Raw genomic sequence first — 60,948 nt, forward strand, 5'->3', positions numbered from 1 at the left:
GAGAACCAGATCACAGTGCGCGCTTCATTTCTGGAGAGGGAAAATGCGGTGTTGCGGCAACAAGTGGCTGAGTTGCGAAAGGACTGTGGTCGCTGCAAGAACATCATGTCCCGATATGAAGCCAAATACGGACCATTGTAAGGGACAAACTTTATCTTTCAAGAAAATAACCGAAAAAGAAAAACGCCCCACAAAACGCAGACACAAACACAAAGGGAATCTGAAATGCACTGCTTTCATGGTGAACACCGGTCACTGCGTCAAGTTCTAGATCCTCTCCAACACGACAGTGGAGGCATGGATACACACTGTCAGTGAGCCAGGCAGCAACATGGCGAGAGGTGGACACGAAGGGTTGTGGAGAGCGACTGGCTCCTACACATACAGGGACTCAATTACGGACACAACATGTATATTGTCTACTGCTAGTCAGGTCTTATCACTGGCCAGAGAAGTCAGAGAAAGGTCTTATTACTGGAGAAAATCAGGCTTGTGAAAAGAAGCGCATTAAAAGTTACACACATTTATACAGCGCATTAACAGGTTGTTTTGTGGACCAAAGCATGAACATCGTCAGTGATAAGTAGTGAATATTGAAAGTTGTCCCCCTGCCCTGCTCTCCCCCTGTTTGCAGTAACTGACTGTCTCGCTCCTCTGTTTCAAGTACTCGGGCAGAGGCTCTGAAGAAAGACGTGAACTCTTGATTTATTCATAATGGGGTAGGGGAGAAACCAATGAATAACAGAACAGACAGATCGAGGGTTGCACCTCCGTGATCGTACACAGAGGAAATAATTGATATTGGTCAGAGAAAGGGCGAGATAGTGGTGTTGTCCGGTCACAGCTCTTCCTTCTATTTCTGTCTTTGCTTGTACCACACACTGAGGTGTGTGTGTGTGTGTAGAGAACTCTTTGTATATAGTCTTCTCCCTGCACCACATAGATTGTGTTACCCCTGTTTTGCACTCAACCCTTCCAAAGCAACACCTTGTGTGTGAAGATTAGATATAGGGGTGGGCGGGTACTTTTTTCCTACTGTGACATGACCCACTAATTTTAAGCAATTGTTTATACAAAAAACAACTCCGCTTCTAATATCTTTACTCAAAAATACTGTTTTTTGGGGAAAGAGGAGTTTTAAAAAGTAGTAGGTCAAGGACAGTCTTTTCTCAGTATGTTTATTGCTCGTAGGTCAGGCATTTATAAGGGCCCTCACTGGTGGAGGGGTATTTACTATGTATGTTGGTTTATTTCACTGCACACTGCAAGTAGAGGGCACTATCTATTTGTGCCTCGTAGTTTGCCTGGGATTGTGAGATGGTTATTCTGTCAATAACTGTATTTTTTATCTTCATTTACTGCTATTCCTTATGTTTGTTGAATAGCCATTATGATCAATGCTGTATTCTAACAATGCATCTATTGATTGATGTGCAGCAATATGTCAGATTATTTTTCTTTAGAGAAAAAAATACAATGAACCAATGACTAAGCAGGGATCTCAATGGACAAACTGTGCTTTTGGATTTTTTTAAACAGGTTTTCAACCAACATTTTACAGGAATATTTGTTTTTTCTAAAGACAATTTCATATTTACCTCATCCAACATTTTCATTGTTTAATGCTCCTATCTTATTGGATACCAATAGTTATGAATGTTGGGGTGCCTATGACAATGTTGACAGGAATTGTGAGCACAAGAAAGGTGGTTTTGGTTAAGTTTGACAAAAGAAAATGGTTCAGTCGACCCAGAGTTCTGTTTGTCAAAGTGGCTGTGCCTCAATTGTTGCAAATACTACATAGCAGACTGTTGAGTAAAGAGACTCAATCTCTTAAGTGTCTGATATTAATTTGTGTTCCTGTGCCGGTCTTCATTATGATAACACATTAGAAACATACATGTGGCAATAATATTCATTTTACTCAATGCTTTGTTTCTGGTGTGTTTCTGTAAAATAACTATGATAGACAAAATGTTGAAATGGCCCAAAGTCATGTGTGCTTCCAAATAAGTTTCCCAGTAATCTTGCTGCACGAAAATGTGTTAATGGTGTAATGTTTGCATATGTTTTACACTAAGTGGATGTACTTACGTCTGTAAATTAAAGGATCAAAACAAATATTTACTGATTTTACTTCTATGGAAGGCATTGCATTGCACTGACATTCTTATCTTGTCTGCTTAGGCAAATAGTTGTTTAAACAGTGATTTTAAGCTTGGTGCAGAATCTTGTCAGATCATAGACCAACATTTAGGTACAGTGAGGGAAAAAAGTATTTGATCCCCTGCTGATTTCGTACATTTGCCCACTGACAAAGACATGATCCGTCTATCATTTTAATGGTAGGTTTATTTGAACAGTGAGAGACAGAATAACAACAAAAAAATCCAGAAAAATGCATGTCAAAAATTTTATAAATTGATTTGCATTTTAATGAGGGAAATAAGTATTTGACCCCTCTGCAAAACATGACTTAGTACTTGGTGGAAAAACCCTTGTTGGCAATCACAGAGGTCAGACGTTTCTTGTAGTTGGCCACCAGGTTTGCACACATCTCAGGAGGGATTTTGTCCCACTCCTCTTTGCAGATCTTCTCCAAGTCATTCATGTTTTGAGGCTGACGTTTGGCAACTCGAACCTTCAGCTCCCTCCACAGATTTTCAATGGGAATAAGGTCTGGAGACTGGCTAGGCCACTCCAGGACCTTAATGTGCTTCTTCTTGAGCCACTCCTTTGTTGCCTTGGCCGTGTGTTTTGGGTCATTGTCATGCTGGAATACCCATCCACGACCCATTTTCAATGCCCTGGCTGAGGGAAGGAGGTTCTCACCCAAGATTTGACGGTACATGGCCCCATCCATCGTCCCTTTGATGCGGTGATGTTGTCCTGTCCCCTTAGCAGAAAAACACCCCCAAAGCATAATGTTTCCACCTCCATGTTTGACGGTGGGGATGGTGTTCTTGGGGTCATAGGCAGCATTCCTCCTCCAAACACGGCGAGTTGAGTTGATGCCAAAGAGCTCGATTTTGGTCTCATCTGAATCATTCAGATGTTCATTGGCTAACTTCAGACGGGCCTGTATATGTGCTTTCTTGAGCAGGGGGACCTTGCGTGCGCTGCAGGATTTCAGTCCTTCACGGCGTAGTGTGTTACCAATTGTTTTCTTGGTGACTATGGTCCCAGCCTCCTTGAGATCATTGACAAGATCCTCCCGTGTAGTTCTGGGCTGATTCCTCACCGTTCTCATGATAATTGCAACTCCACGAGGTGAGATCTTGCATGGAGCCCCAGGCCGAGGGAGATTGACAGTTCTTTTGTGTTTCTTCCATTTGCGAATAATCGCACCAACTGTTGTCACCTTCTCACCAAGCTGCTTGGCGATGGTCTTGTAGCCCATTCCAGCCTTGTGTAGGTCTACAATCTTGTCCCTGGAGAGCTCTTTGGTCTTGGCCATGGTGGAGAGTTTGGAATCTGATTGATTGATTGATTGCTTCTGTGGACAGGTGCATTTTATACAGGTAACAAACTGAGATTAGGAGCACTCCCTTTAAGAGTGTGCTCCTAATCTCAGCTCGTTACCTGTATAAAAGACACCTGGGAGCCAGAAATCTTTCTGATTGATTGAGAGGGGGTCAAATACCTATTTCCCTCATTAAAATGGAAATCAATTTATAACATTTCTGACATGCGTTTTTCTGGATTTTGTTGTTGTTATTCTGTCTCTCACTGTTCAAATAAACCTACCATTAAAATTATAGACTGATCATTTCCTTGTCAGTGGGCAAACGTACAAAATCAGCAGGGGATCAAATACTTTTTTCCCTCACTGTATGAGTCATTTTAGTATATCAAGTTACAAACTGGCTTTGATCCAGCTTTATGTAGAAACGAAACTCCTCAAGTTGTCCCAAAATATGTTCATTTTCTTTGTAGAAATTCTTGATGTGCAACATTCTCTGTTACATTATATCAAATGATCAAATATCAAATATCCATTCACAGACAACTGAAGAATCCATGTGTACTACTACTAGTCTACATACTCTATACAGTGCATTCGGAAAGTATTCAGACCCCTTGACCTTTTCCAAATGTTGTTACATTACAGCCTTGTTCTAAAATGGATTGAATAGTTTTTTCCCATCTTCAATCTACACATAATACCCCATAATAACAAAGCAAAAACAGATTTTTAGACATTTTTGCAAATTTATAAAAAAATATAAAATATCATTCACATAAGTATTCAGACCCTTTACTTAATACTTTGTTGAAGCACCTTTGGCAGCGATTACAGCCTCGCGTCTTCTTGGGTATGATGCTACAAGCTTGGCACACCTGTATTCTCCCATTCTTCTCTGCAGATCCTCTCAAGCTCTGTCAGGTTGGATGGGGAGCGTCCCTGCACAGCTATTTTCAGGTCTCTCCAGAGATGTTCAAGTCCGGGCTCTGGCTGGGCAACTCAAGGACATTCAGAGACTTGTCCCGAAGCCACTCCTGCATTGTCTTGGCTGTGTACTTAGGGTCATTGTCCTGTTGGAAAGTGAACCTGAGCGCTCTGGAGCAGGTTTTCATCAAGGATCTCTCTGTACTTTGCTCCATTAATCTTTCCCTCGATCCTGACTAGTCTCTCAGTCCCTGCTGCTGAAAAACATCCCCACAGCATGATGCTGCCATCACCATGCTTCGCCGTAGGGATGGTGCCAGGTTTCCTCCAGATGTGAAGCTTGGCATTCAGGCCAAAGAGTTCAATCTTGGTTTCATCAGACCAGAGAATCTTGTTTGTCATGGTCTAAGAGTCCGTTAGTGCCTTTTGGCAAACTCCAAGCGGGCTGTCGTGTGCCTTTTATTGAGGAGTGGCTTCCATCTGGCCACTATCATAAAGGCCTGATTGGTGGTGTGCTGCAGAGATGATTCTCCCATCTACACAAAGGAACTCTGAAGCTCTGTCAGAGTGACCATCGTGTTCTTGGTCACCTCCCTTCTCCCCCGATTGCTCAGTTTGGCTGGGCGGCCAGCTTTAGGAAAAGTCTTGGTGGTTGCAAACTTCTTCCATTTAATAATGATGGAGGCCACTGTGTTCTTGGGGACCTTCAATGCTGCAGACATTTTTTGGTACCCTTCCAGAGATCTGTGCCTCGACACAATCCTGTTTCGGAGCTTTATGGACAATTCCTTCGACCTCATGGCTTGGTTTTTGCTGACATGCACCGTCAACTGTGGGACCTTATATAGACAGGTGTGTGCCTTTCCAAATCATGTCCAATTCAATTGAATAGATACTGATAATCTATTATTGTGAAGATAATTGTATTGGATTCACCGTTTGTGTACCATGTCTCCTAGAGGTCTGAACCAAGAGTTTGATATCAGACCATTTCTTACATGAATATGTCACTTTGATCTGTCTTACCTTCCAGGTCACCTACTTGGTCATTTTGTAAATATATTTTTTTTTCTGGAACTAATACATGTACCCATCTCATTGTTATTCAATTATTAGAGATACACAAATTGTTTTTGCACCCACCATGCGTCATGTCCACAATGGTCATGTGAGGTGAAATGTGTATATTTTGGGATGTGAGCACTCTGTTTGTTTGACCTGACGAAGATCCGTTTCGGATCGAAGCGTTGTCAATAAAGCAGTGAATTGGGAGCTTTAACAGTGTGCGGGCCTTCTTGTTCTATACTATTATTCTTTATTAGCCCAGCACCTATGTTTTTAAGGATGTGCGTATGACCACACACTTTTCAATCAATTGAATTTACCACAGGTGGACTCCAATCAAGTTGTAGAAACATCTCAACGATGATCAATGGAAACAGGATGCACCTGAGCTCAATTTTGATTCTCATAGCAAAGGGTCTGAATACTTATGTAAATGTGATATTTTATTTTTAATACGTTTGCAAACATTTCTAAAAACCTGTTTTCACTTGGTCATTATGGGGTATTGTGTGTAGATTGATGAGGGGAAAAAAGAATTTTATCCATTTTAGAATAAGTCTATAACATAACAAAATGTGGAAAAAGGGAAGGAGTCTGAATACTTTCCGAATGCACTGTATATACAAAAGTATGTGGACACCCCTTCAAATTAGTGGATTCGGCTATTTCAGCCACACCCGTTGCTGACAGGTGTATACAATCAATCACGCAGCCATGCAATCTCCATAGACAAACATTGGCAGTAGAATGGCCTTACTGAAGAGCTCAGTGACTTTCAACGTGGCACCGTAATAGGATGCCACCTTTCCAACAAGTCAGTTCGTCAAATTTCTTCTCTGCTAGAGCTGCCCTGGTCAACTGTAAGTGCTGTTATTGTGAAGTGGAAACATCTAGGAGCAACAACGGCTCAACTGCGAAGTGGTAGGCCACACAAGCTCACAGAACGGGACCGCAGAGTGCTGTAGCGCGTAAAATCGTCTGTCCTTGGTTGCAACACTCACTACAGCAGGGGTGTCAAACGTACGGCCCGCGGGCCGGATCAGGCCCGCAAACGGGTTTAATCCGGCCCGCGAGATGATAAAAAATAAAATAAAAATAATAATTTTTTTGTAAAGTATAAAAATGCGCTGCAATTTTTCTATAAAATAAACTGCTGTTCCAATTGCGTCCACTGGATGGCGCAATAGCAATTGTGTTAAGCAAGCAAACTGTTCATACCGGGGCAGAGCAAGTAGGTCAAGCACGTGCAGCCAATGAGCTACTTTGTTTTGCCTGCGATATTTATTACGGCTTCTACTTTTAACATTATGTGCTTTGGCACCCTCATTGCCCCAATATGTCTCTGTCAAAAAAGAGAAAAGTGGACGCAGAGTGCAGAGTGTTCCAAGAAAAATGGTCATCCTATTTAATCACGGAATTGAATGGGAAAGCTGTATGTTTGGTGTGTTCAGAGCATGTTGCAGTGCTGAAAGAATATAACCTTCGTCACCACTATGTGAGTCTTCATGCCGACAAATATGACAACTTTCAAGGACAGCGGAGGTGAGAGAAGGTGAATGAACTGTTGGCGGGTCTGAAGAAACAGCAGTCTGTGTTTACTCACAGCCGAGACATCAGTGACGCTGCAGTGAAAGCTAGCTACCTCATTGCTAATGAAATCGCAGTGGCTTCAAAACCATTTAGTGAGGGTGAATTTGTAAAAACATGCATGATGAAGGCAGCGGAGATTGTGTGCCCTGAAAAGCGGCAGGCTTTTGCAAATATCAGCCTGACAAGAAACACAGTTGCAGACAGGATTTCCGATCTTTCAGTGGATTTGGACAGCCAGTTGAAGCAAAAAGTAAAGTCATTTATTGCGTTTTCGGGTTGCAATTGATGAAAGCACGGACATTACAGATGTTGCACAACTGGCCATTTTCATCCGCGGAGTTGATGACACATTGACCGTCACCGAGGAGTTCGTGGAGTTGGTGCCGATGACAGATACAACGACAGCAGCTGATATTTTTACCGCACTCGTCGGCGCGCTGGACAGGGTCGGAGTGGACTGGTCCCGCACTGTCAGCCTGGCTACAGATGGTGCGCCCTCAATGATATGGAAAAAAGCAGGCGTTGTGACAAAGTTCAGAGAGAAAGTGCAATCTGCAAATGGAGGACGTGATTTTTTGACTTTTCACTGTATTTTGCACCAGGAGGCTTTGTGTTGCAAGTCATTAAAGATGGATAACGTCATGAAGGTGGTCATCCAAACTGTTAATTTCATCCGATCCAGAAGCCTGAATCACCGTCAGTTTGACAGCCTTCTCAGAGAGAAAGACCACATCTATGGCCTGCCATACCACACTGAGGTAAGATGGTTAAGCCGAGGTGCTGTGCTGAGGCGTTTCTTTGATTTACGAGGAAGAAATTGAACAGTTCATGGAAGAAAAGGGCAAACCAGTGTTAGAATTTCATTCCGCAGAATGGATGCAGGACCTTGCATTTATGGTGGATGTTACAGAGCACCTGAATAACTTGAACAAACAGCTGCAAGGGCGCAACAAAGTTGTCACGCAGTATTATGACAGCATACGTTCTTTCAAGTTGAAGCTGTCATTGTGGGAGACGCAACTTGCCGGTGGTGATGCAGCTCACTTCCCCTGTCTGAAAAATGTGTGCGCGACCCAACATGTGGCAGACATGAAGCGGTTCAAAGATAAAATAACGGGACTGTTACGGGAGTTTGAGCAACGCTTTCAGATTTATGTTTATATGTTTTTATGTTGATGTGCTATTGTTTTTAATTGATTTTATTTTATTTGTATATTTAACCTATTCTTGACTCTGTGGTTCTTGCACTTGTTTGGGGAACAGGATTTCATTATTTTTATCTACATTTCTGCCTGAGAAATGACACCCTGATATAGTTCTGTGATCTGTGATATACTTCTGTGAATCACTGAGGCATTGTGTGTTTGTGTGTTCTTTGTCCTCAGAACTTTCAAATAACTTGAGGTGTTTTATGATTAATAGTGATGTTGTGCTTTTGGACACTGTCCTCAGGCTCCAGCTTTATGTTTATATGTTTTTATGTTGATGTGCTATTGTTTTTAATTGTTTTTATTTTATTTGTATATTTAACCTATTCTTGACTCTGTGGTTCTTGCACTTGTTTGGGGAACAGGATTTCATTATTTTTATCTACATTTCTGCCTGAGAAATGACACCCTGATATAGTTCTGTGATCTGTGAAACAGTTCTGTTAATCACTGAGGCATTGTGTGTTTGTGTGTTCTTTTTCTTTAGAATTTTCAAATAAACTTGACGTGTTTTATGATTAATAGTGATGTTGTGCTTGTACTATTTTGGACACACTGTCCTCAGGCTCCAGCTTTATGTTGTATGTTGATCGTATTAAAACAAAGAAAACAATCTGAAGTTGTTGTTTTTAAGTTATATATACCATGATTTTTCCGGTCCGGCCCACTTGGGAATAGATTTTCCTCCATGTGGCCCCTGAGCTAAAATGAGTTTGACACCCCTGCACTACAGAGTTCCAAACTGCCTCTGGAAGCAACATCAGCACAATAACTGTTCGTCGGGAGCTTCATGAAGTAGGTTTCCATGGCCAAGCAGCCGCACACAAGCCTAAGATCACCATGCATCGGCTGTAGTCATGTAAAGTGCCCCGCCATTGGACTCTGGAGTAGTGGAAACGTGTTCTCTGTAGTGATGAATCATGCTTCACCATCTGGCAGTCCGATGGACGAATCTGGGTTTGGCGGATGCCAGGAGAACGCTACCTGCCCCAATGCATAGTGCCAACTGTAAAGTTTGGTAGAGGAGGTATAATGGTCTGAAGCTGTTTTTCATGGTTTGGGCTAGGCCCCTTAGTTACAGTGAAGCGATTCTGTGTTTCCAACTTTGTGGCAACAGTTTTGGGAAGGCCCTTTCTTGTTTCAGCATGACAATGTCCCCGTGCACAAAGCGAGGTCCATACAGAAATGGTTTGTGGAGATCGGTGTGGAAGAACTTGACTGGCCTGCACAGAGCCCTGACCTCAACCCCATCTTGACCTCAACCCCATCGAACACCTTTGGGATGAATTGGAACACCGACTGCGAGCCAGGCCTAATCGCCCAACATCAGTGCCCGACCACACTAATGCTCGTGGCTGAATGGAAGCAAGTCCCCGCAGCAATGTTCCAACATCTAGTGGAAAGCCTTCCCAGAGGAGTGGAGGCTGTTATAGCAGCAAAGGGGGGACCAACTCCATATTAATGCCCATGATTTTGGAATGAGACGATTGACGAGCCGGTGTGTCCACATACTTATGGTCATGTAGTGTACTTCCTATTTTTAGCGCCACCTTTACTGTTGTAGCATTTGACCTTGGGCAGTCACAAGGTTACAAATGATTATTTTTATTTTAGTGTGAAACTAAATATTTATTTTGAAATTAACTGGACGTTAGCTTTTTGTGATGTCAGATGTTTGTTTTTGGTTCCTTATGTTACACGTGTTTCAGGATCATGAAGTCTTCTCAGTGAGGTGGTGGAGACTGAATTATTCCTTTTTACATGGTTCATGAATACAATTACAGTTACTTCCTACCAGAAATGCATAGAAAACCGTTATAAAAAGATACCAACTCCAGGCTGAAACAGCCCTTCACAACACAAACAGCCAAGGTCATCCTAAAAGAATAGCCTCTTTGTATGTAGCAAACAGTCAACCTTTTTTACAATGGTCTCTTTTAACAGCTATAATACTCCTGATATGATAAACATTACGTTGAGAATATTTCAAACTTTGCCTATCAAGTGCATTTTTTTCTTCTCCTTTATATAAAGATGCATTTCCTGTTGTAGTTTTTAAATCTGTATGTACCCATGTATAGGATACGTATCATGCATATTAATGAAGTGGAATTCAATGAAAGGTGAGCCTTTGCCTGAACAATCGACCAACAGCAGTGATTTTGACCAACGCTGACAGGATGCACATTGTGATGCTGGGAGACAAACAGGGAGCACATCACTCTTCTTGCCTCATGCACACAAACACATGCGCACTCTATCACACACACACACACACAAAAACAATAGAGGTTTGAGGTCCTCTGTTTCTGCTCTGCTTATCCCCCTACCTCACCTTCATTAGTATTCCAATGGAGTATGAGATGTTGCGTAATGATCACATCCACACACAGGGGAGCAGTGTTGCATAAACACAGCCTCAAAGACAAGGGGGGGGGCAATAGAGGGGAGGAGTGTGGAGGGATGAGAGGGGAAATGCGATGGGATGGAGAGCAGAAAGGCTAAGGGGAAAAACAGGGATTTGGTGAGAGAACAGAGCAGAGATAAAGGGAGGATGAGGGAACAGGGGAATGAGATGTGATGAGTGGGTGGTGAGGAGATAAAGGGAGCCAAGGAGGAGCTGACCAAGCATGTTAATCCCAAACATCGACACGCCATAGGAGAGCAGTGCATAGTGGAGTCACAACAGGGAGTCTGACAGATATACTAACACAGTCTAAATAATGTACTGGCCATATTTCGAGGTGATGAAATTAGGTAATATTATTATATGGTCTAAGTAGAAGAGTTTGTGAAATGAGCTATTTGAGATTTTCATATCTGGGTTGAATTATTAATTAGACTTCAATTTGTTTACATCAATATTAGAACATATTGCAATGCTATGAAATACAGACAAAAATGACAAGAGAATTTGATTATTTTCCATGCTTATTTTTGCCATTGTTTTATTACAAACTTAAAAAAGTATCTGATACAATAAGAAACTGCAGTAGTAAGTCCCCATTCCCATGGGGGAACACAGAAAACAGGTCATTGCATTTCAGTAGTGAAAGGTTCATATACATCTACAGGCTGTACAGATCAGATACAACATAGGAAAATTATAACAAAATACAGGCAAAAAAGAAAGCACTATATTAATATTTCTCACTTTTTCAATTATAGCATTTAGTCTTAAAAGTTAAAATCTTACAACAAAATATTCCGAAATGCTAAATAAAATACACGTAGATGGATAAGCAAAATACTTTTATTAAATCCTGGTGGTAGAGCAGCCTGCTTTTAGTGTGGATAAAAAATAAAATAACGGAGGAGATAGTGTAATCTGTTACTCATTTTTAAAACGCAAGACGTAAACCAACGGCCAACCACTATACCGCAACAAACACTGTCCACCCAGTGACCAAAAAGCCAATGTTGTGAAACAATATTTAGTCCTCCTATAATCCATCAGAACTTCCAAGTAGAGCAGCCCCCCATCCCTCAAACGTCACAGTCGCCTGGCCTTCACATTGGCAGGCGGTCAGTGACCGCAACATGGCCTCCAAGCCACCACTCACAAACCTCCAGACCCGCTTTGCAGGCCTAGGGAATTAAAACACAGCACACATCCGATTACCAAGACTAATCTGACCAATGTTTAAGCAATGGGGGCGGCAGCACTTTGGGATGCTTGTAGTGATTTTGGAAACCAAAAAATCTCACTGAATCAACAAGAAGAAATAAAACAAAAAAATAGCTATATCCATCTCTAGGCTGTCCACCACCAGAATTGACCAGTCACTGATCATAATCACAGCACATTCAATGACTATCCTCCTCCTAAAACTGCTTGAAGCACTGTTGACTTATTGAAGAAATGTATTGGAATATTTGTGGTTGAAAAGGGCCAAGACCCACCCCCCCCTCAATTGTGGTCTAGAATATGGCGTTAGTTACACATTGCACTGGACCAGGGTCAGTGTCTGTGTGAGTAAAGACAGTCTAGTTATGGCTATAGTAGCGGGAGCAGGGGAACGTTACCACAAATGGATGTGAGGTGAATACTCATCAAGGATTAGACTGCAGGAACAGGTTTTCTGCTTTCCCTCCGTCTTTGTGTGAGAATGAAATTGGCAGCCATTTCAGTCACAGTGGGACTGTTCAGGCACACAAATAAGGTTAGTGGTATAGGTGGTGTAAAGCAAAGATTTATGGCACTGGAAAATATGTAGATGGAATATGAATGAATAAGGGACAAAATTAGTACGATATTAGCACTACTAAGGGGATTTGGTTTAAATGTAGAGATTTTTGGTTTAAGTGTACGAAATATGAAGGAACAGGAATCATACAAGTTATCAGACTGCCCTTAGAAACACACAGACTGAGAATGATGCTGTCAGACTTTCTACCTCTATCCACCCATTGTAAACATTAATCTGAGTCTTCAAAAACCCAATTTAACAAATTACATTTACCCGTCTTTTATTGGACAGATTCTGTACAAGGTACAATACACATTCAATACTTCATTTTATACATCTTTATTTTTAGTCCCAACTTGCATATATATTTATAGTTATTTTTTGTAAAATAACTTCAGCACATAACTAAACAAAGGAAACCTGAACATAAGAAATATATACATACTGATATTGTTATAATATATATATATATCTCTATCTCTTACCTTTACAAATGTACTTAATTACTTTTGAAAAACACAGGAAAAATATAGAAAATGTAAAATAAATTACAAATGTAAAAATGCACCCTTCCCTCACAACCATTACATTTATAAAAGAGATCTGACCCTCCCCTCCCAACCCCTGGAAGCAAAGAAAAAGAAAATTTTAATGACTGCATACATGCATATGACCGACTGTCACACAGCAATTACCAGTTTGAGCACAAGTCAAGGGTCCTTAGGTTAGTTTATACACAGATGTTTATGGGCACAATCTAGAAAACATTCAGATGATGGCTAGGGATACGTTCCCCTTCCCATTTTATCCAAATACAAATCTCATCGTGACAGAACCAACATTTCTTAGCAGATGCAGCTGTAACATAAATGGGCCAATATCAGAAAGACAAAGAAAATGAACGTTTAGCTCCTAACATGACTGGGGGGATCACATGGCATCTATAGCCCAATAATATAAAGTGCTGTATGTCTCAAAAGGAAAGGTGAGGTTAGGGGGCTGCCTGAACCCTGGTGACATACCAGCCCCCTCTATTACCTAGATGGAGCCAGGGTATCAACACCATCAATATGAGAATGATCTGACATGGCATCATAAAGTGACAAAAACACAGGTTTAGGTAACATTCATAGTCCTGGAAATTGAAAAGGAAAACAGCTTTCATTATATGATTCTGGTCTCCCACTGCAGCAGCAACTGGAACAGATAATGAAGGGATTAAAGAGCAGGGGAGCTAGCATGAGCCATTGGCTGCAATGCCACTGAAGCTCTACAGAAACGTGCTCCGGGTTTTAAAGTGTCAGTCTAAAGCCATTGCACCCAAGATGCCAAAAGGTGGTAAAACGTCATCGATGCCCCTGCCTTGCCATCCCTTTTTCCTCTCCTTACTCCCTCCCAGTTCTCCTCCTTTCCCTGCAGAGTAAGACCTCTCCTTCATAGTCAAAGTCACGCTAAGCCATTTATCACAATCCCCATTGCTTAACTGCATCCCATCCCCTTCCAACAACGCCCGTTCACCTTCACACACTGCTGACAGATTCTATGTGCCCGTGTGTGTGTGTGTCTGTGTGGGAGTGTGCATGAGTGTGTGTGTTTGGGAGATTAGTACATTGGATATAACGAAGACAAAGATCAACTTGCCTCTCACGTTCACCAAGGTTTGCTGACCTCCCTGGCAGTAATTCTTCCTGTCATGACAGATACATTTCCTCATACCCTGCACATTCAACCCTCCCTATTCCCAAGACACTACACACAGGCTCCCTTTCTTAGCATGTTCCATGAACACATTTCAGCGCTGATGAATGGCAAATACTAATTCCTCACGCCAAACAGATTCCGACATGGTGTGTGATATGTTTCAACGCTCTAGTAACAGGCCAACTATATTCACGATGACCATAAGCCACAGAAGAGCACATTTAACACTTGTTAGCATGAATAAGACCTCACCAAAACAGCACAAACCCAACTGTTCATTTGTGGCAACTAAGGCCGAGCAGATTGCAAAGCACTAAGCTTTCAAAAGCAATCTTACAGGACATAAGTCCTTTTTCACAGCATGACAGTGAAGTGCAAAATAACTAAACATACTGCTGTCAATAGACCAAAGCTGAAGGGCATTTTACTCAGTTGAACATTCAATTAAAAAAATGTCTGTGCAATAGGAGGCTGGTTACTCCTCTGGTTAGAGAGAAACTGAAATCAAAATCCTCAAAACAAAATCTGAACAGTAACAATGATATATTGAAATATATAGTGGAGGTTGTAGTAGTAATAAAACTCATTCTACGCTGTAGTATCACTAAGAACAATTTTCGAAAAAAATACTTGAGCATTACTGCTCTACTGCTGCAACAGCAATACTCATCATAAAGGCTTAGTTGGCCAGCACCACAGGCTGGAAGGCCTGGCTGGGATATTGCAGGTTATACCCCCCTATACCCTCCACAAATGAGGGCTTCTCCATGTAAGAGATCCCACCGCTACCAGCAATGATGCCAACAGCTGGACCAGGTGGGGGGCTAGAGAATGGGTCAAAGGAGGGGTGGGAGTGGGCGGGGTGAGGGTGCTGGAAGGGGCTCACGTGTGGTAGCATGGGCGGAGCATCGTTGTCAAAGTAGAGGGGCCCTGGGGATGCTTGGTAAACAAACTCTTTGGCATTGGGGGAGAGCTGGCTGGGGATCTGACCCCCCAGGGAGTGCAGGGAGACCGAGAGGGGCTTGTGTTTCAGCAGCCCTGGGGGAGAGATGTTAGTGGGGGAACGGGAGAGCATCCTCTGTGGCGGGGGCACGCCTACACCTGAGCCGCCAGCCGATCCGGAACCGCCACACTTCTTCATCTTGGTGGAGCCAAATTTAGTGGCAGCGAAACTGGCCGTGGTGAAGGTGATGGGCTGCAGTGGTGGACGGGTGCTGGGCAAGGCGGCCGTTGTCTGCTGAGAGGGGAGGTAAGGGAGTCCCCCACTTGGAGGGGAAGGTGTGGATGTGTTAGAGGAGTGGGCCGTTGGGTTCGTGGGTGTGCTGGAGCTGGGATAGCTGAAAAGCACTGGGCAAGATGAGGCCGAGAGAGGAGTGGGTGAGCTGGAGAGGGAAGGAAGGAGAACTGGAGATATCTGGCCTCCAATTGGAACAAACACCTGGGCCTCAGGGTTGAACCCTAAGCTCTTTGCCTCCTCTACCTCCATGTCGCCTTTACTCACTCCACTTACTACTTCCACCATTTCTCCTTCCCCACCTAAGCCAGGTGGATCCTCCAAGTACAGCACCTTAACAGCTCCCTTCTCCCCAATTTGGTAGGACACCTCATAGGGGTCGATCCACACACTCAGCTCTGGGGGGACATTGGCGCGCACTTCCTCTGTGTCCAGTCCGCTTCTCCTGGCTGCTAGCTCCACCACCGGGTCCCTGGGGGCCCCCAGGTGCAGGCAGCGGAAGGCAGAGCCCCGCAGAGGAGCTTCAGGGTACCAGTGGCCCTCATAGCGTGATACCAGTATCCGCTCCAACTCCTCCCCGAAGAGGTCAGCACGACGACGGGGCAGTTTGTTGTACAGGTAGGACACAATGAAATTGAGAGCTACCTTTATCTCTAGGTGCATGACTGTACTTGGCCAATGCAGTCCTGATAGCCAAGTATTCAAATCAAGTCCAAGATGAGCCAATACTGGAACAGTTATCTCTGGCCTGTAGAAATCTGATGTTTTTTCTCCACTACATGTAATGCAGGTAAATTGAAGTCCGGCAGAATCTTTAAACCCTTTCCTGTGTGGTCAACATGGACAGACTTGGTGGCCAGGAGGCCAAAAACGAGTCCAACCAGTTGTTTTCAGTTGCCAGGTAACAAGACTTGACAGGTAACGTGATGAGGAGTCCAACTGGGGGAAAAATAAAAACATGGGGTTAGTCCTAGGGAGGTAAAAGGCAGACCAAATAAACACAGCAAAAAAAGAAACGTCCTCGCACTGTCAACTGTGTTTATTTTCTGCAAACTTAACATGTGTAAATATTTGTATGAACATAACAAGATTCAACAACGGAGACATAACCTGAACAAGTTTCACAGACATGTGACTAACAGCTGCATTAAGTAGTGCAGTGCATCTCCTCCTCATGGACTGCACCAGATTTAGCCAGTTCTTGCTGTGAGATGTTACCCCACTCTTCCACCAAGGCACCTGCAAGTTCCCAGACATTTCTGGGGGGAATGGCCCTAGCCCTCACCCTCTGATCCAACAGGTCCCAGACGTGCTCAATGGGACTGAGATCCGGGCTCTTTGCTGGCCATGGCAGAACACTGACATTCCTGTCTTGCAGGAAATCACGCACAGAACGAGCAGTATGGCTGGTGGCATTGTCATGCTGGAGGGTCATGTCAGAATGAGCCTGCAGGAAGGGTACCACATGAGGGAGGAGGATGTCTTCCCTGTAACGCACAGCGTTGAGATTGCCTGCAATGACAACAAGCTCAGTCCGATGATGCTGTGACACACCGCCCCAGACCATGACGGACCCTCCACCTCCAAATCGATCCCGCTCCAGAGTACAGGCCTTGGTGTAACGCTCATTCCTTCGACGATAAACGCGAATCCGCCCATCACCCCTGGTGAGACAAAACCGCGACTCGTCAGTGAAGAGCACTTTTTGCCAGTCCTGACTGGTCCAGCGACGGTGGGTTTGTGCCCATAGGCGACGTTGTTGCCGGTGATGTCTGGTGAGGACCTGCCTTACAACAGGCCTACAAGCCCTCAGTCCAGCCTCTCTCAGCCTATTGCGGACAGTCTGAGCACTGATGGAGGGATTGTGCGTTCCTGGTGTAACTCGGGCAGTTGTTGTTGCCATCCTGTACCTGTCCCGCAGGTGTGATGTTCGGATGTACCGATCCTGTGCAGGTGTTGTTACACGTGGTCTGCCACTGCGAGGACGATCAGCTGTCTGTCCTGTCTCCCTGTAGCGGTGTCTTAGGCGTCTCACAGTATGGACATTGCAATTTATTGCCCTGGCCACATCTGCAGTCCTCATGCCTCCTTGCAGCATGCCTAAGGCACATTCACGCAGAGGAGCAGGGACCCTGGGCATCTTTCTTTTGGTGTTTTTCAGAGTCGATGATGATCTGTGAAGTTATTTTGATTTTTTACCAATTATCTTTGAAAGACAGGGTCCTGAAAAAGGGACGTTTCTTTTTTTGCTGAGTTTAGGTTCAACAGAAGGGATAGTGAGAGAGTTAATGGGTTAGCCAGCCAACGTGGAGGGGGTTTAACAGATGCAGTGATCGAGGCAGAAATCCATGATAATCTGCAATCCCTCAGCTGTCACTTCTGCCAGATGCTCAACTACTCAGGATTACACAATTAGAGAAAGTTCCAAATCAAACAGTGTAGGTGCAAGAGGAGGCTGTGGGTGTACAGTTCACATGTAGGCATGTATTGGCTACAGTGCATGAAGGACACCATTTCCCACTATGCAACACTATTAACATCATCACAACGAGTGCAATACATAGTCCACCTACGTATCATAAACATTGCACTCAGTCACAACCAGCACAAGGAGGGTTTCAGCAGCCAGGATTACCCAGCAAGCTAAATTTAACAACTGTATACTTTCTTGACATCTACAAGAACATGGGTATAATGTATGCATCAAGGACGATGAATGCTATATTGTGAATCAGATTAGGTTGACCAAGAAAATATCATTATTGATCTGTTTGCAGGCAGAACATTGCATAGATTTTACATTTTTTGTCATTAAGCAGACGCTCTTATCCAGAGCGACTTACAGTTAGTGAGTGCATACTTATTTTTTTTCATACTGGCCCCCCGTGGGAATCGAACCCACAACCCTGGCGTTGCAAGCGCCATGCTCTACCAACTGAGCTACAGGAGGGCAAGAACAAGACACAATCTGATTTGGCTTGTTATTTAAGACAGTGTTTCACTTGTGTTAAATCTATGAAGAAACTCATTTGGAGAAGTGTGAAACTGTTCAATAGGAGATGTTTGGAAGATAAACAAACCTCCAAAGATGTTCACTAACATTAGGTGGCAACACCAGACTGTTGACTCTTACCTTTGACTAAATGTAAACCAATGATAATAAAGTTCACAGTATATCTTCGAAAATAATTAACCACCATAGTCATTTCCAATATCCAATGTCATTCAATGTCATCCCTACAAAGCTGTTCTTTCATGCCAAATGCAGCTGGGACTTTATGTACAGTACACAGTAAAACCTGTCATGGATCAAAATGGATCCTAGTTGTTAATTTTGACAATTGACCTATAGTGCATATACTGTATTAGTTAATGTAACATTATTCAACCATGAACATGTTTGTTTATTATGGTTGTGACCTACTACTAAGTAGACTACACAATCCAACAGTAGGTTACATGGCCTAATCTGATTAAATAGTTATTGACATATTGTTTACAGTGCATCATCATCACCACAATAAAGCACACCTCTGTCCACTCATTGTTACAATGTAGCTAGCTTATTCAAGTGAATACTATACTTGCATATAGTAACAGAACACATTTCCTTAATTGATGTATAGGCAGGTAGCCTAATAATAAATCATTTTAAAAAGAGAAAAAGTAGCAACCACGGATGTTGATGATAAGGGGTGTGAATATGTAGGCGAACTTCGTTAACTCAAGCAAAACAATAGGCTACAGTAAAGCAATAGAGTGATGTGCAATGTGAAGACAGAGTAGCCTATATGGTTTTGAAGTGCCGTGGTGAAGCCTATCCCAAAGGTCCAATAATTACTTATCTCCATGATGGCAATTCCACCTTTATGCAATAAGGACACATATGATACTCTTATTCTAACAAACTGGAATCCCTTACAAATTGGCACTGTAAATAAATTATAAGGAGACTAATAAAGTGGTAAATGTTGTAGTCTCATGTCATTATATCGACTGATGAGCAGGACTACAACAGCTCAAGAATAAATAGGTCCTGCCCGAAAACAGGAAGAAATTATTAGCTGTATATGAGAAGAATAAATACAACTTCACTCTCAGATACGAGTTTGATGGGTTTTCCGTCTAAAAAAACAACTAAAATGGATGACAGAACCAATTACAGATTCCGTTTCTCAAAAGGCAGGGCATCTTCGGAGAGTCCTAAAGCCTCTTAGATTAAATCATGAGGATCCACAATCTAGCCAAATGTACCGTTATGGCTGATATATAAAAATGTATGTCAATGCCATACATGTTTATATGCAGACGCTGTGTATACTTACTAATGCAGCTTGTGTTCAGTTCAGGCGCTTTTAATTCCCGTATTTTACATTGAATTTGAAGGTGATGTGGCTTTTCAAAGTAGTTGTTTAGAGGCAGATATAATGTCGTGTGTTAAATGGGTCTTGAACTGTATGTTCTTCAGAGGTTTTCCATTTCCACAACCGACAGGTTGACTAAAACTGCCGGAGAAAACTTTACTGTTTGACAACCTTGCGCATTTATACAGGACCAATTCGCCAACACCCCCTGTTCTGTGACGTTGGTCTGAATAGGGACTACTTTCTTGATACTACTGTAATGTATATTATCAAATAAACTCATACACACCAAGGAGAGAATAGTCGACCCTCAGTAATAAGCCTATAGTTTCAAAAATAAGTAAATCATATTAAATAGGCTACGGGTTATTGAGGATTGCAAATGCTGGTAGATATTATTGAACAATGGTGGTAAATAATCAAATGCATTTTCTTTATTTTTCCCCACCTATGACCCACACAATCACGTCCATCGTTCTGCAAAACCAGAAAGCGACATCCTAGTTCAGTTGGCGAACGGATATTTGTAACTCCAAGTAAGTACTGTGCCATTGCTAAAAATATAAGCGGTGATAGCAACAGAGTCCCTATTGGCTGAGAAGGGGGAGGACCCGTATTTTACTGGGCTGCAAGGGTGTCCAGTCAGCAAGTAAGTGATATGACATTTTGCAGGAGTTGTGGGTAATGTCGTTCCAACCAGATAGAGTACTGCAAGACAAGTTATTTACAACATTTGCGTGAACTTCGTGCTGAGACTTGTTTTGGGAAATTATCCTGCAGGTGAAATTACATTAGGCTGTAACGTTACCATATAAGATTGGCAGTGTACCCTACTTTTCAAACATCAATATTGTTTTCTGACTGTTTATATAATTGTGTATTTATTTAAATTGTATTTTTGTATACTATATTTTTGAATATGCAACAACAATCTATAGCCACAATTCACATAAGGAGAGTGATTCAAAAGGAAAATATTTGGACAAATCATTGGTACAGAACCAGGACAGGTGCTGGAAGAAATCTACTGAGTAATGAGTATTCTTGAAAGTAATTAATTAATTTTAAAAAATTGATTCCAAGTTCTCTGTCAAAATACATTTTTGAGGACCTTCATCATATTACTGCTGTGCCACATCACAGTCATTGTCTTCAGTGGTTTTGTCAGAATATACATACGCTATTATGTAAATATGTCCAATTAATTTGCATAAATTAAACTCATAGCCCCTTTTAAACAGTAAAGGTGCATAAACTGTATGCTAACTATGTGCAGAGTTTATTTTAGGGAGCACACGAGTTCATTATGGGGTGCTGATTTGACAACAACCTTACAGATAAGTACCAAACAAAAACATAAACTCAGTCATTGTGTATATCTTACATTATTGCAACCACTTTGACAATTGTATTGAAATATTATATTTGGACATTGCGTTATTAGAGTCGGTCGTAATGATTCACAGAGGTATACATTTGTACGCAGTTTTAACACACCTGTCAGGATAATAATAATAGAGGCATTTAAAATAGGGTTCCTGACGTCACCTGACAGCAACACATCTTTGTCAGTGAACAAAATGGCGTCCTATTATATGACTGTCACTCGGCTTCGGGTAAGTGAAACGTTATTTTATATTAGTATTATATTCAACACTAAGCATTAAGTATAGATTTTCAGTAAAAAATGAATTACGAGATATTACTGTCCACAGCGAACTTTTAAAAAAAAATCATCAATATTGTAAACAATCCATCTCAGCGGTTGTTGTTTGGTCACTGTGTCCCAGTCGAGACTGTTACTAACTAGTGCTCCATGAAACGGCTACAAGTTAGTCTGGGAAGTGCACAATAACGCTTTATCTATAATGCTGGTTTACAATACAATGTGTTGTCGAAATGCACTAAATTGAATGCTTCAAATTGCACCAAATGTCCAGCTGTTTGCAAGGTGATTCAAGGTTACTGAAGTTTTAAGTGCGCACTTGTCTGGTTTCCACGCTTAATAACATTTTCAGTCAAATCACGGTGTCAGACAATGCGGCACAAAATTAAGCAATTAATCGAACATGAGATGGTCTTATAGAAACCTCATGAAATTATCTGAATGGACACTGTCCAATACTTTTTTGCTACGTCTATAAAGATATGTGACCAAGGGCCTGCTAATATGAGGTAGATTTTATATTTGATTCGGCAAATTAACATTACAGATTTTTGGTACATTCTCAGTTGATTGTGATATTCCATTTGCTTACATCTTTCCACTCTAAATAATCAGGCCTATAGGTTGATTCAAAATAAGCCTGTCTGTCTAACATGAGTTAACATGTTGAGGACGATTTGCTGTGTTGACACAATATTGAAAATCATAGCTAGATTAGATCACTTGAGCTGTCACAAAATTAGCTGTTCTAATGTGTAGGGAGTAGGTGGCTCCTTTGGGGCTAAATACAAACACTAACTTACCCAACACTTAGGCTACTCATTCTAAACTTTAGGTGCTGTGTGTTTTGGGAAAATGAGAGCCTGACAAGTAGCTGGCTGACAGATTGTTTACTTAGTTAGTGTAATGCAATACTCTTCTCTTTACTTGATTAATATTGCTGTCAGTCTCCATTGTGTGAGGTGATGGAACATGAAAGTCACATGGAGATCACGCAGATTGTAGATGAGTCATTTTATGGTGGCCTTGTTTTTTTATTTTTATATATTTTTGTGAGAATATGAATCCTATATGTCTCTGTTTAAACTTTCTGGTCATTAGGCTATAGACTAGGTTCAGGGTTTACCCTACGAGGTCCGGGAACCTGCTGGTTTTCTTTTCTACCTGATAATATGACTGTAAGTCGCTTTGGATAAAAGCGTCTGCTAAATGGCTTATTATTATAATTAATTGCACCCACCTGGTACAGTAATGAAAAAATGCAGTGGAACTGGCTTTGAGGTCCAGAGTTGAGTTTGAGGGAACTAGGTCCAATGTTTGCAATGATTACGAACTTTAAAGCCCCTGTATCCTCTTCCATGATGATGTTTCCAAGTTTGATGTATCATTACTAAAAATGTCTTTTAGCTTGTCCTTGGAGAAGGGGCAAGACGTCTCCATGTCTCGGCAGCCTTCAACGCCAAGGCCAAGGTGGCCATGAGCCGCTTTGAGCCTGGAACCAGCATCAACTATGAGAAGCTACATGAGAACATCGATGTTGTGCGCAAGAGGTCAGTAGCTGCCTTTCCAACCTCACACCCAGCGTTCCTCTGTTTACAACCACTACTACTATGACATGCCCATTGCAACTGTTCACTAAATCCTTTGACATTTAGCGTGTTGACTTCTTATGGTCAGCAACACTGGCCACACCGAGCTAACTTTAGATTAGAAAGCATTCCTCCTAGTGAGTTAACCTTTTACTATATTTTAAGAGTTTAATCCTAACCACACTGTCCTCCCATCCCCGCCCTTATCTCACCTCAGGCTCAATCGCCCCCTCACTTTGTCAGAGAAGATTGTGTACGGTCACCTGGATGACCCCGTGGGCCAGGACATCGCCAGGGGGCGCACTTACCTGCGGCTGCGTCCGGACCGTGTGGCCATGCAGGATGCCACGGCCCAGATGGCCATGCTACAGTTCATCAGCAGCGGCCTGCCCAAGGTGGCTGTGCCCTCAACCATCCACTGTGACCACCTGATTGAGGCACAGATCGGAGGGGTTGAGGACCTAAAGAGGGCGAAGGTCAGTAGGGAGCAGAGGAAACTCAAGGGGCTGGCCAGTTGTTTTTGGGCTGTCCAGCTGATTTCTGTTGGTTGAGATCTAGGGTGTTCTACAGAGGATTAATATTTTCCATGGTATCAGGAGTTCCTAGGGGTAACCGAAAGTATTGCGTTGGGGTGAAGATGACCCATATGAGATGGAATGTTGGTTAACTGCTACACATACATTACATTACATACAAAGAGAAGCCCTGAGGAATATTTAGCATGGGTGACACTTACTACATCCAATTGCACAGAGGTCAAGTTGAGTAACAGGGATTAAAGGGGAATTAAGGTCTGCAGCCAAATATGTGCTGTGACGGTTACATAAAGGGGACTACCAGCTGAAAATATATTATCCTCAACTCAACTGACACCCCAACCCCTTCTCACTTGTCCTTTTTAATCCAGGAAGTGAATCAGGAGGTTTACAACTTCCTGGCGACAGCTGGAGCCAGGTATGGAGTTGGCTTCTGGAAACCAGGCTCTGGAATCATTCACCAGGTACCTGTACAATAAAGGGTAACTGGTCAGATTGAGCTGCCATGAGACTAATTTGGATTTGGACAATATCCACTTCTGAAATTAGACTAACAACTAGATTAGAGCTCAGGAATACTGCTGTGAAAAGAGTAGCAGAATACACTGTTCACTCATGATATCAAACCTGTTATACATTCAGATCTTGACATTATTGGGCTCAATACGTCAAATGATTGTTGTGCATTGGCTAACAGAGATGTCACTCACCCTTGACAGATCATTCTAGAGAACTATGCCTACCCAGGAGTCCTGCTGATTGGCACAGACTCCCACACACCTAATGGGGGCGGCCTGGGCTCCATCTGCATCGGAGTGGGTGGCGCTGACGCTGTGGACGTCATGGCTGGTATCCCATGGGAGCTCAAGTGTCCCAATGTGAGCTGCTATGACAGTGAACCAACTCACTACATTCCCTTCACCCACTAATTTATCTCTCTTTCTGTATCTATCTCCTTCATACATGTATAAAAAAACGGACCTTTCACAAATGTAGTAATAACTCCCTCTTCATCAGGTGATTGGAGTGAAGCTGACTGGTAGTCTATCGGGCTGGACCTCTCCCAAGGATGTTATCCTGAAGGTGGCTGGGATCCTGACAGTGAAGGGGGGCACAGGAGCCATCGTGGAGTACCATGGCCCAGGCGTCGACTCCATTTCCTGCACCGGTGAGGCCAAAAGATAGTAAGGTTTACCTGAACTAGTGAGTAAACTACTCTACGCTGTTTGTTTTAACAATCTGCTTGTTTCAGTTGAGTTTGTCCAGTGGTTTGGTCTTAGAAACGTGATGTGACTTTTCCCACCTCCTGGCTACAGGTATGGCAACTATCTGCAACATGGGAGCTGAAATTGGTGCCACCACCTCTGTTTTCCCCTTCAACCACCGCATGAAGACTTACCTGAATAAGACTGGACGTGCAGGTTAGAACTCACCATAAGACATTCTTTATTTCACAATCCATTCAGTGTCAGTCTCACAGCCACTGTTACACATACAGCATAGTCCCTTAGCATTTTTGTATTCTCTTTCGGACTTTTTCCATCTACTCTCAGACATCGCTGCCCTGGCTGACGAGTATAAGGATGACTTGGTCCCTGACACGGGCTGCAAGTACGACCAGGTCATTGAGATCAACCTGAGTGAGGTGAGTCCACTCTGTTATTAGGCTGACATCCATTACTTATATTTATAGAATATCTTCTCAAGGAATAACACACATTGTCAATGCTGTCTGTCTTCTGTCCCTGGCAGCTGAAGCCCCATATCAACGGGCCCTTCACTCCTGACCTGGCCCACCCAGTGTCTGAGATCGGTGCTGTGGCTGAGAAGAACGGCTGGCCCCTGGAGGTCAAAGTGGGTCCGTATCAGCACCAGCAGTCACACGTTATCTTTAACACTCCCTTGAAAAGTATACATTTAGCTTTCTGTTAATATTCAAGAAAAGCCCTATAAGAGAAAAGTACAATAACATTTAATTATCATACATTTCCAGGCTTATTTACATGACTGTTCAAATCTCCTGCGCTTCTCCTGTCTTACTCTGTTATTAACCTGATTCCCGGTGGTCCCTTGTGGTCCTACTAGGTCTGATTGGTAGCTGCACCAACTCCAGCTATGAGGACATGGGCCGCGCTGCTTCCCTGGCCAAGCAGGCCCTAGACAAAGGCCTGAAGTGCAAGGCCGCGTTCACCGTCACCCCCGGCTCTGAGCAGATCCGCGCCACCATCGAGAGGGATGGCTTTGTGAGTTCAAACCTGTTGGAAAAAAAGTCCATTGCCAAACTAGTTGCCCATTACTTGATTTGTAGGTACATTCTTATGTTTGTTTTTCTCCTTTAGTCTAAGATCCTGAGGGATGTGGGTGGGGTGGTCCTGGCTAACGCTTGTGGACCATGCATTGGCCAGTGGGACAGGAAGGATGTGAAGAAGGGGGAGAAGAACACTATCGTCACCTCCTACAACAGGAACTTCACTTCCAGGAATGATGCCAACCCTGCCACCCATGCTTTCGTCACATCCCCTGAAGTACCATAATCACAACACACACACACACACACTTCTTATATTATGACATCCACACTATGTCCCCTTGTAACTAGTTGCCCTAATAACCCTCCCTCTTCCTATACAGATTGTCACAGCTTTGGCCATCGCTGGTACCCTGAACTTCGATCCTGAGACTGACTACCTCACCGCGGCCAATGGTGAGAAATTCAAGCTGGAGCCACCCAATGGCGACGAGCTGCCTGCCCGTGACTTTGACCCCGGCCAGGACACCTACCAACACCCCCCTGCCGAGAGTGGCTCTGTTATGGTGGACGTCAGCCCCACCAGCACCCGCCTGCAGCTGCTGGAGCCCTTTGACAAGTGGAACGGCAAGGACCTTGACGACCTGCAAGTGCTGATCAAGGTGAGGGAGGGGGAGAGGTGGATGACAAGACCGCTATATGATGAGGAAGGCCTCTTCTCACTGTTTGGCTGAGTTCTATCCTCCACCAAGGACCATGGTTGGAATTGAGATGCCTTCGATGGTGGCATTACTTTCTAATTATTAGAGACTTAGAAACCACTGAGTTGGCAGACAGTTGTTCAGGCATGTGGTGCTGCATTTAGATGGTCATTTACCCTACTGTCTCTTTTCTTCCTTCCTCTTCCGCAGGTGAAAGGCAAGTGCACCACAGACCACATCAGCGCCGCCGGCCCCTGGCTCAAGTTTCGCGGTCACCTCGACAACATCTCCAACAACATGCTCATTGGAGCAATCAACATCGAGAACGACGCGGTCAACAAGATCAAGAACCAGCTGACAGGAGAGTACGGGGGCGTGCCTGATGTGGCTCGCCACTACAAGGTGTGACAGACATAGTAACTGACAGGAGAGGACCGAAAGAGGCTGTGGACTGTTGGGCTGTCCCAGAATCACAATATTTACATTAGAATCTGATTTAAGAAATTCCCTCTCTGCTCCTTCCAGGCTAACGGTCTGTCGTGGGTGGTTGTGGGGGATGACAACTACGGGGAGGGCTCGAGCAGAGAGCACGCAGCCCTGGAGCCCAGACACCTGGGAGGCAGGGTCATCCTCGTCAAGAGCTTCGCCAGGATCCACGGTACGCTTAGAGGTTACATGTGGAGGCACCGAGAGCGAGGGGAGGGTATATGGGTGTGGTGGGGCGAGTGGGTGGGTAGCATGAGAGAAGCTTTTGGTGGGAACCTGCTCAATCTGAGACTATTTGTGTTGAGAGGGAGCTCATGTAGCTATCATGAGACCCATTGCAAAAGAAGGGAAACATGGTTAGAAACAACATCACCCACACACTTTGAATGTGCACATTGTTCTCTATGACCTTGACTTGGCATGTAATGGACCTGCCCCGCTGTGGTAGAGGGCCTCTCTATTTACACAATGGAGCTCGATACGAGCCAATTCCCCAAGCTCCCTCTTGTTCCCCACTTTCTGTTTTTTTTCTTTGTCTTGCTTTCTTTTCTCCTCATTGCCATTCTGTCCTCTTTTCTCAGAGACCAACCTGAAGAAGCAGGGCATGCTGCCCTTGACCTTCGCCGACCCAACCGATTACGACAAAATCCGCCCCGACGACAAGATCTCCATCACAGGCCTTGCAACCTTTGCCCCCGGCAAGGTGAGCTTCATTGATCATTCAGCCTCCAAAATTACCGCCCTCCATATAATGGGGATGGGACTTGGTAGTATGTGTATTTTACACGGATGCCTTACAGTCCAGCTCTCTTTCTCCTCTAGCCCCTGAAGGGAGTGGTGAAGCACGGTGACGGCAGCCAGGACATCATCACCCTGAACCACACCTTCAACGAGAACCAGGTTGAGTGGTTCCACGCCGGCAGCGCCCTCAACAGGATGAAGGAGCTGCAGTAACTGAAGAGGGTGAAGAGGGGCGGAGGAGCACAGAGAGGCGGGCCTGGAGCTTTTGAGGGGGAGGGGGGCTGCACAGAGGTGGGAAATGAGCGATAGCAGCCTGCCTATCATAAACACACTCATACACACACCCACACACCCCATGTCGCTGTACAGATGAAATGTGCGCACACACATACATACAGGATTACTGTGAAAGCACTTCCCACACAGGTAGAGCTCTATACACACACACACACGCTCTCACATAACACACACACAATAACCCATGTCTTTGTTTCAGCATAGCATTTAAGTGTTCCCGTTCTAGGCAGCACTGCTCTTGTTGGCAGTACTCCCTGTTTGTGTAGAAATCACATTTGTCACGCTTCAGTGCTGCAGTATTCAATTCACTCCTACCTCAAAAACACACAGCTAGCTCTCCATATCAGGTCTGTAGCTTGAATCCTGCTCACATTCCTTTACCTGTCATAGTTGGTGTGTTAAGCTGTGTACCTGGACCTCCCCTTGTTCCCTCCAACACAGACAGCTGGTTAACCCAGTTGTACATTTAATTCACTGAATGTATCCCTTTCATTCCCAGGATTTGGAACTCTTCTTAGTTCAATATTACTGCTAGTGAAGATGAAAGTTAATATTTGTTTAGTTAGGTCCATCTATTGTCCACCATGGTTCTAGTGGGCCTCAGGATCTGCCGATTTTGACTGTGACTGACCTGAATTGATACGTTTTAGTCATTGATTAGAGAGCAAATCGCCTAACCTGGTTACCCAGGCCTAATAACTGTTCAGATAGTATATTAAAGGCATCAATGGAACCATTAGATTCCGTGGCCCCAGGACCAGGTTGTAGTGCATCATTATTATTATTATTTTTGTAGGGTTTTCCTTTTCCGGAGTTTCTCTTGACCCGTAATCTATTTGAATCCACGGAATTTGGTGTACTGTTTGTCACTCCTTTGCATTCCACACTAACTCTCTACTGCTGCTTTCTCCACATGCTCCATTTGTTCCATTTCTACTTGAGGGCTATTGCGTGAAATGATATCAGATCCTAGCAGCCCTTTTCTGTGTTTCTCTGTAGGTGGGAGTAAAATGCTACATACTGCTGTGTTGTACTAGTCTTTCCATTACTTTCCATGTGTGTGTCCATATGTGTTAATGTGTGTTAGCTAACTAATCAGACCATTGCCTGTCCATATCCCTGTCTGGCTTGGTGCTGCCCCTCTGTCCTTGCTAATTCCAGGGCTCCACGCACAGCTTGAGGAGACCTCTTACAAAATGAACGCACAATCTAGTGTCCAGACGCCTGTACACTAGCGCTATATGTAGTAGTATTGTAGACACTCAGCCACACTTTCATTAATACATTGCAAACGATGCACTCCATAGCATCTTAAAGGAAGGGTGTGATTTAATTTGAAAGATGTTCCATAACAAAATAACTGAATACAATGACAAATGTATACCATTATCTGATTTCAGGTTATTACATTTGGCTAAAACTCTTGCCATGTTATATCTACATTTTGCCACTTAAATGGTACATTGTGTGTTTGAGGATGTTGCAGCTAAGTCTTATAAAGTGTGACTGTTTTAAGTTGGCTTTGGGGGGGCCATGACCACCTATTCGTTGTCTTCTCGTCACTAATTTACTTTATAGTAATTTAGTGAGTTATAATCAATGTATTCATGGGATTACTGTGGAGATTTGATTGGCTACTTCCATTAAATCCATTGGTCATGGTGCCAAGATGATTGTAACGTTGCTATCAAAGTTTATTTTCATATCAGTTTATTTAGCTTGTCAGTGATGAACCGAAGATCTAACCGTCTGTTTTTGTAGTTGCAGTAGGGTGTGATGAAAGTAGAAATGCTATGCCTATTTTGTCCACTAGCATATGGTCTTCATTGACAATATATTCATAGATGAATGGCCATAGCTCCCAATGTCAAACCCAAAAGTATTTAAAGGAACTTGGTTTGGGCCTGTGTGTAAATTATGTGATATAGCGGCACAATGGATAGAGGTGTACATATTCACTATATTATACAATAGAGAGAGGGGTGGGCAGGAGCTGCCTGGTTGAATGCAGAGCCTTTCGTTCTCTGAAACCCACTGTAACAAACTAATAATTTAATCTCCCATCAATTGTCTTTATTAAACTGAAGCCTAAAAGTGTTTTGTATCTATTTCCCCCTCCCCAATCTAAGGGTTTCACAACTAGTCAAACCACTAAATGGGTGGTTGGAGGTTTTTAAATGAAGGTCAATTATTGTTGAAGCACTAAAGTAGGGTTGTCCTGTACGTCTCAATGTTTTGGAGCTCTTGGACCTGTGCTGTACAGTGGTCCGTCTTTGTATGTTGCACCCAGGTGAAGGTTGGAGTTGTTTACAATGTAAAGGGAGCGACTAGTCAGGTGAGACATGTCTAGGTTTTTTGTTTTTTAAATGATTTGAGAGATGCAGATAAAGGAACCCCTGATTTTGAAACAGGATTGGCTCCAGATCGTTGCAACTTTAACCCATGGTGTATGTGGTTTAGAGAACATTAACCAACTTATTATACACTGTCATAATCAATACTAATTCGTCATTTCCTCAACCTTAGCTAAGTTAACATGTTGCTGATCAATTCTCTCTGATCTGTCTACTGCAATTAATTGCCAAAGATGCCTCATGAAAATGCTCCATTACATACTAAAACATAAGTGTTACAGAAAGGTTTGCCATTGGTTTTGTTAGCAGAACTACGGTTCTTCATGTCAATGAACTCCATGTTGGAGCATGAAGATGAACAGTGTAATGCCAGCAGCGTTCAAGTTTGTCAATTGTGTTACTAAAGTAATTCATACATTCTTAACAAATTCACAAAAGTATTTAATGCATTCTCTAAACGGAACCATTCTGTGTACATTGTAATTCATAAATAGCAGCCACCCATGAAGCAGTTTGCTTGTACTGTGATGTAATATACAATATGTTGATCCCTGGTTCAAATCTGAGTTTCTGAAATGCTACTGTAACGTGACAAAGCAGATACTTAATTGTACACATTTTAAATTGTCCTCAGCAAAACCCAAACCTGAGTTTTGTAAACTGCTTTGTTTTATTGGCCTGGCTATTTATTTTCCATTTTGAAACACTGTCAATGTCTTACTTCATAAAAATGCCTATTTTGTTCAGATACTGCAAACAATTAAATGCATAAACCCATTGACGGGCATTATTAATTTTCATGTAATCTCAAGTGGTGAATTCCGCTTCACTGATTCCATATTTGTTTGATTTTAAAGTTGGTTTTGTATTAGGTGATTTGAATGCTTGCAGTTTCATAGCGTGCCAGATTAAAAGAGATTTTAGGATATTTCCTGTGGTAAATGAATATTTAATAAAGATAATGTTTGATCTAATTTATTTTTTGCAAGTTTGTTAATTAGATTTAATTCAGCAGTTTATAGTTACTATACCAGTAATACAGTTAAAATACTACAATATTCAGAACTGTGAATATAGTATCCCTTAGCTGTAATAGGGGCAGTTTCCCAGATACAGATTGAGCCTAGTCCTGGACTAAGAAGTACTTTCTATGGAGATTTTCAGTCGAATGACTAGGCTTAACCTATGTCTGGGAAAACACCCCTTATAGGGTTTTTCCATTACAGCACCGGTGTGTTGCCAGTGATTATGTTAATGTAGGCTCTAGTCTTGTGTTATTTGTTTGGAGCAGGGCTGTGGAATTGGAAACACAAAAGTGAGCCTTTTTGGTAAAACACTGAGGTAAGTCCCTAGTGGAAATGTGCCATTTTGGTGTTTTTCGAATGAGACCCAGACCCAAGGTCAAACAGACACAGACAAACACATTTTTTAAAGGGTGACCCGAGAACAATTAGACCTGAACCTGAATGGACCCGATGACAACCAGACCTAGACCCGCATTTCGGTTTCAGTCGAACCCATGAAGACCTCTACCCCCCCCACACCAGTGGGTCGCCAGTGTTTTATGTTTAATGTAAACTCTAGTGTAATTGTGTTTCCTTCAGGAGTGTGACGCTAAAGACTTGGGGAGAGCAGAATCCACAATCTTTGTGTCATTCAAGACGGTTGATTTGTGAGAAGCTAAAGTTCACAGTTAGCCGGTATTATGTAAATGCCAGCTGAAAAGTACACAGGGCTTGGCCCCAAATCAGGCCAGGTCCGCCGGAGCCATTGCCCAGTGAGACCCGGTGCCGGTCTGCGTATTTTGGGTAAATAACCATGGTAAATCCTCAAGGGAAACTCACTATTCATGTGTTTGTATTCTATGTAAAAAAATAATAATATATATATATGGTCAAATGGAAGTATTTCCCAGGTACATCATACAGAGGAAACTGCAAGACAGCATCACTGAGTGTAAGGACAAATACTGTGTATCGCAATAGTCTAAAGTGGCTTCCTTTCTGTGTGTCCTTTCCTACACTAATGTAGAAGAACTGGGCAGGTGAGAACAAATGTATGAGTTCTCAGATCAGTAGACCAGAGGAGGAAGCCAAGAACTTTGAGGAAGGAGATACTAAAATAAAATTGCTGCTCAAATTAACGGGCAAGTATGAAAAATAGTTCTGTGCCTTTAACATTGCGACCTGCCGTAAACCGTCATGATAATATCGTAAATCAAAAACACGTGTAAAAAATAGTTGATTTTATGAAGCTAGCGACACGAAGATGGGGATTTTGGTGTCAATTTATCTTTGATACCAGTATTTATTCAAACTAATAAGATGTTGATCCTTACAGTTGAAGATACATTGTCAGAATGTTAATAATTTGAGTAGTTTAAAAGATTCTAAGGAAAGGTAGGTAACAGTTTCAGGACAGTTTTTGCTGTGTTAGCTAGCTAGATAGGGAGATAACATGTTCCTTGATTAAATTGTTGTACACTGGCTACATTGTTTCATTACACTGTAACTAATGGAATGGAAAATGATAAGGTAGCTGGTAAATGTACCTGTGCTATCGCACTTTTACATATGGCTGACAGGCAGACTTACTGTCATACCACGCTGTCTGAAAGGTATTTTTCTGTGATTCATAGCTACTGTATATATTGTTTGTTGTTTTTCCTCGGACCAGAATCATGTTCGTGGCGGTGGAGATGGTTGACACTGTCAGAATCCCCCCATGGAATTTCCAGCGGCAGTTCAATGAGGCCATAGCCGAAGAACTCAACAAGAAATTGGCCAATAAGGTGAGAGGATGCAGTACCAAAGATACTGTAACCAACTCCCCTATTCATCTGTGGTAGTACAGGGGTTCTGTATATTGTCAGCTGAGTTCATATTTTAATGTTTGCTTGGCTTAGCCTAACATAATTGTGACATTGTAGTCTTGTTAACTTATCTGTGCTTTATTTATGTTTGGCTGTTTTTACTTGCGTCTCCACAGGTGGTTTACCAGGTTGGCCTCTGTATCTGTTTGTATGACATCACAAAATTGGAGGATTCCTACATATTCCCAGGTGATGGAGCTTCCCACACCAAAGGTAAGGAAATTACAATTTGCGACAGATTTTCATGCGAATATTCGAAAATCGCCATAAAAATATTATGCACATCTTCCCACCAGAGGTGGGTTTCCATCAAACTGACTTGTTGCAGATAAAAATTTGTGTGATGACATAGTGCACATAAAAAGCACTTTTGTGCTTACATTTCCATGTACCGAATAAAAAATGGAAGTTCAATGTTTCCATTGCATTTTCAACTCGACCGATGGTTTTGTCACAAACTGTTACAATAAATAGAACACTTGCCCAATCTAGTTTTGGCGCATGCTATATAGACAACAGTTCGCTGATAAAGTTGACAGAGTAGGTTATATGATGAGATATGGATAAGCGCAAGATACTTTTTATTTGATAAAGCCAAACACTGATCATGTCACTAGCAGTCAAATAATACCACCCTCGATATTTATTGGAAATTTGCAAGCTTACTGTGCACTTAAAGGCCCAATACAGCCATTTGTATCTTAATATCAAATCATTTCACCAGGCAGGCCAAAACTCCATCCCACCAAAACAGGCTGAAATTTCAGGCGTTTTTTTCTAACAGCGCTTACACTAAAAGGGCATTATCATTATTTTCACAATTTCACAGAATATTCCAACCTCATAGTGTGGAAATTTATATACAAAATTATCCACAGTTGTCTAATGTATTTTGTGTTGACATTTTGCCCTCAAATGTGTTGTTTCAATCAGGCCTGTTGTGAGTTTATTTCTTTTATGCGTAATTCATCCACATGAAATGGTTGGATGGAAACCTGTTTAATGTCGCTGATAGGCCTACATGTTTCATATGAATATAGATGGTAACAAGTGAATACATTAGTGGGCTCAATCCTAAAACAACCCTTGACCCTTACCTAAGGTAGAAAAAATACAGGTTAAGACAACGTAATAATTTCATGCGGAGTGTTCGAAAATAAAGACATTCATTGGACCAGCGCCGTTGCTGATTCTACATAATTAGCATTGAAAACGTGACCACCGGTCGGGAACTCAAGTAATAAAGTGGTTGTAGATAATTTGAAAAACATTTTAAATTGATATAGTGACAGTAAAATGGGTATGCTATGTGTTTGTTGAGTAGTTAGCTGGCATTCACAACCATTCTGTTTATTTTCCACATTGATGACGAACTTTCTTTACTGCTAACATTCACTTTGTCATTTTCGCTCCGGTGCTGGTCCAATCAATTTGTTTATTTTCGAATGCTTCTGCATGTAATTATGTTGTTTTAACCATTGTTATCTTCAACCTAGCCTTAGGCACTTCGTGCAGATCTGGAAGAATTGAAATATGCAAAGTTATTATAGGACGCCGATTGGGTCTTTGCTTGTCAAAGAAGATACTCTTCAGATAACTATTTGACGCATCAAATAAGCTTGTTGACCAATCAGGACCTGAATATGACTGCACGTCACATAATAATTTAACACGTTCATAAACAAATGTACTGTACTTAGTTATTACACATTGATTACACTATCACTCGTATTTCATATGTCACAGCGATTTACCTGCTATGATTCTGGTGAAGTTTTTGTCTCGCGCACCTGCCGCAGCCACACAAGGCAGACACACACTTCCCCAAGCTCTGAGACATTCCTGGTCAGAAGAAAAGCTAGGTAGCTGATGGATGCAAACAATGTTCTCCCAAAAACATAGCAAAACAACATCATTAGTTTCCGTAGCTATAGTTAGCAAGCTAACTATCTAGCTAGGGGTCATCATCTAAAATACCCCTAATGTATGTAATGCTGGCTGGCTGGCAGGCAGAAGCAGCAGGATCACCATCCTTTCTCCCCTGCCTCTGGGATGGTTGCATGTCGGGGAGAATGTTGGACTACCTAGCTAACATTTATGATCCTGCTCGTTTGATCCTGATCTTATTTCAAATGCTCACACTGACGTTTTCCCATTCAGTCGAACAAATAATGGCTTATTACCAAAGCGGTATTGTAAACACATTGTGGCCGGTGTGTGTGCGCTTGTTTTCAGACTTTGTTAGTTTTTTACAGCTTTGACGGTGCTACTGACTGTAGTGGTGGCGCTTGGCTTGCGCATGCAAATTTAGTACACAACAACATTCTATAATAGAATAGTGTCATTTGGCGTGTATCTTTTTTGACACGCAAAGACCCAAATGGCGTTCTATAAAGACCCATATTGCACCTTATTCCTATCCAATCCTATCAGATCTACACAAGTGCCTGGAGGGCAGGGCCTAAGGGTTGTTTCTGGGCAGGGACTTTCTCTTAGGACTGTGTCCATTTTGGTGTGACCCTATCTTTTCCCTACTCTGTTTGTTAGTACACTTCAGGTATGTTGTGTTCCACCCTTTCTTGGATGAGATTCTTGTTGGAAAGATCAAGTACTGCAGTCAAGAAGGAGTACATGGTGAGAGAAACTCCTAATCTTTTCCCTCGCCTTCCCGTTTTCTCACTACCCATCTGAATGTTAAGTCCTAATAGACTATATGACTCAGTGCAACAGCATTGTCCATAACGCATAGACCTATGTCTATTCTGGATTAATAGGCCTCATCATGTGAAAATAGGAACACTTGAAAATGCTGTGATTTGCTGATACACTCATTTGGGTCAGCTGCTTTTTATACACCGCCGTCACAGCCCCAGAGGAGTCAGTACACACTGCAGTGGGATTCCTACCGACCCTGTCTCTCTCTCAATGTATAAAGTGGATCAACAGGGAGAATGTCTCAGTATGAAGTATAACATTGATGTGGCAGTCTGTCCGTATAGATTTGTTCACACTACCATGTTTTGTTTCACAGTCAGCCTAGGATTCTTTGATGACATCGTCATTCCCCCAGAGTCCCTACAGCAGCCTGCAAAATTGTATCCTGCTCAGTGATGTGTGTTTGTGTATTTCCTACCAATGTGTACATTTTACAATTTGTTGCTTGAAAGCTGAGTTGCAGTAGATGTCTCAGGAATACGATAGTGTAAATGTTAATTAACCTCATGTTGATAGCTATCCGATAGACATTTTAGTTTACCTGTATAAGCGACTTAAAATAAATCCATCTAGCATGCGCTCCTTGACTGCTGCCCCAGCGATGAAGCAGAGCAGGTGTGGGTGTGGGAGTATGAGACAGACGAAGGGGCCCATGACCTCTACATGGACCAAGGTGAGGAGATCCGCTTCCGGGTCACAGATGAAGTCTTCCTGGACACGTCGCCTACGGGCCCTTCTGCCGCAGCAACTGACACCCCTGCAGCCCCAGGAGCAGAGGACGGTGGCCAGAAGAAAGAGGCCCCTTACACACTGCTAGTAAGAAAGCGCTCACTGATATAACAGACTTATTTCACACTACAAAATATTTAATTACTATTGTTGTGAATTGAATAATTTCAAGTATCCATATACAGTATATGTAACTGAGTTAAATGGTACTGGTAAGCTCATTCAAAACGTCCAGTGAGCAGGTATGGAATGTTTGCTCAGGAGTATAATTAATTGGCTGATCCCTCCTGATGACCTGGAAGGAATTATGTGATCTTAGGTAGCTGATGGATGCAAAAAAAATGTCTCCCCCAGTCCCACCCAGTTGACTACTTAAAAATGGTGAAAGTCCTCAAGGGCGCTGCCCATGCTAAAACAGGCTTTGGGGCACTGTAGCTGTCTATCTAGGTCTATGGCGATGGTGCTGCCGAATTGGTACCTTTTGGGTAGTGCAACTGGTTAGTACTTTGTCAAGCAGGGCGGTCACTTGTGCTTGCGAAGCAAAGGACCACTCGTTCGAGGAGGCAAAACTGTTAGCAGCACAGTGACGTCCGTCACATAGGTGTACTTTTGGTTTTACATCATACATCCTTATTACAAATTACTATTTTAAGGTATTTTTCAATACTATAAGTCTGTTTTCTCTAATAATGGCCATAATTCATTCCACCCCTCCCCCCCCTGCCTTTCTTGTGTTCCAGGGTACCATTAGCGAGCCAGGCTTGGGCCTCCTGTCCTGGTGGAACAGCTAACGAAAGGGAGAGACCATTACAGTAGAGAAAACAGGGGAGACAGCTGTCAAGTATTCATCCCAGCTGCTGGACATACACCTTCTTTTTGGACTCTTCTCAGAGTCCCTCCTCCCAGGTTGTGACTTTAACACTGGAGAAACATGCCTCTGTGAAGTGTCCACGAGGCTCATAGACACAAAACTGTGGGCTCAAGTGGAGGAGCAAGGATTCCCATAATAGGAACGTCCCTATCTGCCTTCATAATGGCATACCCAAGGACAAGGGACCAGTAGCAAGGATTACTAATAGAGCACACAGACTGGGGACATGGAGAACTGTCTCACTTGCAAAAGTGTAGCTCCACTTCCCCCTGTGTATTGTAAATACTACCACCATAACTGTTAACGTACCAGCATTTACACCCGGTGCACATGACAGTAAGAAAGACTGAGTAAAGGGCCCCAATTGGCCTCTTTAGTGTCACCATGTAAGTCTGAGTGAGTGTGCCTAAATATACAAGTGTGTGTTGTCTTTGTGACCAGTATAGTGTTTCATCAGTGATAATTTTTGTTTGCATGATTTTGAGTTGGGTTTATTTAAGCAGTAAGGCCCAATGGGATGTGGTAAATGGCCAATATACCACAGCTAAGGGATGTTCTTAGGCAGGAGTACCTGGATACAGCCCTTAGCCATGGTATATTGGCCATATACCACAAACCCCCGAGGTGCCTTATTGCTATTATAAACTGGTTATCAACGTAATTAGAGCAGTAAAAATAAATGTTTTGTCATACCAGTGGTATATGGTCTGATATACCACGGCTGTCATCCAATCAACATTCAGGGTTCGAACCACCCAGTTTATAATTGTGTATAGGACATGTATCCCAAAAAGATCATACAAAAATTAAAGTTCTTGGGAAGGGCTGTCATGAACCCACAAGCACTATACCTCACTGTAATTTGTGTATTTTAGTGGTGTGAAGTCAGGCCTCTGAAGCACGTAACAACATTTTTGATAAACCATAGAAGCCAGATTCTTCCAGGCCAAATTAATGTATCATATTCTGATCTTGGTTATTTTTACTTACACCGTTACATGAAGGAATACATCAGTATGGTTTACAATACGAATACCTCATTGTTTAATGTAATAACTGCTTTGACGTGTATGAGCATAGCAGTCTTGTTATGCCAACAAATTTGTCGGCATACAAACATCACGCCCATTCTCTCGACTCTACAGTGGACAATCAGCCAGCGGCAGCTGCGCAGCCTCAGCAACACCCCGCAGATCAGGGTATTCCGCGGGACTACGCGGATTTACTGGAGTTATTTATTTAATTAATGTTATATAATAGTAACTGACAAGGCACACACACCCGTCCTCTACCGACAAAACGGACTCTAGCAATGCAGTAAGTAGGCCCATGTTTTGTTTATATAATTGTAAAAATATTCAAGTGTGCCATCTATTGTTTGGATTGTAGAAAATCTATTGCCTATTCATTAACGTGTGACAGCCTTTTTGACCAATGTATAGGCTATAGGAAATTGGTTGATGAGAATGACGACAACTGTTGTTGGCTATAGAATACCTTTGACTAGGCTTCTCATCCCTATACCGTTCTGTTCGCGCGCGCCGCCTTTTTGAATGTTCTGGAAATGAGAAAAAGTCGGATGATATGTGTTTATGACAGAATAATTTGGCAATGCAGACTGGTCATTCACTTAACCGAAATGCACGCCTCCGCAACATGACGAATCATACAATGTTATGAATATCTCACGTAGAGGCATTTTTCTTGCGATATTTAGACACGTTGAGCCGAGTCAACTGACGATTTCAGAGATTTAATTCTGATTTAGCCCAGAGAAAGTCTCCAGAGAAATAGCCTTCACTGTTTCTCTCTTTTTTCATTGTCATTTTTACTTTATAAAAACGGATTCCTATCCTTCTTTACACAGTCAATTTGCATTCGCGTGAAAGGATCATCTACTTCTCTAATTTGACAATTTTGGTGTTACAATGTAGCAGCCCTAATGTTTAGGTTTGCAGTCATTATCCAACGCTTTCCGTATTGCATGGTGACGTCAGAAACACACCGCTAGCGTTCTGCCAGCAGCTCTGTCGTCAGCGGTCTATACATGCGCGCTGTCAGAGAACTCTGTTTTACGGTAACCTTGAAGATGCAGGCAGAGCGAAAGAATGGAACAATCTTAAACCATTCAAAGCCATATTGCCCTTGGAGAGTGTGCTGTGTCCTATCTTATTGTGTGCACATGCCATCGATATGCACCACCATGTCTTTGCACCAGTGGCGGTCAGTGCCGTTTATGATGAGGGGGGAAGATATTGTTTTTCATGAGCATGGCCTTATTTCTATTACAGCATGTTGGATGATGGTCATTCATATTCCATTCACCCAGTTCAATGGAACATCGATTGGTTTAGGCTACTACATGATACTCACATTTTCCCTATACCCATCGTGAGGTTGCTACAACCTAGCCTATGAATGAAAGTTTACAATGTAGGTGCACACAGGTCGAGAGAAACATTTGAGATGACAGACAGTGACACATTCAATACCGTCTTGCACACTCTTGCCATCTAGCTTATCTAGGGTGTAATCATTAGTCCAACAGTTGCAAACGAGAGTTTCGATTGGACCAATTCAGATATTTTTATCCCACGTTTCGTTTGCTTCCGTTTAAGAAACGTTTTTCAACAGAATCGGCGGAATGAATACACCCCTGATCACGCATAAACACAGTTCACTTTCATAGCAGCCACTTTGTATTCCTTCTCGCCTCTATGTACTCTCCTCCTCTCACCTTTTTCCTTCGTTTGTGGACTTAAATGAACAACACATCAGCTTTATGTGACCTGGCAAAAAAAAACTTTCCAAGCCAAACCATGTCATAACCTCTACACACAGCCTACATCGTTGTCCCCATATTAGCTAAAGTAACGTCCTAGTCAACATAGCTAATAGAACTAATGTGTTAGTAAACCCGCTACAATCGTGCAGTAACGTTACAGTGTATAGTCAGTAAGCAGTTACACCGGCGGGCCCCAGTGGCAATTAACTAATAAAATCAAAAGCTTACCTTGACTTTGAAGAGTTCCAGTGTTGTGTTGGATAGTCATATCCAGCTAGCTAACATAGCATCTCTCTATTTGAGTCGGGTGTCTGAGTAACTAAACTAGCCAGCTGCATTTGCTAGCTAAGTAAGTGAAACTGGAAAAAAATGACAATCTCACTCTCTCTCTCTTGCTTCTCCTTCATTTTTGAAGAAATGTATTTGTTGAAAACTGTTCAATTATTGTCTTCTCTCTCTTTAAGTCAACTACTCACCACATTATATGCACTGCAGTGCTGGCAAGCTGCAGCTTATGCTTTCAGTGCTAGATTCTGATCCTTTGATTGGGTGGACAACATGTCAGTTCATGCTGCAAGAGCTCTGTTAGGTTGAGAGGACGTCCTGCGGAAGTTGTCATAATTACTGTGCAAGTCTATGGAAGGGGGTGAGAACCAAGAGCCTCCTAGGTTTTGTATTGAAGTCAATGTACCAAGAGGAGGACGGAAGCTAGCTGTCCTCCAGCTACACCATGGTGCTACCCTACAGAGTGCTGTTGAGGCTACTGTAGACCTTCATTGCAAAACAGTGTGTTTTAATCAATTATTTGGTGACGTGAATATATTTAGTATAGTTTTATCTAAAAAGGATAACTTTTTCAATGTTTTACTATTTTTATTTTTACGAAATTCACTGAGGAGGATGGTCCTCCCCTTCCTCCTTTGAGGAGCCTCCACTGCTTGGCACACAATGGCTGCTTTTGTTGTAGCTATTCCCAAAGCTGTGCTCTTCTTGAGCCTGAAGGACTTGATACATCATGTAAACAACAGTCATATATCTAAGTTGAGCCTGTTATTGTTTGTGAGCAGACTTAGGAATGGTTTGCAGTTTAAATGTATGGGATTTTAAAGTAAAAATAGTCTGTAATGAATTGAAATGCTGCCAGTGTCATTTTTGGTAAAACATTGCCACTAGGCCGATACTCTTAACCAGGGTAGTCCGACTAAATGGCTTCATATGTGTCCAGTAATTTAAATCCAAACCATCCATCTTAATATGAAGCTGTTATGAATGATGCATAATGTTCTCTGGAGTAGCGATGAACTTCATGAAATCTGTCTTTGTCTCAGTTGTTCCTTTTGGTTCGACTTTCGTCTGTGTTTCTTTTCTTCAATCCACTTTTCGTCAATGTCTTAACACAAACTTCAAATTTACTTTTTTGTTTTGTTTTTCTCCTTCCTTCTTCACAGCAGGACCGTTAAGAAACCTGCTGAAACAAACTGACCTGTGTACCTGATAGCAAGAGATATTAAAGCAGAAACAGTGAGCAGACAAACACATAACTGGAGTGTCAAAATCAGGCCAAGTGGTGAAGAACCAGAAGAGTGGTAAGAAGAGCGACCTGGCCCGTGCCTCAGCCATGGCAGACCCCAGCATGACGTCCCCCTCAGAGGCCCCTCTGCGCTCCCCCAGGGCTGCGCCCCTTTCCCTCTCCTTCCCCTTCTTGAGGGAGGGCAGCCGTGTGTGGGAAAGGGGAGCGCCACCCCAGCCCCGGTCACTGCCCAGCCCACTGCCCACCAAACGCACCCGTACCTACTCAGCGTAAGCAACCAGATATGCTGCTCATTAATGCGTTTCTGTATTAGACTTTGTTTGATAGTGCATGTTCATTATCGTTCACTTATATGACGTTTATATACACTACCGTTCAAAAGTTTGGGGTCACTTAGAAATGTCCTTGTTTTTGATAGAAAAGCAATTTTTTTGTCCATTAAAACAACATCAAAATGATCAGAAATACAGTGTAGACATTGTTAATGTTGTAAATGGCTATTGTAGCTGGAAATGGCAGATTTTTAACGGAATATCTACATAGGCGTACAGAGGCCCATTATCAGCAACCATCAGTCCTGTGTTCCAATGGCATGTTGTGTTTGCTAATCCAAGTTTATAATTTTAAAAGGCTAATTGATCATTAGAAAACCCTTTTGCAATTATGTTAGCACAGCTGAAAACTGTTGTGCTGATTAAAGAAGCAATAAAAAATGGCCTTCTTGAGACTAGTTGAGTATCTGGAGCATCAGCAATTGTGGGTTCGATTACAGGCTCAAAATGGCCAGAAACAAATATTCTTGTTCTGAGAAATAAAGGCGATTCCACGCGAGAAATTGGCAAGAAACTGAAGATGTTGAGACTAGTTTTGCGGGTACTATTTAATGAAGCTGCCAGTTGAGGACCTGTGAGGCATCTGTTTCTCAAACTAGACACTCTAATGTATTTGTCCTCTTGCTCACCCACAATTGCTGATGCTCCAGGTACTCAACTAGTCTCAAGAAGGCCAGTTTTATTGCTTCTTTAATCAGCACAACATTTTTCAGCTGTGCTAACATAATTGCAAAAGGGTTTTCTAATGATCAATTAGCCTTTTAAAATGATAAACTTGGATTAGCAAACACAACGTGCCATTGGAACACAGGACTGATGGTTGCTGATAATGGGCCTCTGTACGCCTATGTAGATATTCCATGAAAAATCAGCCGTTTCCAGCTACAATAGCCATTTACAAAATTAACAATGTCTACACTGTATTTCTGATCAATTTTATGTTATTTTAATGGACAAAAAAATTGCTTTTCTTTCGAAAACAAGGACATTTCTAAGTGACCCCAAACTTTTGAACGGTAGTGTACATTCCTTAACTTCTTAGAGAATAACTTGTTTTCACAAGCAGTAGCAGAAGGGATATGGTGGGTTGATGTAATGTTTTGTTTAGAGAGGACATGATTCTCTCTTCCGTCTCTCCCTCTTCAGCACGGTGCGGGCCACCTCAGGGCCAGCGTTTAAGGGCGTGTGCAAGAGCTTCTGCAGGTCACAAGGTCATGGCTTCATCCGCCCCACCAATGGCGGAGATGACATCTTTGTTCACATCTCGGAGTGAGTGGCCTTCATCACTACAACAGCCTTCTTTAGCTTGTCAAATTGCTCAAATGAACAAAATGCCCAGTTTTTAAGATTCTGTTCACAGCTTTCTATCTCAGAGCAGCAATGTAACATCAGTGTTCAGTGTCAGATAAAATGTGGCAAGGTTCAGAGCAGGAACTGACTGCATATTCATATTGTACAGTAAATTAACATCTAAATCATTAATTCAATCTATTTCAGTATCGAGGGCGAGTATGTCCCAGTAGAAGGAGATGAGGTCACATACAAAGTCTCCCGAATCCCACCCAAAAACCTGAAGGTCCAGGCCGTGGAGGTGAAGATCGTTCATCTGAACCCAGGGACGAAGCATGAGACCTGGTCTGGCCAGATCATCAGCCAGCTAGAGGAGAGCTAGGCTTCAGCGCTGGCCTGTTTGTCTACACTTGGGTACAGGGAGGGCTAGGGTGGGGAGGGTGAGGGGTCTGGCTAGGGCAGGCAGGGATGGCCAACTGGTGCTGGAGAGTCTGTCTAAATCAGGTGTACTACAGCTGGGCTGGAACAAAACCATAGATACACTGACTGGCTCCTCAGGACACAAGTTGGCCAACCGTGAACTAGGATGTGGTTGGTACAGACTGGATTGATAAGTCATAAAAGCAAGTAAGGAAGGAGAATATGTTCAACTTGAAGGTACTGGAAGTGGGTGAGGGGACAGAGCGGAGTGGTAGAGGAAATAGAATGAGAAATCTGACACCATTTTGAGGAGAAGCTTTACTATTGGTGTGAAGTCAAAATGAGGTTGGAGAGAAAAGAACTGATGAAGGTTTAGAGTTACAGAATCGGAAACGTCTGATTGAGAGAGCAAGCGAGAAGAAGGGAGGGAGAGAGATGGGCGTAATGGGAGACAAAAAAATGCAAGCATGGACATTGGAAGAATTATTTATATTTTACTGTGAATGGAAAAGCCACTATTAATAATTTCTCGAGGTACACAACCATCTTTGTATTTTTGCCTTTTATTTATATATATTTATTTGATAATTTTGTTTAGATTTTTTTGTATCCATTAGTTTTGAGGTTACTGGATTTAAGTTTTGGACATTGTAGTCAAAAGATTGCACTTAAAAACTTGAACTTCCATTCCGAAATACTGCCAAACCGACTACAACTCCCATTAGGCTTTATCATGTAGCAATTTGTAGTCCTGTTTGCAAATTCTAACTCACCATGATGGTATGCGCAAATTACTATAAGGTTTTTGAAACTCTTTCTGAATCTATTTTCTATTGTCTGAGAGACACTGTAACACACTGTCAATGGAATTGAAATACATTTTAATGTATTTGTTTAAGTTCTGATATGGTCATTTGATTGTTACTGAACTGTTATTCATATTTGTTTCATGTCTGCCCATTATGTTTAGCATTTCTCCATATCTATGCTATTTCTATGCATTTTTCTATCCTTCCTTCTTACTCTTCTGGAGTGTTTTATTTCATATTTTAGTTTAAGTTAAAATGCCAGATTTTCCATTGGTCACAGTTCAGAGCATTTTATGTTAGACAAGCCACTGTGGCTATAGTTTACCGTCATTTCTATGTGAGCCTTGAAAGAGCACTAAAAACATTTTATGATTCACAATTATGGTGGCTGTTATCCTTCTTTAGTATTTATCAGTTTATCTTTGGAGTTAAGGGTGTACAAAGTATGTGACATTAGAATGATATGCCTATGTCTTAGTTATACTTTCCATCTGTTGTACAAAAAAGAATGAGTCGCACTTGTCGCAATGATATAAAAAAAAAATTATTACAATGAACGTACATACACATAGTTCAAATGAATACAGTAATCAACAATCACATGATGATTTCACAATTAGTGTATGTTGATCAAACTGTACAAGTGAGTCCTCTTGACCTTTATCACAGACGGTTGTGGGAGTGTTACATTTACTAAGGAGGTCATCTGATCTCACAAACATCCGCAGACTCGGGCAATAGCATAATAATCAGGTCAAGAAGGCACCAATTCATAACCACAACACATGGTTTATGAAGGTGACATCAAATGCTAAATATTTAATTTCAGTTGATCTGTTAGGTCACTTAAAATGTGTGAATATTTGGGACAAAGACTGTTATAAAGAATAGTCTATGTAAAATCCAGAATTACATTATAACTTTCAAATGAACCCTGATAAGCCAAAAACATGGCCTATGCTTTATATCATACTGTGACCAGGTCACACCAACATTGGTTCATTAATAAAGTCACAATCAATCACTCATGGGCCTTATCTGAAATAAAGAAATTATAGAATAAAACATAATTGCTTAGATTTGTCATTCAGGAAGTTCTAATGGCCTTTGGCAGAAGGGTCAAGACATCCAGATTATTGGATTTGAGCAGACGTCATTAACCTTTTAAGATCCAACTAAAGGATGTGTGCCTGTGAATATACTGGGTAGGAATTGAAGAGGGTGTTTAAACCATCTGTGAGATCCAGTTCTTATAGCGGTGCAGACGGAAGTAACCAGCATCATTTATATGCAATTGCATAGATGAGGCAAGACATCTCTCTACAGTGCCTATACTCTTATAAAAAAAGGTGGTATCTAGAACCTAAAATGGTTATTTGGCTGTCCCCATAGGAGAAACCTTTGAATAACCCTTTTGAGTTCCATGTAGAACCCTTTCCACAGAGGGTTCTACATGGAACCCAAAAGAGTTTTACCTGTAACAAAAAAGGGTTCTACCTGGAACCGAAAAGGGTTCTCCTATGGGGGCAGCTGAAGAACCATTTTGGAACCCTTTTTTCTAAGAGTGTAGAAAGTTTACAACAATCTACACAAAATGCTCTGTCAAAGTGGAAGACAAAATTCTAACATTTCTTTTTTTTATACAGTACCTTGATTAGATAAGTATTTACCCCCCTGATTCAATACATGTTAGAAACACCTTTGGCAGCGATTACAGCTTTGAGCCATCTTGGGTAAATCTCATAAGAGCTTTGCACACCTGTATTGTGCAATATTGCCCATTATTCTTTAAAATATTATTCAAGCTCTCTCAAGGTGTTGGAGATCATGGCTAGACAGCAATGTTAAAGTCTTGCCATAGATTTTCAAGCAGATTTAAGTCAAAACTGTAACTTGGCCACTCAGGAACATTCACTGTATTCTTGGTAAGCATCTCCAGTGTACATTTGGCTTAGTGTTCTATGATATTGTCCTGCTGAAAGGTGAATTCCTCTCACAGTGTCTGTTGTAAAGCAGACTGAAGCAGGATTTTGCCTGTGCTTAGCTCCTTCCCGTTACTTTTCATCCTGAAAAACTCCCCAGTCTTTGCCGATATCAAGCATACCCATACCATGATGCAGCCACCACCATACTTGAAAATATGGAGGCAATTACTCAGTGATGTGTTGTGTTGGATTTGCCCCAAACACAAGACTTTGCATTTACGCCAAAAAGTGTATTCATTTGCCGTGTTTTTTTTTGCAATATTACTTTAGTGCCTTGTTGCATGTTTTGGAATATTTTTTATTCTGTATATTTGTATTCTTCTTTTCACTCCGTCATTTAGGTTAATGACCTGTGGAGTCACTACAATGTTGTTGATCCATCCTCAGTTTTCTCCCATCACAGCCATTGAACTCTGTAGTTGTATTAAAATCACCAATGGCCTCATGGTGACATTCCTAAGCAGTTTCCTTACTTCCTGTCCTGCAGCTCAGTTCAGAAGGATGACTGCATCTTTGATGTGTCTGGGTGGTTTAATACATCATCCACAGCATAATTATTAACTTGACCATGCTTAAAGATATATTCAATGTCTGATTTGTTATTGTTAACCATCTACCAATCACTGCCCTTCTTTATGAGGCTTTCGAAAAAGCTCTGGTCTTTGTAATTGAATCTGTGCTTGAAATTCAATACTTGACTGAGGGACCTTACAGAGGAAGGGGTAGTCATTCAAAAATCATGTAAACCTCTATTTCACACACAGTGAGTCTATATAACTTATTATGGGATTTGTTAAGCCAAATGTTACTTCTGAACTAACTTAGGCTTGCCTAAACAAAGGGGGTAAATACCTAGGCAACAACGATATTTTAGTTATTTAATTTGTAAAAATCGTAGAATTGTATTTTCACTTTCACATTATGGAGTATGTTGTGTAGATCAATGACAAATAATTACAATTAAATCTATTTCAATCCCACTTTGTAACACAACAAAATTTGAAAAGAGTTCAAGGGGGTGTAGACTTTCTATAGGCACTGTATGTGTCATTAATCTCATATCTCAGTGGACAGGCACAGAGCAAAAAACCTCTCTCTTCTCTCGCTCCATTTCATTGTGCAGTGTTCAGAGACAACACTAATCACTCACTACATTCATAAAGAAAACAAATTATTCAAAACCCAGTTTGTCAGGTAACTGTATCAATATTAGTGCAAAACATAAGTGGGTATTTACATGATATACTCAAAATGTATATACATCTTCACATGATATTCACAAAAGAGGATTGTCTTACAGGTGGGCCTATAAGACATTTAGGTTAATTTGACGTTACATACAAATACAGGGACATGCTACAAAAACCATTGGCTTGATAGATTAAAACCTTAGAGAAACACTTAGTCATGATAAAAACTGAAAACATTAGTACACTTCCTCACATTGTTTGAGCTACCATCCTTTAAAAAACCCCAGATCTGTTGATTAGTAACTGGCGCTGCCTCTGTCCACATCTCATAGTAAATTTCCATGGGAGTCCAGCCAATGTGAATTACTAATGATCCCTTTATGTGTCCAGTGCTAGTTAGAATAATATCATACAACAACAATGAATTGATTACTTTAAAAAGTCTGTAGTGGTATGACTCCCATCTCCACCTCTTCTCCTCCAGGTGCTCTTAGTACCTGCCCTGAACAACAGGGGGAGCCCAAGGGAAGCTGACTGGGAGTGTGCCTTCTGCACGACTCATCACGACTCATCAGCTTTGAAGAAAATTTCTCGACAGTGCCTGGCTGTGTCCTCTGGTGAGTACACTGTGAAACCAATGGTGCGCGGGTCGTTGAAGATCTCATAGTCGTTGCCCCCCTGAACAGAGAGGAATGTAGATACGGCTTTAGAATGGTCCTCTGTAGCTCAGCTGGTAGAGCACGGCGCTTGTAACGCCAAGGTAGTGGGTTCGATCCCCGGGACCACCCATACACAAAACATTTATGCACGCATGACTGTAAGTCGCTTTGGATAAAAGCGTCTTCTAAATGGCATATTATATTATTATTATTATAGAATCTGCTTGTTCACAAATAGGTTTGCACTGACTGCCCTTTTCACCCTTGTCGACCTCTTTCCTTGTTTCCTCACTCACTCTTTATCTCTCTATATGTCTCAGTAAAAGAGGTTGAATAAACACACAACCATCACAAAGCTCATGCAACATAGCAACATTCTTTCAGGCAGGGGTCAACTCCACTTATATTGACAACAACAATGATCTCTGAACTTTAACCTTTGACATTCAAGCCACAGCACAATCCTACTCTCATTGCTACCTTGAGCCTCAGAGCATTCCCCACCATCACTGACACGTCCACAAGGTCCTCCCCTTCACTTACAGACGACGTCTCGTTGCCAAAGAAATAGATAGCGTCCAGGCCCTCCCCCTCCAGCACGTCCAGACAGAGGCTCTTGTCCCAGCCTTCAGGGAACACGTCAAAACTGATGAGACCGCCTGAATAGAGAGGCACACGAGGGGTAATAATTCAGTCAACTTCAATTTATACATTACAATTTAACATCATGTTACTGAACAGAATATTAGTCCCTCCCATAAAATAAACCCTCAGTCATGTTTTAGTGATGATTATTAACACATTACAACCAGCTATTCCATGCCATGTATGGGATATTTGTTTAGGTTGGTCAATGCACTGATGAGTGAGGATGCCCAATGCATGTAAAATAGGTATGATATTTTCCCCATTATAGGAACAGCAGCTTTGAGATATTTTTAAGACTGCACCTTCAACTGGTCAATGTTGCACATTTCTCTGCAACAGACTTGGAGCCCAACACATTCTCACCTCAAAAAGCATGAAAGGATATTAAAAGCCGCAATCACTGTGCTCAGTTCAGCAGAACAGACTTATTTATGCCCTGTGCATCGACTGTGTGGCGATGGCCTTGACATACAGTCTGTGTCCAGGGAGGACAGTCTTATTATGGGTGATTATTCACTACTTGTCTGACCTCCATGAGGTGGACTCAGTTCCACAAACACAGCCTATAGCTGGCTCCTTTCTTTTAATCGCTCTTTCCTTTTCATTCTACAACCAGAGCAGTTCATCTTTGAATTCTGCCAAATATTCAGGTAAATGAGCGGTGAATGTGCATGAAAAGCCCTCAGCAAAGTAAGTTTAAATTCTGCATCTCGCCCATCCCCCCTGCCTTCAGATTCTACTTCATTACCCTCATAATGCTGAAGTGTTTAAAGCGACAATCAGCAGTTGAAGCAATAAGAAAGCGCCCCACCACTGTTTCAGTAAAAATGGTGGGGATTGGACTGGAGAAATGTAAGCACTCTCAAATTCAAAGACAGAGCTATGGATGCAAGGACTGACCATACATGATATCAAAATTATAGTTTTAACCATGTTTTTAGGGGCTATACAGTGTTTGTTTACATTTACTTTGTTTACAAACTTTGGAGAAAAACTAGCTTATATTTTGTGTTCTGATGGGGTACGACAGTTGAACTAAGCTTATAAGGCATTTATAATTATATACTTCAAGAATCAATGGGTCACATCATTAATTTATTAGTCCAAAAATGGATGTAGCAACTGCTGCTTGACCCTTTAAAGGGAAAGCTCACAAAGGCAACAGCTAGGGAGGTTTCAGCCAATCAGAGGGTGTATTGGCCACAAACACCCACATCCTCAGCCCATCCCCACCCATTCCCTTCCCCACCCTTGGCCATATACCATAAAGGTTAAAGAAAACAGAGCCAGGACAAAGGTGCCTGTATTTGAAGGGACGCTGCAATGTCGCTTTTTGAGCTGAGTGACACGGGCAAAAATCTATGGCGTAAGAACAGACAGTGCTGCATAGACATAAACAGCATTGCATATATTATGTGAAATGTGAACAGACCGCAATGAGCAAACACATAAATCTTATGCCCTAGCCTTCTCATTGGCTCGTTTTATCAGGCTCTGCGGCTGCAGTGTAAACAGCCCTCCAACTGGCTCTGCTGCCAGTGCAATGAGCATCAGCTTCCACATCAGCAACCAGAAGGATTCCCAGTTAACATCAGCAATCAGAGGGATTCCCAGGGCAGTCACTCAGTTAGGGTGAAGTAAGGCCGTTAGGATGAAGTAAGGCTGAATGTGGGTGTTTGTAACTACTGCTGCTACTGGCCCAGGGCTTTAACAGAGTGCCTTATGAAGACAACAGCCTTATTTCCAGCTGTTTGTGCAGCTGCCTGAATTGTGTACAGTTTCACAGGCCATTAAGTAAGTCTCACACCTTGTTACACAGTGAGCAAACACCTAGTCTGACTAACCAGAGAAAAACATCTCTGAACCTCAGAGAGTGGAGCAGGGGAGAGTAATGTTTATTGAAGTTGCCCCAATGTTGGGCACAATGTGTCCAGGAGATTGACTACGCATGGCAGACAGTCTTTGTGAACTGGCATATAGGAAACAACAGCAAGGAAAATACAGCAAAGGAGTAAGTACGTTCAAGTCATAACAGGGTTCTATCTGAGCGATAAATGTTTGTAAATTAGTCTTGAAATGTAGATATCACACCATGCACAGATGGCATACAAAGAAATACTGAAATACAAGACTAGAGGTGCTAATAGTTACACTGATATTAATTCCCAGCTCACATCCTGTGCCAGTTGGCTTACCTCTGGTAAATCGTAGACCCTTCCCAGCAAACTCCTCCTGCAGGGCCGCAACAAACTTCTCCCTGATTTTCTCTCTCTGTGAAGAGGTTAAGGAAAGGGGTCAGGCTTCAGGCAACTAAGGGTTAAGCCTCTCCACATCACCCATCAGACCACTAGACCCTCCATAATGTGTGGCTGTGAAACATCAATGGGCTGTTTGTTCAGCCATCTTGAAAGCTCAGCATTGTTTTGACTTGTTTACTCTCTTCCCCTTTTAATAGGAGCCAACATAACAGAATATAAGAGAAAATCATGCCTGCTTGCACTGTGCAGTGATTTGAGGTTATAGGAGGTTGAAATCATGACTCAATCAATAACACGGGCTTTGTTTGTTTACTCTTCATTTTCCACGTTTATACGTTTAGGCGTTTTCCTTAGAAGATAACGATTGGTGTTTAGATCATTATTTAGGCACTCTTATACTGTGTGTAATACCTTGTCGATTTCAGAGAATTCGATTCGTTCCTCAAGTGTGCAGCTCCGGCCAATGGGGGAGATGTTCAGCATTCCGTTGCGGAATTCGATAAAGGTGCCCCTGAGTGCAGAATAAGGCATTAATCTGTAAGAATAGACTTTAGTGTGGCTTTGTTACCAACCATCATACTAAAATTCTAGAGATTCTAGGGTTAGATTCAGAATTGCTTTGTTTCTCAAGCAAATATGTCTTTCCACCCAGATACAGATCAATCCTTCTGTCTTAGTCTCTCTGTGATTTCAGCTTGTCAAACTGGAAAAACACCCTTAGGAATACTGACAGAGCCAGCATTCCTTTCTCCAATGCCTGCAGCTTTGATGGACAGGTTGTAGTGGCCCTGGGGCCTCTGAATGAAACGGGCAGACCCCTACCAGGACGTCCTCTGGAAAAGGAGCTGAAAGTAGGTCAGAGTCTCACCTTTTCTTGGGCAGCTTGATCAGCCCCATGTAGCTGAGACAGAAGTTAATGAGGTCCTGTAGTAGTTCCTCTCCTATCTGGTTCTGGATGGCCTGTAGGACATAGTTCAAATATTTGAACTGTCTTTTATTATTAACACAGTGCAGTTCTCTTAAAGGCATGATCATAACTTTCCCTTCCAGTCTTCTTAGCTGAGTACAGTGTACAAGAAAAAAGGTTGTCCCTGCATGTTGTTTACATGGAATCAGGTTTAAATGGCTTGTTAGTGAGCCAAAATATATTTTATTCCTTCCCTCACCTCAGTCACACCCACCTGTTTGGAAAGGAGCTTCCCATCTTTGTACTGCACCGTGCCATTCTCAGCAAACACATAGTCAAACTTCTGTATCACTGTAAGAGAGAAAGGGGGCGAATTAGGTAAAAGTGTGTTACTGAGGAGCACTGTGAGAACATTCATAGTAAATAGACAACACAAGCTACCAGCACGTAGTGTCACGACTTCGGCCGAGGCTGCCTCCCTTACTGCTTCGGCGTTCGTCGTCACCGGAGTACTAACCACTGCCGCCCCAATCATCATCACACTTGTCTTGTCAATCACACACACCTGGTTCCTATCCCCTAATTAGTCTGTGTATAAGTGTTCCCTCTGCCCCCTTGTCCTTGTGGGTGATTGTTATTGTGAGAGTACAGGATCCCCTGTAGCTCAGTTGGTAGAACATGGCGCTTGCAACGCCAGGGTTGTGGGTTCATTTCCCACGGGGGGCCAGTATGAAAACTGTATGCACTCACTAACTGTAAGTCGCTCTGGATAAGAATGTCTGCTAAATGACTAAAATGTAAATGTAGCTCGGTGGAGCTACTCATAACATTGTGTTGCCAGGGTAGATTTTCCCCCTGTGCCTATGTATTATTGGATTCCGTTACAGTGTATTGCCAGGGATGTTGGTTTCCCCTATGCCTGTTTCGTTGATTGCTATTGGAGCGTATGTGTGTGTCAACGAAGGAATAAACTCTGTATTCGGTGATTACCCTCCTGCGCCTGACTCCTTTCACCACACTCACCACAGAATCACCCACCCGCTATGGAGTCAGCGGGAGAAGAGTGCATGCCTGGAGTCATGGCACGGGTCCAGGAGCATTCCACAATGCTGGCCAGCTTGGGGGAAGCGATGGATTGGGTTCTTCAGGCCGTCCCAACGCCTGGAGAGGAGAGGACCCGATCTGTCAAGACCAGCTGGCCAACCGGATCTACCATTTCCGGTGCCATCTGCGGGAGGACGTGCGACGGGAGCTAGCCTGCCGGGACACCATGTTGTCCTTCAATAAACTGGTGGACATGGCCATTCGTTTGGACAACCTGCTGGCAGCCAGAGGACGTCCTGGTAGGGGTCTGCCCGTTTCCACCCCGGGCGACTCGGATCCTGAGCCGATGGAGCTGGGTGGAGCCGCCGGCCGAGAGAGAGGAGGATGACAGCGACAGTGCCACTCTGGTGGCACGAAGGGACAGTACACCACACGTCGTAGTCAACGTTATTTTGGGCCGGGAGTCGGCAGGCAGGGCACTCACGCATCACCCCAGGTATTGAACACCCACACTTGTTCAGAGCCCTCTGTTGCACACTGTACCCTACCTATCCACTTTCCCGATATCATGGTAGTTTCCCAGTGTAATGCGCTAGTCGATTCAGGCGCAGCTGGGAACTTTATGGACAGGGCATTCGCACGCCGTCAATGCATTTCATTGGTTCCCCTCTCCGTTCCACTCCCCATCAGAGCACTCAATAGTCGACCATTAGGGTCCGGGTTTGTTACGGAAGTCACTATACCGGTCACCATGATCACCCAGGAGACTCATTGTGAGCAGGTTATTTTTTCGATTATTGAATCTCCTTTCCCTGTGGTATTAGGTATCCCTTGGCTAGCACTCCACAACCCCACCTTCTCATGGCCGCAGAGGGCTCTCACAGGGTGGTTGCGTGAATGTCAGGGTAGGTGTCTAGATGTTTCCATTGGTGCAACCACGGTGGAAAGTCCAGACGGTACCTCCACCGTGCGCATTCCCCCCGAATACCTCGATTTGGCGCACGCGTGCTACTAAATTACCACCTCATCGGGCGGGGGATTGTGCGATAGACCTTCGGGTAGATGCTGTACCTCCCAGGAGTCATGTGTACCCCCTGTCGCAGGCTGAAATTGAGGCTATGGAAATATACGTCTCCGAGTCCCTGGGCCAGGGGTACATACGTCCCTCCACTTCACCCGCCTCCTCAAGTTTCTTCTTTGTGAAGAAGAAAGACAGCGGTCTGCGCCCGTGCATTGATTATCGATCACTGAACAAGGAGACGATTAGATTTAGTTATCCTCTCCCCCTCATTCCTTCAGTGATCGAGTCAATGCATGGGGCGCGCTTCTTCACAAAGCTATATCTCAGGAGTGCGTACAACCTGGTGCGTATTCGGGAGGGGGATGAGTGGAAGACGGCATTCAGCACAACCACGGGGCATTATGAATACCTGGTGATGCCCTACGGTTTGATGAATGCTCCATCCGTCTTCCAGTCCTTTGTGAACAAGGTGTTTCGGGACATGCTTGGTCACGGTGTAGTGGTCTACATCGATGACATCCTGGTGTATTCCGCTACTCGCACCGAGCATGTGTCCCTGGTTTGCAAAGTGCTGGCCAGACTGTTGGAAAATGACCTTTATGCCAAGGCAGAGAAGTGTATGTTTTTCCAGCAGTCCGTCTCCTTCCTCAGATACCGCATTACCACCTCAGGTGTGGACATGGAGGGAGATCGCATTTCAGCCGTGCGTAATTGGCCGACTCCAACCACGGTTAAGGAGGTGCAGCGATTCCTTGGCTTTGCCAATTACTACCGAAGGTTTATCCGGGGCTTTGGCAAGGTCGCAGCTCCCATCACATCCCTGTTGAAGGGTGGGCCGTCCCGGCTCCGCTGGTCTGCTGAGGCGGATCTGGCCTTCAGGAGACTGCGGGGTCTGTTCACCTCAGCTTCGGTACTGGCCCACCCCGATCCATCACTACCGTTCGTAGTGGAGGTGGATGCGTCCGAGGTAGGGATAGGCGCTGTCCTGTCCCAACACTTGGGCACACCACCCAAGCTCCGCCCCTGTGCCTTCTTCTCGAAGAAGCTCAGCCCGGCGGAGCAGAACTACGACATTGGTGATCGGGAGCGGTTGGCTGTGTGGAGGCATTGGCTCGAAGGGGCGAAACACCCTTTCCTCGTCTGGACGGACCACCGTAACCTGGAGTACATCCGGGCAGCGAGGAGGCTGAATCCTTGCCAGGCCAGGTGGGCCCTATTCTTCACCTGGTTTGATTTTACACTATCATACATTCCGGGTACGAAGAACGTGAAGGCAGACGCACTGTCCCGGCTGTATGACACAGAGACACATCACCATACTCCCGGCCTCCTGCATTGTGGCGCCGGTAGTATGGGCGATGGACGCGGATATAGAGCGGGCATTACACACAGATCCATCTCCACCGCAGTGTCCAGCTGGGCTGCGGTACGTGCCTGCTCTTATCCGTGATCGTCTGATCTTCTGGGCACACACGTCACCCTCCTCTGGTCACCCAGGTATCGGTCGTACAGTGCGCTGCTTGAGCGGAAGGTAATGGTGGCCTACCTTGGCTAAGGACGTGAGGGAGTACGTCTAAGTCTCCTGGCCGTCCCCGAGGCTGGGGTCGGCGCGCTGCTGGAGCTGCGCGTCGGGGGTACTGTCACGACTTCGGCCGAGGCTGCCTCCCCTCCTTGTTCGGGCAGGTGTCGGCGTTCGTCGTCACCAGAGTACTAACCACTGCCGCCCCAATCATCATCACACTTGTCTTGTCAATCACACACACCTGGTTCCTATCCCCTAATTAGTCTGTGTATAAGTGTTCCCTCTGCCCCCTTGTCCTTGTGGGTGATTGTTATTGTGAGAGTATGTAGCTCGGTGGAGCTACTCATAACATTGTGTTGCCAGGGTAGATTTTCCCCCTGTGCCTATGTATTATTGGATTCCGTTACAGTGTATTGCCAGGGATGTTGGTTTCCCCTGTGCCTGTTTCGTTGATCGCTATTGGAGCGCATGTGTGTGTCAACGAAGGAATAAACTCTGTATTCGGTGAATACCCTCCTGCGCCTGACTCCTTTCACCACACATAGCCTAAAAAAACTCCCCCAACTGGAACACAGGCATGTTGTACCTGGTGCAGCGGGATTATTGGTCATTGCAGATTACCACCTATGTAACACTACCTGGAATAGTGCAGTTTAATCTCTGTCCTGTCCATTCACTGTACACATATCTCACATGGCTAGAGTTTCAAAGTACTGAGCATCTCAATCAGTCTTGCATAATGCAGTCTGGGGATGATCAGGATAGAGAACTGCTGCTGCAAAATTGAAAACCTTGAACGCACTGAAAACAAAACATTGAATGCACTAGTAGCACTCCCCCTTAAATGTACTCTATTGTTCGTTGCTTTACTTTTGTTGCTGCTCTGAGTGATAACGGTCAGTTGTCAGTGTGTTGGTGGCCAGTCTCCACTGCTGTGTGTAAACTCCACCACAGGGTCAGTGTGTCAAGGTCTCTGGTGGTGGGTGGGAAGGAAGGGAATGTAACACAGGTACATGAGCAAACATGTAACTCCATCTGGGTCCATGTGCGACCCGGATCGCAGACTAACTGACGTAGCTGCTTTCGTCTATGTCTGTTATTTATGGACTGATGTCAAATGAGAGTGGGCTGCAAACACGAAAGCCCCTAAACTGTCTCTCTGGTGAATGTCCCTGAAATAATTTCATGACCATGAAAGCGACAGCCTTTTGGGGTTTGTAAAGCCCTGTGAGACAAAGGCAGTAAGATGGGTTTGAGGGTGAATATGTGAGACTGAAATGAGACCAAAGTGAGAATGAGGAGCGCTCACCTTCATCTCCCTCCCCCAGCTGCTCTGCGATCTTTGAGTAGTCTGATCCGCCCACTATGCCGATCTTCACTTTCCTGCGCAGAGACTGGAAAAACTCATCCAGCTGCGGGTCGATTTTCTGCAGGGTGGAAGCACACACACACGACGCGTACACACAACGAGTGCACCCATGCACCCACGCACACACACACAGTCTGTACCTGTTTGTGTTGTCTATCATTGAAAACACCGTTTTAGGGACTCATAATATAAACTGTGACAAGATAGGCATTCACAGTCCTGAAAATTGCTTTTCTTGTCTGACCACAAAGCAGGAGAATGCTTTTGTTTGTGAGGTTAGGTAGCATAGACAGAGTGAGATTGCCATCTGTCTCTGAAGGAGGAGCAGCTTTGATAGTGGTATATTGACCCTCTGCAGAAATAATCATATTAAACCAGCTTTCCCTCTTACCAGAGAGACTTTGGCAGATGGATCAGGCAGGGACTGCCTCATACTCACATGAGGAAACTGCATTACATAATACAAGGGCAGTGGGTTTATTCTGCACACTTATGTCTCTGTGACCGACCAACAGCTGTTGAACTGGACACAGCCTACACATGACGGCCATTGAACATTTCTTTACATCACCAGTCCAGACAATGAGACAAGAACGCAGATAGACAAAAAAACATCATATTGTAGGCTATGTTACCACAAAGACATAATCTTGTGTTGATGGGCAGAGATAAGAGAGATAATCTCAATTTTTATCCTCCTGTTTAATTGAATTATTTGAAGACATGGAGAACTGCCTGTTTTCACACATGACAATTACAAAGACATTCATTGATGCAGCGTTGTGTAACAGAGAGTTAACTATTTATCATCAAATTAATGAGTAATTTTTTGTTAAACTACTGAAATCATTATGAAAAGCACTAGGGAGCTGTTTCACTGATTATTCATTGATGAGCTTGCATTTCAAATCTGAGGGTCAAAAGAGGCTGAGGACATGACTAATAGGCTAACCCCATTATGAATGTCAACGTCCTTGATCAACGTAGTCATAGAGGAAAGAGTATTTAGGGAAGGAACTCCATATGACTCTTCTTCCCATGTACCTAATTTAAGTTGTTTACTATCAGTTATCTGTCCATTAAAGGTCCAATGCAGCTGTTCTTATCTCAATATCAAATCATTTCTGAGTAACAATTAAGTACCTTAATTGTCAAAAATACACAAAAATAGCTTCAGAGCAAAGAGCAATTTCTCAAGCAAGAATTTTGCTAGGACTGTCTGAGAGTGGTCTGACTGGGGAGGGGGAAACTAAAAATTAGCTGTTATTGGCTGAGAGGTTTGGAACTCTCTTTCCCATTGGTCTATTAACATTCCTGGTGATATCACCAGGCATGCCAAAACAGGCTGAAATTTAAACAGCTCTTACACTGAAAGGGCATTATTATAATTTTCACCATTTCACAGTATTATTCCAACATTTAAGTCATTTAGCAGACGCTCTTATCCAAAGCGACTTACAGGAGCAATTAGGGTTAAGTGCCTTGCTCAAGGGAACATCGACAGATTTTTCACCTAGTCGGCTCGGGGATTAGAACCAGTGACCTTTCGGTTACTGGCACAACGCTCTTAACCACTAAGCTACCTGCCGCCCTCAGAGTGGGACAATATATATAAAACACAGGGAAATCACGTTTTTGACTGCACTGAGCCTTTAAGGATTGGCGCGAACAGCTGCAAGGTAATTTATACTTCACATGGAAGGACTTCAAACTTTCAGGAAACAGCAGGCCATTCAGTTATAGGGTATTTTGAATAGGCGTAAGCAGTGTCCCAGTGTAACCGTGGTCTAGGGTTGACCACCACCGGGATGCTATATGAAACTTGACATCATGAGTGTTGTGCAAGTAGGCAACAGTAGCCTACAGTCGTCTTCTCTTACGGACGGAGGACATAACGTTCTTCCAAATTAATTATATCTCTGCTCCATGGGCCGCGTGCGACTTTGAGTGAAATACACGCTTCAGGTGCAAACGAATACATTTCATTTTCATTCAGAAGAGTTGGCAGACCGCTGCATTTGAGAACAGTAGGCTACAACCACGGGATTAAACAATATACGAAAACAAGAACTTGGAAGGACAGAAAATGATGGTGTTTGCCTACATTATCAGGAAGTATATCGACAGAAAATAGTAAATCATGACATAACATGCAGGAACATTGCAGACCTTGCAGCAGATAAGACATTGACATTATGGCAACAGTTTTGTGCTATCAAGATGGCATGGCAATTGGCAAAGCGCCCTATAATTCCTTACAAAATTGAAAGGTTTGACAAGTTGGAAAGCAACATTAGAAGAAATGAAAATGACAAACAAACACAATTAATACAATGGGATAATAAAAAACGTTATTTAGCATACCTCTCTCGGTGGGGTAAGAGTGCCGTCCACGTCAAATAAACACAGAATAGTTCTTTTTGAAGAACCCTTTGATTCATCCATTTCTTATTTTGCAATGATAGTGTTACTAATGTGTAAGTAATCTTCTGGGTAAGCGTGACAATTTTCTGATCTTGCCTCTAATGCAAAACAAAGACTACAGTATAGGCTACTGTAAAATGTTTAGCCTACCACTAGTTGGATAAATAATTTATGCCATGCGGTCTAGTAGATAACGACAAACCATATCCAATAGTTGTTGAACTGTAGATTATCCTCAGACTGAAGAATAGTTATGCCACCGTTTTCGATCGAATTCAAAGAATCATCACAGGCAGCGCGACGTCTCAGGTTTATTTTGCAACAGTGTCTCGTCTCTCGTAGGCTACATACAAACAGCCAATCGCAGCTTCTATGTTTGATGACGCGAAGTGGGCGATGGCAAGATGTTTATACATAGATGCCCATTGCCCCCTCCCATGTAAAATCAAAGACTGATTTAAGACCCATCTCAACAGTGCTCAGACTGTGCCTAGATCTGGACAATGTAACCTATCATATAATAAATTCACAGCCCAAGCAATGGAATGATTCCTCACTGCATGTCAGGCCAGCCATGGCATTAATCAGGCCAGGCAGTGAGAATAGTATGATGAATAACGTTTAGCTGATACATGGTGACAGATCCAACTTCCAAGATACACACTCACACTTGGGTCTGTCTGGAGACAGACTCTGTCTGGATACAGTTGTTGTGCAGGATTACCAGAACATTTGTGTGATCACTTTTATTATCAGTAAGTTAGTTGTCCTCAAGAGGGCAGGCTAAAACAATATACATGCCGGTGCCCTATGCAAGCCAAATGGCATAGTGCAGAACAGGTATATCCCGAAGGAGGCTCTGAGGGCTGTTAGATGGATTTGTCTGTTAAGGGTATCTGCAATCCTAACATGTCTTGTGGGTGGTGAGAAATTAAAATAAAGATGAAAGGTCTATCAGCATCAAAGGGAGAATCATGTTTACATAAAGACATGATTATAGTCCTGGTCCCTATTGGCACAGATGGCCATTTCAAATAAAATGAAATCAAATGTCATTTGTCACATGCACCGAATACAACAGGTGTAGACCTTAGAGTGAAATGCTTACTTACAAGCCCCTGACCAACAATGCAGTTTTAAGAAAGAATACCAAAAACAATCACACAAAAAATACAATATAAAATAATACGAAATAAAAGTAACAAAT

At 42.9% G+C, this 60,948-nt stretch overlaps 6 protein-coding genes across 8 annotated transcripts in view; 4 read left to right on the plus strand and 2 right to left on the minus strand.

Moving 5' to 3' along the window:
* Window positions 1-2,123, plus strand: part of LOC121550918 (thyrotroph embryonic factor) — a 4,497-nt gene extending 2,374 nt beyond the window's left edge. The window contains exon 4 of the mRNA XM_041863367.2: window positions 1-2,123. This exon is cut by the window's left edge and continues 75 nt beyond it. Coding sequence (XP_041719301.1) covers window positions 1-141 — 141 coding nt within the window. The 3' untranslated portion in view covers window positions 142-2,123.
* Window positions 2,124-11,184: 9,061 nt separating this feature from the next.
* Window positions 11,185-19,907, minus strand: LOC121550920 (protein Tob2). Its single transcript, XM_041863369.2, has 2 exons — window positions 19,704-19,907; window positions 11,185-16,317 (listed from the first exon to the last, which is right to left on the minus strand). The coding sequence occupies exon 2, from the start codon at window positions 16,039-16,041 to the stop codon at window positions 14,824-14,826; it is 1,218 nt and encodes a 405-aa protein (XP_041719303.1). The 5' UTR covers window positions 16,042-16,317; window positions 19,704-19,907; the 3' UTR covers window positions 11,185-14,823.
* A 1,350-nt stretch (window positions 19,908-21,257) lies between these two features.
* Window positions 21,258-31,334, plus strand: LOC121550921 (aconitate hydratase, mitochondrial-like). The gene is made up of 16 exons (XM_045210953.1): window positions 21,258-21,358; window positions 22,816-22,958; window positions 23,215-23,473; window positions 23,905-23,997; window positions 24,253-24,411; window positions 24,551-24,701; window positions 24,850-24,954; window positions 25,087-25,178; window positions 25,286-25,391; window positions 25,619-25,776; window positions 25,873-26,058; window positions 26,165-26,443; window positions 26,693-26,884; window positions 27,008-27,140; window positions 27,550-27,671; window positions 27,791-31,334. Exons 1-16 carry the CDS (start codon window positions 21,323-21,325, stop codon window positions 27,920-27,922), a joined length of 2,346 nt encoding a protein of 781 aa, XP_045066888.1. The 5' UTR covers window positions 21,258-21,322; the 3' UTR covers window positions 27,923-31,334.
* A 1,243-nt stretch (window positions 31,335-32,577) lies between these two features.
* On the plus strand, window positions 32,578-38,139 carry LOC121551206 (DNA-directed RNA polymerase III subunit RPC8). The gene is made up of 7 exons (XM_041863759.1): window positions 32,578-32,759; window positions 33,037-33,151; window positions 33,349-33,445; window positions 35,780-35,866; window positions 36,264-36,327; window positions 36,547-36,763; window positions 37,417-38,139. The coding sequence occupies exons 2-7, from the start codon at window positions 33,041-33,043 to the stop codon at window positions 37,465-37,467; spliced, it is 627 nt and encodes a 208-aa protein (XP_041719693.1). The 5' UTR covers window positions 32,578-32,759; window positions 33,037-33,040; the 3' UTR covers window positions 37,468-38,139.
* A 569-nt stretch (window positions 38,140-38,708) lies between these two features.
* On the plus strand, window positions 38,709-45,296 carry LOC121550924 (cold shock domain-containing protein C2-like). Of its 2 annotated transcripts, none has more exons than XM_041863371.2 (4): window positions 38,709-38,864; window positions 41,781-42,132; window positions 43,342-43,464; window positions 43,693-45,296. In XM_041863371.2, exons 2-4 carry the CDS (start codon window positions 41,951-41,953, stop codon window positions 43,865-43,867), a joined length of 480 nt encoding a protein of 159 aa, XP_041719305.1. In that variant the 5' UTR covers window positions 38,709-38,864; window positions 41,781-41,950; the 3' UTR covers window positions 43,868-45,296. The 2 variants fall into 2 exon arrangements, with proteins under 2 accessions (XP_041719305.1, XP_041719306.1); XM_041863372.2 differs by having other exon boundaries at window positions 41,784-42,132.
* A 2,267-nt stretch (window positions 45,297-47,563) lies between these two features.
* Window positions 47,564-60,067, minus strand: LOC121550925 (phosphomannomutase 1). 2 transcript variants are annotated; one of them, XM_041863375.1, is made up of 8 exons: window positions 59,682-60,067; window positions 57,258-57,375; window positions 52,636-52,712; window positions 52,323-52,414; window positions 51,866-51,965; window positions 51,392-51,467; window positions 49,092-49,207; window positions 47,564-48,567 (listed from the first exon to the last, which is right to left on the minus strand). In XM_041863375.1, the coding sequence occupies exons 1-8, from the start codon at window positions 59,760-59,762 to the stop codon at window positions 48,451-48,453; spliced, it is 777 nt and encodes a 258-aa protein (XP_041719309.1). In that variant the 5' UTR covers window positions 59,763-60,067; the 3' UTR covers window positions 47,564-48,450. The 2 variants fall into 2 exon arrangements, with proteins under 2 accessions (XP_041719309.1, XP_041719308.1); XM_041863374.1 differs by lacking the exon at window positions 59,682-60,067 and having other exon boundaries at window positions 57,258-58,470.
* Window positions 60,068-60,948: the final 881 nt, after the last annotated feature.

The sequence above is a fragment of the Coregonus clupeaformis genome, chromosome 35, assembly GCF_020615455.1.
Source record: "Coregonus clupeaformis isolate EN_2021a chromosome 35, ASM2061545v1, whole genome shotgun sequence".
Classification (NCBI taxonomy): domain Eukaryota; kingdom Metazoa; phylum Chordata; class Actinopteri; order Salmoniformes; family Salmonidae; genus Coregonus; species Coregonus clupeaformis.

Coding starts and splice junctions, on each gene's coding strand:
- LOC121550925 (XM_041863374.1), bottom strand. CDS start 57,477: ATGATAGACAACACAAACAGGTACAGACTGTGTGTGTGTGCGTGGGTG. Junction 51,468..51,865: donor AATTCTCTGAAATCGACAAG/GTATTACACACA, acceptor ACCTCTTCACAG/AGAGAGAAAATCAGGGAGAA. Junction 48,568..49,091: donor TTGGCAACGAGACGTCGTCT/GTAAGTGAAGGG, acceptor CTCTCTGTTCAG/GGGGGCAACGACTATGAGAT.
- LOC121551206 (XM_041863759.1), top strand. CDS start 33,041: ATGTTCGTGGCGGTGGAGATGGTTGACACTGTCAGAATCCCCCCATGG. Junction 36,328..36,546: donor CTACAGCAGCCTGCAAAATT/GTATCCTGCTCA, acceptor CTGCTGCCCCAG/CGATGAAGCAGAGCAGGTGT. Junction 36,764..37,416: donor AGGCCCCTTACACACTGCTA/GTAAGAAAGCGC, acceptor CTTGTGTTCCAG/GGTACCATTAGCGAGCCAGG.
- LOC121550920 (XM_041863369.2), bottom strand. CDS start 16,041: ATGCACCTAGAGATAAAGGTAGCTCTCAATTTCATTGTGTCCTACCTG.
- LOC121550924 (XM_041863371.2), top strand. CDS start 41,951: ATGGCAGACCCCAGCATGACGTCCCCCTCAGAGGCCCCTCTGCGCTCC. Junction 42,133..43,341: donor CGCACCCGTACCTACTCAGC/GTAAGCAACCAG, acceptor CTCCCTCTTCAG/CACGGTGCGGGCCACCTCAG. Junction 43,465..43,692: donor ATCTTTGTTCACATCTCGGA/GTGAGTGGCCTT, acceptor AATCTATTTCAG/TATCGAGGGCGAGTATGTCC.
- LOC121550921 (XM_045210953.1), top strand. CDS start 21,323: ATGGCGTCCTATTATATGACTGTCACTCGGCTTCGG. Junction 23,998..24,252: donor GCTCTGGAATCATTCACCAG/GTACCTGTACAA, acceptor CACCCTTGACAG/ATCATTCTAGAGAACTATGC. Junction 27,141..27,549: donor GAGCTTCGCCAGGATCCACG/GTACGCTTAGAG, acceptor CTCTTTTCTCAG/AGACCAACCTGAAGAAGCAG.